The following is a 72,089-nucleotide window of genomic DNA, read 5'->3' as shown; positions in this document are numbered from 1 at the left end:
CTGAGGTAAGTAACATACATTTTGTTTTTGTTTTTTGCTAGCCAAAACTAACATCCCAGTTAATGCTCCAGTTAATGCTAACATGAATTAGCAGTGACTTCTCTCAGTCAGGCTGAGGTGTAGAGAGGCTGTAGTCAGTGGTCAGATCCCTCTCGCTCCTCCACAGTCCAGATATGGTCTGCTCCCCGTATCGGAAACAAGATGGCGACGCAAGATGGCGACGAGTGTAACGCTGAACTCGATGCTTCCAACGGGCCACAAACCAACAGGTGACGTCACGGTGACTACGTCCATTATTTATATACTGTCTATGATTTTGATTACAGGGTTGAGCTGGGGAGGATACAGGCTTACCAGCTGGATGGTTTATGCTAGCTTGGTTAGCCAGAACAAACTGTCTCTCTGAATATACCTGTAATCACCCTGTCTTTCAGGGCTCATCTCTTTAAAACCCCTCCCGAAGAAGCCCAGTCTTCTCTGACCAATCACGTTATTCATGAGAAAATGGAAATAGTTTTGATGCAGAGTATTTGCAGGTGAACATTTTGCATTTTGTGTTGCTTTTTTCAATCACGCCTCATGTTTAAACCCTTTAACACTGGTTGATTAAATTAATAATGTTTCGAGGGAAAATAGATCATGTAATTAATTATCAAAGATCTCTCTGTGAGGAAAAAAAATGCTTTTTCCTCAAATACAGCAAAGTTACATTGTAGCAGAGCTGCATTGCATTTTCCAACTTCACTGTTGTTTCAAGTATCTTCAGTTACATTGAAGGTTTAAGACTTTCCTTCCTGTGTTTTGTTCTATGTGATAAAAATAAAGCAGAGTCAGACGCTGTGATGTTTTCTTTTATATTTGAGATGTGAACCCTTTCCTTCAGACAGAGGAGGCGGAGATCAGACGCCATAAAACCGTCAGCAACTTCATGGTAGTGATTTTTCTTTTGATCCTTTGAACACATGAGCTACAGGAAATGGAAAGACAGCAGAAAAGAGAAAAGCTGTGTGTTTCCTCCCTGTGACCAACAGCAATGAAATATCACAGAAGCTGACTGCTGGATGATTGAGAAGAAATCATCAAAAGAACCAGTGTTACTTCAGATTACAAGTAGAAGTGCTGCATTGAAAATGTTACTTCAGTAAAAGTGTTTTAGTGTGATCAGAAAAATGTAATTAAAGTATTAAAAGTAGAAAATCTATATCTCTATATAATCTGTGTATCATTCGTTCTTTCCATTTTCAAAAAAAAATCCACAGTGAACAGTTCGGTGAATATCATGCAATTAATCTTATTTCCATATTTATCTGGGGTTTTTTTGGCCTGGTTGTGTAACACTTTCTGAAAACTGAAAACCGCACGTCGACACAACAAACACATTTTCGGTGCGACGCCATTTAATTATTTCACGTGGTCAAGTTAATACTTCATCTCCTCTCTGCTGGTAAGAGTTTTATACTGAAAAAAGTGAGAAAGAATGACAGTAAAGTGTTTATCTTTCATGTCAGCTCGCTCTGAGCAGTTTACATGAATTTACCATAAATATCACAATACTGGCGCACAGAGAAGCGAATGACGGCTCACTGGACCGCAGTCAAACTTCCGGTTCACGTAAACCCGACCAATTAAATATTAAAATCAAAATCATTCCTGGTGCCCGTTTTTCCATTTGGTATTTTTGATCTGAGCCTCATATTGAAATATGAAAAAACAAGCATTTTGATCGTTTTTTGTGTTATAATAAAAAACAAATAACAAAATAACCAGTCAATTTTTCATTATTTGATTTTTGATTGCAAATTGAAAATGGAAAGAACGAATGATACACGGATTCTATGTCCCTATCAATATCATTAGTGATTTAAAAAGTCACATAGGCCTGCCGTTGTGAATCATTTGAAACCAGGTTTATGTCAGCAATGGCTGACTTAAAACACAAGAGGGTGTGTTGAGCCATTTTCAACCCATGATTTTTTAAACATTTTGCCAATATAAAGTACAGTACTTGAGTTAATGTAGTAGTTGTTTTGTATAACTCTGCCACTGAACACTGAAATAATTTCTTTTTAAAGCAATAAGTAGGTGATGCTGTGGGTTCAACTCAGTTACTGAATAGATGACAGTTCAACAGCATAGTGACGCCTTCACCAGCTGTTGATCCAACGCGTTGCTTCTTTTCTGAGCGTAAGGAAAACAGAAAGGAACACCTGGATACACCATCGACATTTATAATGCATATCATAACAAATCAGCATACAGACAAAGAGAAATACAGAGATCCACAAAAGTTTATGTGTCGCACAAACACACTCTGGCAACCAAAGGTAAATTTAACTGACAATGAAAGACAATGTATTCAGGCTCTTCCGTTAGTGGAAACTGTAAGCTGTTGCAGTTTCTGCATTTTAACACTGACAAGCCTCTTTTAATTGGATGACAGTAACGGTGGAGCCTATTCAGGCTGCAGGGGACCAAAACTAATTGCCCTGTCTGGCTGCTCTCACACAGAATCCTGATGTCACCCAGCGTGCTCTAGATACTGTTAGAATAATTTGATTATTCTACGTTGTTTAAATGATTTGATTACACTGCTTCTTTTGTCTGACTCTGTTCTCTGTCTCTGTGCGTGGCGCAGGTCACCATCAAAGGTCAACCTTGGTACTATTAATCGGGCAATATGATTATGATACAATGATTATGTTTGTGTGTTAATGTTGATTTAGAAACTGTGATTACTTTCATTACATATATTTCATTTGCTTAAACTGATAAAGATTCTGTAATCCCAAAGAATATTATTGTCTGTTTTATATTTTTTAGACTTTAGAATCCATGTAAGACAGTGAAAACCTTTTGGCTCCTGTTATATCTCTGTAAGACATAACAAGACAGGAGGTTTTTGTTGAATGTTCTGGAGAAGAGGCCAGGTCAGGACTTGACGTCACGGCCTTGTTCCGGGCAGCAAGGTTGTTGCATGACGTGTCCCTGTATTGATTAAGACTGGCGAATCAACGGATCAAGAAGGCAGAACTTCCTGGAAGAAATCTACCATCATGTTTAGTAAACAATTGTTAGTATTTAATGGGTTCGAAGGGAGAGAGACGAGGTTCAGACTTCACGAACTGAAACCCATCTGTGTGTATCAGGGACATGTAGAGTGAACCCGGAGATCTCTGTAATATTGCACATTTCTTCACATATTGTAATAAAATTATGTTAAATTGAGAACTTGGACGTTTCCTGCTCATCATTCCCCATCAACGACTGCGCAAAAAAGATAGGTGAGGATTTTTGGTGTTGGAGTCAGATTATTCATTTTTCAAGGTTTCCTCAAGCTATTTTTCTAACAATACACTATCAGGGTTGTACTGCTGTACATACACAGCTGCTATATTTAAGCCATATTTACGGTACATTCTAGAGAGCTCCTTTCCTCAAATTTTAATCAGTGGTGGAAAGAAACTCATTTACTCAAGTGCTGAAGTACAATTCTGACATACTTATACTTCACTTGAGTATATGCTACTTTATACTTCTACTCCACTTCATCTAAGAGGGAAATAATGTACTTTTTACTACACTACATATATTTAATACTTTACTTTAATAGTTACTAGTTATTTTCCTAGATGCAGTACTATACTATATCAGTATTGCACAAAGTATGTGAAATTTGCTCCACATTGGTGAGTTACAATATTAAAATTATTTTACATGTGGGTCAGTGACAAATAAGGGTTGGCAAGATGTCAAATGGTGTAACCACAATAGAATGATAAATATTAAATACTTTATCCACCTACAGTGGATTTAAGTGGACTTTTACATGTAATTACTTCATAAAAAAAAAACATATTTCGGAGTATTTCTGCATTTACACATTTCTTCAATATTGAGCAGAACATATTCTTAAAACAACCATTTTTTCTAAAGTTTTGACAAATTATGTAAACTTTGTTCTATACCATAATGTTGTAATGTAAACATGGATTGTATTTTTTCTCATTTTAGTTCACATTTATTTTTCCTGCATATAGATAAAGATATCAGATTTTTCTTTTAATTACTGGTTACACCAACTGACAATGGGTTAGATCACACCACTGATCCATGTATGTGTTAGTCGTAAAAACAGATAATATAGTAATATTATGTATTAAGAATACAGTATACACAATACAGCTCTTTGGATAAACTGACGAAGAAACAATCAAAATGCATCAACAGAAAATGAGAGGTAGAAGAGGTCACAGTAGCACTTAATTTATTAATTTAAAATGAGGAAGAGACCATAATTTGTTGTGTCTGTGTACTGGTCTCAATGCTGACAGGTCATATGAGGAAAATGTCACTTGGTCCTGAACCCTGCTCAAGCTGATCAAAGGAGTAAGTGCGCCACCATGTGGTGAAGCTTGAGCTTTGTTTGGTTAGACCGTTTCATCTTTTCATTGTGTGACTTCACTCACTTTGTTCTTATTGTATTAATATGCCCATTGTCTTAATATCACCAAACTACTTCTGAAATTGTCAAAATGTATACACTACTGGTCAAAAGTTTTAGAACACACCAACTTTTCCAGAATTTAATTGAAAATGATGCAGTTTAATGTCTCAGTGTTCTCTGAAATGAATGCACATTTGCAACATTTAAAATTCTTTATTGAGCATGATAGTGTTTTGAAAGTAAAAAAAAGATTCAAAATCACATTTTATGTTGGACTTAAGAACTAAAAAAATACACAAAATGACTAAAAAAAGACACAAAATGACAAAAAAAGACACAAAAAGACACAAAATGACTAAAAAAAGACACAAAATGACCAAAAAAAGACACAAAATGACTTACAAAGACATGAAAATAATTCAAAAATGGACAAAATAGCCCAAGACTCCATAGAGTTAAGTTGTTAACCCATTTCTTGTTCCCTGAAAAAAGGCCTACTTGTATAATTCTGAAATGTACATTATTTTTCAGTTTTGGTTAACCTTACCTTTTTTTATTTACTTCTGGCCGTTCACCACTTACCTTTGTACCCTTTCAAGCTGTTCATTTGACTTGAACTGCTTGAATTTCAATAAAAAACTGGAAAAATTGGAGTGTTCTAAAACATTTGGTAGTGTATATCATCAGACACATAAAACTATTCTGTGGAATCATTGTAATATCACTTATAAAAGCAAAAGTATGTTTTCACAAAGTTGGACAAGATAAACTACTGAATATCAACTTTGTCACTGTTGGTTTTGATTAGAGGTCGACCGATATATCAGTCAGGCGAGGGACATCCTGAGGATGTCCCCTGTCCACCTGAAGTGGAATGAGTCTTTGATTATGGACGGTTTTCTTTAGATTGTAATCTGAAGTTAAAAGACAAATAGCGGATAATCTGAAATTTCAAAAGGCTTTTATTTTGAAATAATATATCAGAATGTCTTGGAGTCAACTGAGTCCACTGTCTACCTGAAGTGGAATGAGTCTCTGATTATGGATAAATTTCCTTTTAATTACAATTTGAAATAAGAAGGAAACACAGTTAAATCAGAAAACTGCTTTTATTTTGAAAGCCGTTCTAACACGTTGGTACCGTAATGTCTAGTAAATACACTACAGGCCAAAAGTTTGGAAGCAAGATCAAATTTGTACAAAAAAGATCATAGTTTCATTGATCTACTTTGCAACAAAATAAACATTATTATTTAAAGAGTAATTAATCAGAACACATTTTAACTATAATTATCAGGTATTTGGGGTTTCTTGCTTGGACTTTGCTTTATTCAGAGTAACCTCCTCTGGCTTTTACAACAGCGTGGCATATATACGAGGCATTCGTTCCATAAGATTTTTAAGATATGTGCCAGGAATTGCAACCAAGCTTTCTTAGGCTCATCAATGAGAGACTGCTGATTCGTGGGGTGCACTTTTATGACTGATCGATCCAATTTGTCCCACACAAGCTCAATTGGAGAGAGGTCTGGAGACGGGGGGCCAACCATCTTTTGAAGAACACCTTCCTCTTCTTTCTAGGTAACCCTGACAGAGCTTGGAAGAATGCCTTGGGTCATTATCTTGCTGCAAAACAAACTTTCGACCCACAAGTCTGAGTCCAGATGGAACTGCATGATGCTAGAGGATGGAGTGGTAGTTCCTTATTCATAATACCCTTTACTGAAAACAGATCTCCTCCTCTATCACCTGCAAAACATCCCTATACCATGGCACTACCACCTCCATGCTTTATTGTCAGTGTTACGCATGGTGCTTTAAGACGTTTACCAGTTTTTCTGCGGACATAGACTCTGTGATTTGAACCAAATAGTTCAAATTTGCTTATGTCAGTCCAGACAACTTGTTTCTAGTCATCATACGTCAAATTTTTGTGTGCTTTTGCCCACTCATGTCTCTTTTTCTTGTTCTTTGGACAAAGTAGTTTTTTTGTTGTTTTTTTACTGTTTTTAAAAAAAGTCATTGTGAACAGAAAATGTAAGTTGTTTGGCCTGTATTGTCCTTGCTTCCAAACTTTTGGCCTGTAGTGTACGTGCATCACGAAAACAAGTGGCAGCTGGTTCCGAACTTCCGGACACAAATTTGCCTTTTTCTTTGCATCTCCACAACATATTTAAAAATTGTGCTGTTAAACAACAAATTATTTTTTTAGATTTGTTTTTAAATAACAAAATAAGAAATCAATAATAAATAAAAACAAATAACCATTTGCCTTTTTGTTTGCATCTCCATAGCATATAACAAAGTTGTGACTTTAATTTGTTCAGTTCCCTATTAAAGGATTATAATTGTAAAATGGGTTTAAACTTAGCCTCGTAACACAAAATAAGCTTTTTGAAATTAGCTACTTTTTCACATTTCTGTTTCCAGTCACACACATATTTTGGAGAAGTCACTTCTTGTCAAAGTCACATGACCACCACACCAATGTGTTGAGTATACGTCGTTTAGGAATTTAATGAGTTAATGTGAAGCATAAAGCTGAATATGGGAGATTCTGGAAGATTTAAAGTGTTTGTTACACCCGTGTCACTGTGGGTTCTTATGGGTTAAGTGATGTTCAAAGACTGAGCGATAAAAAGCCACAGATCATCTTCTTAGTGTCCATGTTGTGGCCGCATTACCACTTAAAGCTCATGAACACACAGAAGCCAGAAGAACAACTTTCCAACTTGGGAACTGGAAATGTCCGAGGAGCAAACTGTTGAAGCGGTGAGTCAAGTTCCACCACATGCTCTGCTTTCAAGAAAAACAAAGAAAACATCTCTCTCAAAACATTTTACTTTATGCACATTTTCCCCCCTCAGTTATACACAATCTTGAAAATAAATCTTAAATCACAAAACACCTAACACACAAACGATGCGTGGGAAACAAAAAAAGGCCATTTGTCTTCTATACACCATGTAATATACAGTATGTATGAGCCCTCTTTGTAAAAATTACATCCAAAAAAATCTTTTTTTTCTTTAGCCAGAAGTTTAAAGGCATTCAATACTAAAATATCAACCGATCGTCTTGTAGAAGGACAAATGGACTAAAAAAAATGATTATTCTAACATTGACATCACTGTCTAATTTGACATCTCTGCTGTAAATATTGTAATCTCTGCTACTGACAGAAAATACAGAGCTCAGAAAGCATCTATCGGCCTCTTCTAGAGTTTATAAAGCCCACAACTCAGAAGTATTTAAAAATCTTTCAGCCTTCAGTAAACCAAAACCCAATGGTACAAAAAAAACTTATACTTATACTAATTCACAGCTGTTACAGATCCATTTGAAATGAAAGGATAGTATTCTTGTTATCACAATCCCTTTCAGCTCTTCATTCTTGTTAACACTGACCAGACTCCTGAAAACTGAAACTTTAGAAAATGACATCAACCTCTACAAAATGCTTATTTTTGTCAAGTTCTTGTAGTTTTTTTTTTTTTTTAAAGCAGAGGATCTAACGTAGTGATGAGCCTCTGATACAGACTTATTATTTTTTTAAAAGCCCTGTAGGGAAACAATTTACTCCTTTGTTATGCAACCTATAGACATTATGGAAATTAAAATATATCTTAATCAAATTGTTCCGTTTGTCTGTTAACTGTAAAAAACAAAACAAAAAGCTATTAAACTGGGCCACCTGGACAGAATTATAATTTGTCCAGAACATTAAAAAGAAAATGTAGTGAAATTATGGAACAAGAAAAAACATCTCAATGAAAACTTCTGGACATATTTTAACTTTAAATATTTTAAAAAAGAATAAAAAACAAAACGGTAAAACAAAGTTCTATATAATTGATCTACTGGAACCAGTTTTTACAAACTGGATCCAGTATCTTCTTCCATCTGTCAGGACAACAGCAACAACTAGCTACAGCGACTCATCTGACCGTGCAAAAGTTTGATATTTCTTCAACACTAGGTTTAGAAATAATCAAACACGCAGAAAGCAGGAAATTATTGAGGGCTGAAAAAAAAAAAAATTATGCATTAAATGAATATGCCACTAAATGTACCAAAAATAGAAAAAAAATTAAATTAGGCAATAAATTATTCATAAAAAAGGGCATACATTAATATTTCTGGGTTGTTTTTTTTTTGCTTCTCCCCATATATTTTACTTTCCAAAATATCCTTTATGATTTATTTATTTTTATTATTTTTTAAATGCTCTTTATTTTTTGATTTTTATGTATGTATATTTGTTATTTCCCCTCTTAAACTTAATTAAATAAATGAATAAAAAATAAATAAAAAATGGGGAAATTAAATTTGAAATTCAATAAATGTGTGCATGACTACAAAAAAAGCAAAAAAAAGTGCAACCTTAAACAAAAATATTCACTTTTTAAACTAATTGAAGCCTACATGTATTTATCATGTCATTTTTTGTACATTTCATGGCATATTAATTTATTTACTGACTGTTTTTATTTTGGCAGCTTTCGTCCTCCACAGAAAAGGAGGTGTTTCAATAAATACATTCACTGCAGATGCAAACAGACTATATTCAGGTGAGGAGGAGACTACACATGTGAGGTGGAAAGCAGCTAAGCTTTGAATTTTCATTGGTTACATGTGGCTCTGGTACTTGAAGTTAGTATTGGTTAAATGTTAGTAGTGGGCGACACAATTACAATACCCTGCTGTATCCCATGATACTGGTTACACCAAACTTTAAACTAAGTTTCTAGTTTCTAGATTTCTCTCCTGATATTGATTTGACTTATATATGAAAGAGCTGATCCTAAGAATGTATATCTATATTTCAATAGATTGGTACTAGCTAAATAATGGACAAGAATCCAATCCTTTCTTAATGCTGTGCCTCTCTGTTCACCTCAGTCTGCACACAACCACCGTGACACGCCTTTATGGGCTGAAATATGTGCCACCAGAAACCGAATTTGAATTATTTATATTTGAATTTGAATTGCTTAACTTTAATAATTGCATTAAAAATCTGAATTTGAATCACATAATTTTAATTTGTATTCTTCAATTTGAATCACTGCATTGAAAAACTGAATCCGAATTGTAATTTGAAATTTAATTAATTCATTTGGAACTGAACATTCAGTTCTCACAATTTAAATTCAGTTCGCAAAATTCTATTTTAATTTTCTGCTACGAACATCCGGGTATTTGAGGCAGAGCAATCGAGCACAGAAAACGGATGTGCTGATTGGCTGAAGAGGCACTATGGCAACCAGGTGGCAACAAATGTTACATCAGAAAACAGAGGTGCTGATTGGCCGAAGAGGTGCTCTGTGTGTCTGTGCTCGATTGCTCTGCCTCAACTACCGAAATTGAATTTTGCGAACTGAATGTTCAGTAACAAACTAATTAATTAAATTTCAAATTACAATTCAGATTAAATTAATGCAATTACTCAAGTTAAGCAATTCAAATTCATGTATAAATAATTCTAATTCTTTTCTGTTTTCTGGTGGCACATATTTCAGCCCATATGCCTTGTTATTAAAGGGATAGTTTAGATTGTTTGAAGTGGGGTTGTGTGAGGTAGTTATCCATAGTCAGTGTATTACCTACAGTAGATTGCGGTTTGCACTCCTCCAGTTTGGAGAGGCAGACAGGAGTACCAAGACGAAAACTGAGCAATGTACTGATGTAGATGGAGTCGGTGGCTTAATGTGTTTAAGGGCGCTTTCACAATCCAAAGTCTTAATTGAACTCTGGTGGTTAAATCTTTGTTACAGTCAATCGTACTCTGGTGTGGACCAAAACAAGCGGTCCCAGACCTCCTGAGAGGGTCTCTGTCCATTTCCAAACAGATCCTAGTGCGGTTCCATTCACTGTGAACATAATCTGACCAGAATTCAACCCAATTAAAGGAAATGAACCAAAACGCTAATTTGTCATTGCAGAATTATCAACATGTTGGTCAAAACAACCTAATATTTCCTTGGTGGTAGCAGCAGATGGTGGTAGGAGCATCAAGGCTCTCCTTCTGATTCTACAGCTGTCTGATGGCAGCACATCGTCTGTGAAATAATGGATCAACACATCAACAGGAGCTCCTTCTGAGCGTTTCTCTCCACATTAGTTTGGTAACACCAGAGCAGATTACCATCGCTAGAATAGAATGTACTCAGTTTGCCATCGGCTCCATGTTGCTTTGTTTATTTCCATGTTTACACCGCCAACTTTTCAACCAATCAGAAATAATAGTGCAAGTAGATTTCCAGCCCTCCACCTTCCTACACACCCCTCTGCAAATCTTTTAGTTTTATTTGGTCCTCTTACATTTCTGCACTGTGAAAGAAACCAGACTAAATACAAAACCAACCAAATGTATCAATTTGGCTCTGATTGGGACGAACCGAACAGACTTGCGTTGTGAAAATGCCCTTAAGAGACCTAAAAAAGGGACAATATTAAAATTAAAAAAATCCGGGACCATCTTGTGATGCAATCACACCAGCCGCGGTGCTTACCCTATCTTGCCCCTGCTCGGACCACACCCATTTTCAAACTTAAACTTCACTTTGATCTCAACTAAACACCTACAACGTTTCTTGTCTGCATCTTGCACATTTGTGATGCTATTGTATTGACAAAATTGGTCAACAGACAAACACACACACACATAAACACCCAACAAATTACTCAAAACTACTTCTGTGGTAGATCCTGATACAGTAGGTATCTCCAGGACCACATGATGACATGATGACAGTGAAAATAATACCAGTCACAAGCTTTTGCGGCTGGTAATCTCTATCATTTTAAAGAATATTTTTATCGTTTTACCAAGGGCTTAAAACAAGAAAATGATTTGTGGGGAACAGGAGGAAATGTGGATAATGTATTGTATTTAACATTGCAGAAATTTAAAACTGCTCTGCACCTGAAAGCCAGATGGTGGCTTTACAGAGCCGTCAGACAGCTTTTTAAGTCCACGAAGGGGGAAGTGAAGGGGTCATCTATGCTCTCTTCAAATCCACCAGACTCCACTGACAAAACAGTAATTTTACCTCCCATAACATGGGAGTTGCTTATGGGCTGAAATATGTGCCACCAGAAACTGAATTTGAATTATTTTTATTTGATTTTGAATTGCTTAACTTGAATAATTGCATTAAAAACTGAATTTGAATCACATAATTTGAATTTGTATTTTTCAATTTGAATCATTGCATTGAAAAACTGAATCTGAATTGTAATTTGAAATTGAATTTGTTTGGAACTGAACATTCAGTTCTCACAATTCAAAATCAATTTTCTGCGACAAACATCTGGGTCGTTGAGGCAGAGCAAATGAGCGCAGATACACAGAGCGCCTCTTCGGCCAATCAGCACATCCGTTTTCTGTGCTTGATTGCTCTGCCTCAACTACCCGGATGTTTGTTGCAGAAAATTGAAATTGAATTTTGCAAACTGAATTTGAATTGTGAGAACTGAATGTTCAGTGACAAACTAATAAATTCTATTTCAACAATTCAGATTCAGTTTTTCAATGCAATGATTCAAATTGAACAATACAAATTCAAATTATGTGATTCAAATTCAGTTTTTTAATGCAATTATTCAAGTTAAGCAATTCAAATATAAATAATTCAAATTCAGTTTCTGGTGGCACATATTTCAGCCCATAGTTGCTGGTCTAAAGCTGCTGTTATTGTTTAGTTTTGTGTTTGTACTGTGTGACTTTTGAGAATCAGGACTAACCCTTCACAACATCAATAGGTAACTCATACAACCCCACTTCAAAAAAAAAAAAAAAATATCCCTTTAAAGGATTCAAGGGCCAAACAAAATGGAATATTCCTGGTATGTACACTAAGGCTGGGTTTCACACTTAAACACTTGGTTTGAGTATTAAAAGCTGGCAGAGAATGCCTGGTCAGATTTCTAGTTTTATTTACCTACGTTTTCATTATTAATTTTTTTTGTTAGATGATTTTTGTACAAAAACGATTTCTATTCCTAAAGTAACGTAGTGTCATGATCGACAGACTTCACACGATACCCAGCCGTAATGTACACTGGCATGGAGAATTGTTTCACATCTGTAACAGACCAAGACGTCATTTTTTATTGTGACTGTGGGTACAAATGACAGCTGCTGAACCCACAATCACATGCTGAAGGGAGTCACTGCTTTCCATCCTTTCACTTATCCACATATCAACAGCTTGTTTCTGTCGGAGGAGAAAACTTGAGCAATAATGATAAAATACCATGTCGGGGTATTCCAGGGTCCAGGTGACTTTTTTTAGTGGGAAACCTACTGAGAAGAGCGTCTTGCAGGAGCTGAAAGTCCATGGAGGTTGATGTTAATGTGTTAAAGGGGGCTGGTTGTTGTGTCATTCCGAGTCCTGACTAAAACCTCTGCAGTCCCTACCAGGCCAGCCTCAAGTAAACTGGTACTCCTCTGAGTACTCTGTGTCCTCGGGAGCGTACTTGTTATCTCCAGCTTCGTACTGCATGTCATCTGCGGGGGCATACTGGTCGTCCACCGGGGCGTTTTCTTCACTAGCGTACTGGTTGTCACCCTCGTACGACTGGTCTGCTGTGTCTTGGTTCTCTGCAGTGCTTAGGCCGGATTTCTTCACTCTGTTAGAGGACACAGTAACATTCTGTTGAGTTTTTTTCTTTGTTGTTTCTACACTTCTCATTGGTCAGGCTATGTAATGAAAGAAAATGGCAATTCAATCTGATTAGGGCTGTTTCCACTATCGGACAATAACCAGAATGAGGCTGGTCTCACTTGCCGAAATGCGCCTAATTTGATTACGAGCAGTCTGGAGCGGACTTTTGTTGGGACTTTTTTCGTCCCTGCAGAAGAGCAGGGTCTTTTTTCTCCCCTGAAAACAGCCTGGTTACTGATTGGATAGATCACCAAGTGGGATGTGACGTAGTACTCTACACACACGCCATTTATAAAAGCTGGCGAAGCAGTGTTGCCAACTTAGCGACTTTGTTGCTAAATTAAGCGACTTTTCAGACCCCCTTATTGACTATTTTTCAAGAAAGCGACTGGAGACAAATCCAGCGACTCCTTCTTACTCTTCTTAACGAGCCGCTAACAAACCGGAGGCTGGCTTGTTAAGAAGAGCCGTTAGCTACAGTTAGCTCTGTAGCAGTACAGTGTGTATGTGCTGCTGCTACAGGAGGTGTTCACTTAGCGACCAGACACTCTGTGTACAGTTAGCCATGCCTGTTAATTTACAATCACTATGTTTAAGATCAGTAGAGACTCTGTGCATAATTAGCCATGCTGCTTTCAGCTGCTGACGTTGTGCACAGTTAGCGACGGTGAAAACCATACGTCACCTCCAGAGTCTCTAAATCCCTCTGGGGGCTAACTTGTAGTGGAGACACGCAGAGTGAGAGGACTTTAGAGAGGGTGTGGCCTGATACTTTCCTGGTGGCCACTTCCCCCCCTATTCGAAACATGGCTAGCATCAGGCTACAAAAGTCACTCACCTCATATACCCACTGAGCACATTTTTTGCTTTTCATTTTTTATCTTTTGGCATATACATGTACATGTGTAATTTTCATCAGATTGAGCCATTTTCTCAAGTTTACCCTATGGGACAAATCCATGCTATTTTCCTGGTTTCCATTAGTTGCATTGCTTGGTTGTAAAAAAACAATAATAACGCTTTGTTTTTTATACAAAAAAAAACACTGGCATTTTAAAGGGTTTTGAATACCAATATATTTGGTAGTTATGATCAGCACTGATATTAGTTTCAGGAAAGTGGAAAAATATATTAAAATATGCTATTTTTATATATTCATTTCAGAAGGCATTTCCCAGGCAGTGAGAAAAATCCACTTAGCATTTCTTAAATGAAAAATAATTTAATCTTGTGTTGTTGTTTTCTGTAACTACAGTGGCATAACATAAACAATCAGGAATTTAAAGGGTTAAAAATGTGAAATTAAATAAATACTGGTGGCCCTGAAGTGAAAAATAACATCAAATGTATGATTTAATGATAGTTTTTCTTGACAGACATGTTTGTCCTCTAAAACAAGTTAAGTGGGATGCGTGTACTTACTGGTTCTTATGTTTGGCACCACTGATATGAGACTGATACTGCTCCACAGAGTTTAGTTCAATGCTGCAGATGGTGCATGGGTAGCCCTTTAGTGTGGAAGCTGTAGACGGCAGACAAGGGGAGAGCTTTGTTTTATTGTCCAGACAGAAATAGAAACACTTATTCATTGTCAGAAGGGAAGGCTCTGTGGTCTGACCTGGCGTAGTGGAGGGGCCGTACGTCTCCATCAGTTTCATCTTGGTCATCTGCTTTCTATGCTTCTTGCCCACGTAGTGCTGCTGTGCCATGAGCGGGTTATTGAAGGAGGCCTGGCAGATGGAGCAGAACCGGTCTGGATTGTCATTGTTGTTGCCGCCGCCCGTCGCCTGCAAGCTTAATTCATCTGCAGGTTTCTTCTTCGGCTGGACTGTTGGTGGTGTTTGAGAGGCAACTGCTGAAAAAGAAAGATACGATAAAAACAATCAGCATCCTTTAGAAAGTTCAAATGTGTATAGTAATTAACCCTTCAGCCTGAAAATACAACTTAAATTTTTTTTACCATGACATGTGGATTCATTTTTTTCAGCACAATCTCACCTATATGACTCGATTATTTATTTATTTTTTTACTTTTTTCTGCATCAACATTTTAACACAAAAAACATGCAAAAGAAAAGAAAATTAGGTTTTTTTACTTAACTAAATAACACAATGTTCATTATATAATTTTAAATGGTATGAATGTGAACACAGATTGCAAATACAACATATAGGAGGTAAAATGAGGATATCATAGAGTTCTGTTTTTTAATATTAAATATTTTTGACCTTATCTCCGGTTTTATTTGACCTATCATCATCAAACAGAAACTGGCGTGGAGTTAGTTAGTTGGTAAGTTAACGGCAGGGTTCCACACTGCTTCATTTTTATGTTGTGACGCCATGAAGAAGTCATGTGATTTGGTGTGATCAGCGACTCCAGAGGGTTAAAAAAAGAAGATTAATCTAAAGAGATGAAAATAAACAGCCATACCTGGAGCCTGGGGACCGACGTTTTTCAGCCTCAGGTTCTTGGCGTGAACTTTGCCCTGGTAGTGAGACTCGGCCATCACAGGAGACGAGAAGGTCATGTTACATAGATGACACACCTTCGACCGGTCCGTGTCTCCGTTGTTACAGTCCTTGTTACAAAGACACACACGGCAACATTCATCATTTATGGCTACAAGAGGCAGAAAAAGTACAAGTTGTCTGTCCATCTGTTTTTTGACAAAAGTAAGGGTTCATCTGGGAGAAAAAAAAAGCTTTCAATCACATCAGCTGTGAGATACACTCAACAGCTACACCTGATCATCAAAGAGTAAAATACATTTAATATACACAACACAGGCCTAGGGCTGCACAATTTTGGCAAAAACGATAATCAATTAAAATTTGTTTAAATTTGTTAAAATTGATTATTTTGATCAATATTGTAATCACGATTATTCATCATGTTAGGGAAAACATGTGTCCGGTGCATGTAAACAAACAGAGATCGCTAAGTGAACACCTCCTGCAGCAGCAGCACATACACACTGTACTGCTACAGAGCTAACTGTTAGCCTATTAGCAACTTGCAGACTGGACGCTAAGGTGTTAACATCCCCTCTGGCTCTGCAGCTGGGAGAGACTGCTGCAGGAGGACTGTGCCTCTTCAACTCGTTCTTACTGGGGATTTCAACCGGCTGCAGAATGGCTGTGTGTATACGGCTGGCTCGCTACGCTGCCGTTACGCGCCCGGTGGAAATCCCCAGTTCCTAACGAGCCGCAGGGTCGGTGGCTCATAAGGAGTCTCCAATACACCAGAAAAAGTCACTGGATTCGTCACCAGTCTCTTTTTTGAAAAAAAAGTCGCTAACGGGGTCTGAAAAGTCGCTAAATATAGCAACAAAGTCGCTAAGTTGGCAACACTGCTTTGCCGGCCTTTAACAATGGCGCGTGTTGTTGTGGCGTCCTGTACTAAGTCACATCCTGCTTAGCTTTCTATCCAATCAGCAACCAGGCTTTTTTCAGGGGAGAAAAACGGCCCCACCCCCTGGTGGTTGGTGGACTACTGGTGTAGAAAGTCCTTTATTAGATATGCAGGAGAGCCGCATTTTAAAATGGAAATATCGCCGACGATCAGGTTAATTTAATCGTGGCGTGATCACGTTTAAAATTCGATTAATAGTGCAGCCATAACACAGGCCCTTTAATAAATCTATTGTCACATAAAAACATGGCAAGTAAAAACATGGCAGCCCAAACTCTGAAAACAAGTTAATCTTGAATAAAGAAAATATATTCAGCATATTATTAAACACAAACAAACGCCCCTTCTTCTCTGCTGAGTGTATCAGTTCAATCTATGTGGGTTATGTTTGAATGAATTGCCTGTTTGTTAAACTTGATTTTTCAAAAACATGACAGCCCTAACCGGCACACAGAGGCCACTGCGGGCTGGTGAGTGGGCTTTGTGTAAATGGAGGAGCATGGCAGGAGGCCCAGTGTTTGCAAGCTAATGTGCTCCAAGAAGCAGCAGGAGTGCTCAGTGTTGGACTCAAAATATCCTGGGAGATCTAATAACTAACTGTTGATTTAAGCTGGTAAACTGAGCACTATTGACTCACACTGTCAGATGATGACGACTTGAACTTCTTCAGTGTTGGCTCCTTCTCATTCTGGATGGAAAGATAACGCCGCACTTTGTTGGCATGTTTCTTGCTCTGAAAAGACATCACACAACAAACATCAACACAGAACTCACTGCATACAGGACTGCCAATTGCAACAGTATTTTTAAGTTCTTGTTTGCGACATAAAACTATGTTAAAACATTGAATAGCTGGAAAAATATGTTTTTGTTTTCTTTAGTGATTTAGTGCGAGTGGAAACACTGGCATCCTGCAGTCCAGCCAAAAACTGACGGGTCTTTTCATCCTCTTTGGCAGTTTTGGCAAAGACAAAAAAAAAAAAAAAAGTTTCCTGATGCACTGTGCTGCCACCTCATCTGCGTAAAACTGCAATTGCAGGTACAAATGACAGAAATCCTCTCAGTCATCACTTGTTAGGAAAGTGTTTTTCATGAAGAAACTGAAACTGAAACTGAAAGATTTTTCAAGAGCGGGAGGTGGGACAACAATTCATTCTCTATGCAGGAACCCTGGACTTTATAAACGACTTTGGCAAGTGGACACAAAATTCATTGTGGCTGCACTCCACATAAAATTATGAATGGATTAGTTTAACATCATGAACTGAATTCTTCTCAAATGTGACGGGACGTGTTTACCCTTTATTTGTACTGTCTAACTCTTCAATAATTTACAGATGAGTGAATTTCCCCCCGGGGATAAGTAATTTAAAAATAAAAATAAAGAACCCCTTTGTAAGGGGGGTACATTCTTTTAGACTGTATTTTTGGTCTGTTAATATTAATTCTTATTCATAATTATTACTACTAATAAGCTTGGTGGCATTTCAGGTTGTGGAACTGTGTTTCTGGGTCATTAATGAGCAGCACAGGGGCTCCACAAGGCACTGTTCTGGCTCCATTCCTGTTCACACTGTACACAGGGGACTTCAAATACAACTCTGAGTCCTGCCACATCCAGAAGTACTCGGACGACACTGCTGTTGTGGCGTGTATCAGGAATGGACAGGAATCTGAATATAGGGATCTGATAAAAGCCTTCAATGACTGGAGTCACAAGAACTACCTCCTACTGAACACCTAAAGTATTAATTTTGATTTGATTTTACTTGCCCTTGGCAATTGGGCAATCCTTATTGTTGAGCCCTCGCTAATAGTATTGCAGCTTTCCCGCACTTCACTGAGCGTAGTAGCAGCGTTAAAAATAAGTAAAATCCCCTGACATTGAAGCAGCAGCAGCAGCAGACTGTGGGCTCACTGACCTGATAATGAGTCAACTTCTGAGACTCTGAAATGAGGACAGCACTGCAGACTTTACACTGGGAGTCAGAAAACAGGTCGCCGTGTTCCTTTATCATCTTATTGACTGCAGGGGGGAGAAGAAACAGTAGATTTCATTCAGGCCACATCTTATCAGAAAATTAACTTGTAATATATCTGGCAAAAGTTCAAACCACAACTCTGTTCAGGATACTTTGTGTCAGCCTACTTGCGCGAAGATTTATATGACTTAATTGGAAACAAAAGGCAGCCCAAACTTATTCAAATCTTATGACAGATGTTATGAGACATTTAGAACCGGAGAAAATCAGATTCTTGATGAAAAAATCAGGAAACAAACTTCTATAGAATTTGGCAACCATTTATTGATTATTTTAACCAGAACACATAGTCTGAGGGCAAGTTATAGAAGTGCTCTTAATAGAAGGAAATAACTTTCATTTTATTTGTTTATTTTTATTCCTGTCTCAGCATTTTTTTTTTAAACTTTTGAAGAGTGTATACACGTTTGGGTATATATATATATATATATATATATATTTTTATTTTTATTTTTTATTATTATTTTAATTTTATCTCCTACATCTGAGATACATAAGTTAATACAATTTAAATGACCTTTTTATGTAAACATGTACTTGTAAATGTGTATGGTGTCTGTAGTGACTGATGTTTTATTTTCAAAATGAGGAAAATCAATAAAAAGAGTTGAGAGGATACTTTTCATTCATCAAGAAATCTCAGTGATGTCCATCTGCTACTCCAAAGGCTCTAACCTATATCATTGCTTTAATTATTTAAAAAAAAATGTTTTGCATAGAATAAAAAAACAGCTGAAACGATTACTCAATTAGCCAACTGACAGAAGATTATTTTGATAATCATTTCTCATGTAAAAACAACTCAAGCTTCGAGTGCTCATTGTGCTCTGGGTATTCATGGCGGCATTTCTCACAATTTTCACTACTTATTACAATCCAAACAATCCATCGATTGATTGATTACGGGAGGATTAATCAACAGATTAATCCATGTTGAAAATAATCACAGTTCAAAATTAACTTCACCTCTACCAACTACAACAGTAAAACCCTGCTTTTACATTAATGCACAACAATATTCTAATGATATTACATATAATAGTATTACAGTAAGGGTCTTGGACATTTTTATACTTTTAATTCTGTAACTGAATTTTCTTAATTATATTTACATACACACTTTCGATAAGGATGCGTAAATACCCATTCAGATATTAGGCAGAATCCGTCTCAAGTAACTGCATCAGGTATCATGACAATGGTGCTGATATATTGAATTCATTTTGTTAATATTATTGTTATAACAAATAACAATATGGTCAATTTATAGCTATATATTTATTCATTACATTTTGTTTTATTTAGTTAGTATAGCATTTTTTAAGTCCAATCTGATGTTACTTTATACATAAAGTATAAAAAACTGGCTTTGTTTAACTTGTTTGGAGGTGATGAAAAATGTAAATTTAGGAAATACAGTATATTTAAAATGCTGCTTATGATTTGCAACATAAACGCATTAATGTACTACATACATGTGTGTTTGTAGCAAGTTGTCGTCTCTTATATTTATCTTAAAGTGAACCAAATTGATGCATTTAGCTTTAAAGAAAACACTTACATATATTTCTTCCCCTCCTGATGGTGAAACTTTATGTGAGGTGGGTTTTTTTTGACAATATGTTTATTGACTTTCACAGCACACAGTGAAAAACAAACACAAACAACAACATTAAAAAAAACCCACACTGGGCTATACTACACTACAACTCGGCTCACTTGGCTCGGCTGTTGTCTTTGTTCAGCTTTTATATTTTGTTTTCAGTGAATAAACATTTTCATATTTATTTTTTTGTCAGTGTATTTAAAAGTGTTTAACAACTGTATCCAAAGATTTGTGTATTTTAGACATATGATAAATGTTATCATTTAGTCTTAATATAATTTCATCTCACTTTTTTACTTAATCACTATCTAGATAATAATTTCCCTTTCAAATAACGTATAATTTCTATTATTTTTATGTTTAAATTAGTATATATATCCAAAGCAGAACGGTAAGTGCAATTACAGCTTGGTTTTGAGTTGGATTTGGTGGTTTTTTTATATTTTATTTTGCTGAAATAAAGCAACATATGAATCTAAAACTTTTGTCACAAGATAAAACAGACATCAAGGAGTTCATTTTTAGTTATAACTCAATTTTGACCAAAAATGTAGTTACTGCAGTTAGACTTTGTAGGGCAGTATAGCTGCAATGAGAGGTGGATCAAATATGAACAGATATTAGACACATTAGCTTTTTTAAGTGGCATTCAGACAATCCATGCATTAAGTTCAGCAACAATCATGTTCATTCAGAAGTTCCACAGTATCTTGTGTCTGTGTAAAGAGGCTGAGTACACAGCAAGGCCGGGATTATAATGTAATGCTACCTGACTATGGCCTCAACATGCATGTCTGCAGCTGACCCACATCTACAGATTCCTCCCTCAGCCTCCTCTGGATCACAGGCAGAGGAACTGATTCACAAACAGTGTGATCAACATCAGATGCAGACTTGCTCTCATCGACCTTGGAGCAGAATCGGCTACAGCTAGCTGCTTAGCATGGTTTAGCCGGCTAACGGTAGCTGCAGGAAGCTAACGGTAGCACTAGCGTGTTGGAGCTTGACTAACAGTGAATGCTGGGTGCGTTGCTGCAGCTGCGTTTTAAAATAAACGGTAGATGAAAAGAGAAAGCGGTCCTACCCTCCGCCGGCCCCGACGGTAAGTAAGGAAAATCCTCCGTCTGCATCGCGTCGGCCATGGTTTCTCTCACAGCAAGCGGCGTCCGAGTACGCATGCGCGACTGACAGGCACACTTTTTCCCCCCTGTTTTTTAAACTTTATTAAACTTAATGTAAATATGACTGAGGAAATTATAGATTAATAAGTGATTCGGTGGTAAAATATTTTTATTGTATTAAAAATATTATTGAGAACAACAGTAGGCTTTCATTAATTGATTTAAAAAAACAAATGGTGTTTAATGTCTTAGTTTATTTTTTATTAATTTATTTACCTTTGTTTTTATATCTTGTTTATTTAATTGTCCTTATTTATATCCAAATGAGCTTTTTTTTCAACGGAGTATTAGGGTTTTAGGGTCAAATTTAGAAAAAACAACAACAATGAAATTAAATTCCTAAATATTGTATTAATAAAAAGAATAAAGTCGAAAATATTAAATCAATTACAAGAATAAAGTAGAAAACATTGAATTAATAACAAGAATAAAGTCAAAATATTGAAGTAATAAAGAGAATAAAGTCGAAAATATTGAATTAATTACAAGAATAAAGTCAAAAATATTGAATTCATTACGAGAATAAAGTCGAAAATATTGAATTCATTACAAGAATACAGTCGAAAATATTGAATTAATTACGAGAATAAAGTCGTAAATAAATTTTTATTTACAGAACAAGAAAAGGTCAAAAACTACAAAAATAGGGCAAATAATACAAATAAAATACAAAGTAGATATTTACAACAACAGTTGTTGTTAACATTGATTTCTGATAGTTACCAAGTAGGAGGAGGGTTGTGTGGCCATACATATAGCTCAGGTGAAGCATCACAGGTAAAGTCAGTGTGTATCCAATATTTATCTTATAAGACTGTACTATTTTAAATAATATACAGTTCATGGACTTACAGACTTACTGCTTTAGCTTGCAAGCTAATGACAAGTAAGCGCTAAGTAAGTGCTAGTATTACTAGCATTAGAAGTTGACTTTTGCTAGTAAATTTGCACTGACCTGCAAAATATGAAATAATTAATAATGGTAATGTCGATCAAGGTACGACTTTTATCGATTTATAAATTGTGTCAATTGGCAAATAAATCTGTCCATAGTAGAAGCCCAGTGAAGACTTAGAAGTCGTAGAAATTAGAGTTGTATTCACAAGACTTTGCACTCACAGATTTTACATTCATACTCACATAGAAACCAACTATTTTATTGACATACAAATGTTTAACATTGAGAATACGAATGGTTGGAATCATTCACACATTTATGACAGCTATCTTACTCCATACAGGAGAAGCGTGTAGTAAAAAGCTGGTCACCAGTGTGGTTCTGGTGAAAGGGTCAGTCACTGGACAAACAACAAACAATCCTTAATGGTACAGATGCAACAGCAGAGAGCTGTTTTGCTCGGTAGGGCAGCTATCGTGCAAGTAAGTCATAATTGTTTTCACAGTTGTCATTGTTTCCAACAGTAAAACTATTTGACTGTTCATACCTCTACAGACAGATACAGATACTTAGACTAAATTGTCCTCCAATGTGCTCGCATAAGTTTCCGTAGTGTAGTGGTTATCACGTTCGCCTAACACGCGAAAGGTCCCCGGTTCGAAACCGGGCGGAAACATTTCTTTTTGCTTCGATTGAGGTTGGGTAATAATATTCCATTAAATGTACCAAAATTATGTTATCAAATGTGATATAAATTGATATATGCTTTTTGATTTTCGTTTTAATATGTTTAGTTTTTCTTACTCTATGTATTAACGTTACCTAAGTTAACAACACACCGATTACAACCTGTACTTGCGTAAACAACAACAACATAACCTCAGCATAACTCTTTCTGAGAGAGATTAATCTATTAAAAGACAGAACAACACTTACGTTTGACAAATTCGACCGGGGAAAATGCAGACGAAAAAACACGTAGGTATGTATGTATGTTTGGATGTATGTATGTATGTATGTTTGTATGTAGCAGATCGCTTCTCAAGTTGTCAGTCTCTCCGATATCTCTCACTCAAAAGTCAAAACGGAGGTGTCCTTACTTTAAGCATCCGAAAGGGGGAAACAACGCCACCAATTTCCCACTTGTGGCGAAAAATATATTACATCCGTAGTGATAAGAACTACCATAGAAAATGAATGAGAAAAGTTAAGGAAGTTAAGGGGTCTGGTCACCGGTTCGAAACCGGGCGGAAACATTACCTTTTGCTTCGATTGAGGTTGGGTAATAATATTCCGTTAAATGTACCAAAATGATGTTATCAAATGTGATATAAATTGATAGATTTTGATTTTGATTTTCGTTTTAATATGTTTAGTTTTTCTTACTCTATGTATTTACAGTTTATTCATTTTATATCAAGCTACTAATTTTAAATGTATTTTTCTATCATTTTCCCTTTACACTCTCACCTCTATTTTACTTTCTGAAACATATTTATTTCTGTACCTTTCCTTTTGTAGGAGAATTACCATCCGAATGTCTCATCGGATAAAACTTTAAATAAATAAATACACTGCAAAAAAGTGTTGTCTAAAAACAAGACAAAAACACTAAATCTGAAGGAAATGATCTTGCTACCCGATGATTTCACTCGACAAGATTTCTTAAATTAAGATTGTTAAATCTAGAAATAAGCATGTTGGAAGCTTAAAATAAGAAATTAACTCTTAAAACAAGATAACTGCTCAGGCTCTTTAGGTTGACTCTTTTTCTCTGTAATATGCTTCTTACAATGGGCAGTTTCTGATGTAATTCCAGATAATTCAATCATACGTTTTATCAGATGTTAATCAGATGTTATCCCTCATAGTTGTTTTTTTTTTATCTGTAACCAGGGGAAAAACCTTCGAACCCCTCTCTGACCCTAAAGATGTCATGTGTGCTTCCCCTCTCCATAAAGTTTGACCCTTATCTGAACCAGCCAGCTTGAACAGAGAAAGTCTCAGTGGAGACACTGAAGCTTTATCTCAGACATATGGCTGGCTGGAACATATCCAAAATGTTCCCTGAACACATTAGACATGTCCGAGGAACATATCTAACATGCTCCTCGAACATATATCCAGCAGGGAAACATCTGAGTCCCATGACTAAAACTATCCAAAAACCCCAGGTTAATATAATTTTTATAACAGTGACAGCCCACAGTTAAATGTACGGTGCACGTTTTTCATGCACGCGCAAGCTGCTAGGTCTACTTTTAACCTTAAAAGGATACAACTCATACTAGTGATATTATGCTCCCAAACGCCTCTAATGTCTGACAAATCCTAAAGTCCTATAGCAAGTTATTACCTTCCAAGGAGACTCTGGCTGGATGCTGGCTGTTATGCACCCAGATAGTCACAGATGGGCCTTTAACTAAAGCAGAAGACTTACATTAAAAGTAACAGTAAAACATACCACTTGTAACATAAAATACATATCCATAGCTAATAAGAATACTTTTTTATTGGACTACACACACAAGACTGCCTTAATAATAATGGCTTTACCTTGTCTCTTTTTTTCTTTCAGGGATTGCTGTGCAGCGTTTAAAGTTTCAGAATCTGCTCCAGGAGAGCATCTGTGTGTGTCAGAGCACCATTGCCTGTATAGTTCCTTTGCCCAGTTCCTGCAGCCTTTTCCGTGGTGGATCAGGAAGACCTACAGAGGCTTAAAGGCACCTATGCCCTCTGTGAAATTCGGCCTGCAAACCCAACAAAAGTGCACATTCGTGAGCATTGCAGGACCAGAATTCCATGCCTGAGAAGTTGAGGGAGTTTTCCAGCACTTACATCTTGCGACTGACCCCAATGGTGCTCCTCTTTTTAAGCGCTCTGTGCTGAAGGCATGGTGGATACAGCGAGTGAACATCCTGCGAGGCTTCATTTAGTGCAGCTATTCTCAACCTTTGGGTCCCTCCCGACCCCAATTGGGGTCGCGAGATGATTTCTGGGGGTCGCCAAATAATTTTGGAAGTCAGCTCTGTCTCCACTGTGTTAAAGTGTTCATGTGTTTTAGTCTTTTTGGTCATTTAATGTCTTTTTTTGTTATTTTGTGTCTTTTTGTGGTCATTTTTTTGCTTAATTTTATGTAATTTTTTGGTCATTTTGTGTCCTTTTTTGGTCATTTTGTGTTTTTTGGTCATTTTGTGTCTCTTCTGGTGAATTTGTCTTTTTTGGTCATTTTGCCTTTTTTGTTCATTTTGTTTCTTTTTCTGGGCTATTTTGTGTCTTTTTTTTGGTAATTTTGTGTCTTTTTTGGTCAATTTGTGTCTTTTTGTGGTCATTTTTTGTCATTTTGTGGTCAATTTTGAGGCCTTTTTTTGCTTAATTTTATGTAATTTTTTGTCATTTTGTGTCATTTTTTAAAAATCATTTTGTGGTCAATTTGATTCTTTTTGGGGTAATTTTGTGTCTTTTCTGACAAATCCCAAAGTAGCAAGTTATTACTTTACAAGGAGTCTCTGGCTTGAGCGGCGGTCGCGGACAACATCCATGTTAAATTGGGGGTCGCGACTCAAAAAGGTTGAGAACTACTGCTTTAGTGATCCAGAGGTGGAAGACAGGATCTTGTACAGGCACGGAGGAACACTCCAGCTCAACCATGTGCAGGGTGAAGGAGCTAAAGTTCCTGTGTGGACCCCTGTTAGAGGCCCATCCCAGCAGGAGATGGCTACCATTTCCACCAAGCCCTCACAGGAAGCCGTGTTTCTACAGAGCTGTTCCAAGCTCAGGGGACGACTTGTGTGTCAGGTGGACTTGAAGCAGCCAGGTGTTCAACTGCTGGCTGTCTTTGATCCAGTGTTGATGGCAGAACTGAATGCGGTTTCTGAACAAAATGTCAGCATTAGTAGCAGTGCCTTGGTTTTAAAAATAACCTGATAAATGTTTTCTACCTTTATCATTTTTTTAGAGGAAACTAGCTGACTTAATTTCTTTGAGCATGTTTGAATCCAAACAGAGTTATTGAGGCCAATTCCACAATATGCGCTTGTTTCTCATAACGTGTTTAAGGTCTGTGTCTTGTGTAAATATGTAACTGTATTTTGTGTTTGCTGCCTCTTGGCCAGGGCTCCCTTGAAAAAGAGGTTCTTCATCTCAATGGGATATTTCCTGGTTAAATAAAGGTTAAATAAATAAAAAACAAAAGTCAACCTCATGGTGGCTCTTGAGGAATGGTCATAAAAGCACCAAACTGTAGCATTTATCTTATAGGAACCATGAATGTCTGAATCTTTCCAATAGTTGTTGAAATATTTGAGTCTGAACCCAAGCAATGGACAAACTGACATTTTCATCCATCCAGCTGTGACACTAGCACCACTAAACAAAACTACACTGTAAAGAACTTACTGTGATTTTTACAGTAAATTATTGGCAGCAATTACAAGTAACTTACTGTAATTATTATTTACAGTAGAACTACTGTATTTTTATTTGCAGTACTGTTTTTTTATATTGTAAAATAAAAAAAAACACTGTGATTATAGTTTTATTTACAGTACTGGTTTCTAAACATTGTGATTTTTAATGGTACTGAATATGGCAATATGGCACAGTAAACAATGCTGTTAATTTGATAATAATTTCATAATTACTTTTTATGGAAATAACTAGTAATTGCAAGTAATTACTCTATACACAAAAAAATAATATTAATACATTGACTGTTTTACAATTGATTTCCATACTGTGTTTTGTATGAAAAACTTTACTTTAAGTTAATTATTTATTACACAGTACTACACTGTCTAATGTGTTTTTTCTACAGTAATGCTTTGATGACTGTAATTTTGTCACAAGGACACATTTTTATTGTAAATTATACAGCACTATACTGTAAAAATCAAACACAGTGATGAACTGTGAATAACACAATAAATAACTGTAGATTTCACAGCGATTATTTAAAGTGTAGTTCTTATTTTAGACCAATCTTTCACTTGGGAATAAGCACAAAGGAAATTGTTATTTACACTTTAATTGCTTGATGTTTGAATATATTTAAAGGAAAACTCAAACAACAATTGATGACAGCTCTGTTAAATTATACCCTAAAAAAGGTTAAAATAAATTCACATTAACATGAAATGCTTATAAAAGTCAGTTGTACCTATCTGGGGCAGCATTTTCATTTTTATTCGCACATCAAGAATCCAGTTCTCCAGGAGAAAAATAGTAAGGACATGGTAAGTACAACTACAAGATATCATAGTTCAATGATGAAGGCAAAGAAGATCTGTAATCTTAAATAATGTCATAAAAATGTCAAGTTTTTACACATAAATGAAATGATCAGGAGTTGGGATCAGAGTGCATAGGGATAAAATGTTCTCCTTGTTTTCTTCTGAAATGCAATGACATCAATTATTCAAGTGTTTCCTCCTGAATAAAAAATGAAGTTCTGGTAAAAACATTAAACTGAAATGATAAGCAAAACAACAACAAAGTCACTTTGTTTCTTGCTTCATTCAGCATCAGACTGAGGTGAAATTAATAACATTGGCCATACTGACCCAAATATAAGACAGCATTTTTTTTCTGTGGTCTTCTTATATTTGGCCCAATATGGTAAACCAACCAGACAGTACTCATGCTGGATTAACACTACATGGTCCCAGGGTTATGATAATTTGATTAAATTCATCTTTATCTAGGAGTATTCACCATGTGAGCTCAATACAAAGTTAAATAGTGAAGGTGTAAAAGTATGATTTATGTACATGAGTATCCATAAATAAACAGTATCTAAATCTGGGTCAAACACATCATCCCCAATATATTTTAGAATGATTTCCCTGACTAGTCAAATCGTCTTGAAGCAAGAAAGTACTCAGAAAACATTCTGAGCACAATATAATTTATAAGAAATGTCTTGTCCCCCCAAAATATTGTGTATATCACTAGAGCCATTTGAAATGACATTTCTAAATCACCAAATAGTATTTTAAATGTTGCTGTAATCAGTATCGCCCCAGTGTACGCTATCTGCGGTTCAAAATGTTCCAGTTTGATTGTTGGTCGTTTCTTCAGCAGGATTACCAAAAATCTATTGGCCTGATTTTCATGAAACGTGATTAGAGCCAAGGAAGAACCCAATAAAGTTAGAATTGGATCTGAAACACGGGATGGATACATTAATTATTCTGATCTTTTGTTTACATTGAGATGGGGCTCTATGAGTGCTCTTAAAGTTCTTGCTTTTTGTTCAAAGTAGAGTCACTCAAAGAAATGGTGCCTTTCTGTTTTTTTGTCAACTCCTTTATGTGTTTACGTTCAGTCAGTGTGTTTACATGCACAGTTTAATCGAGCTATGCTTAAAAATCGATTTTGGTGTCTAATCAGACTTCTGTCCTTGTCCCAGTTTACATGCAACTGAGAAAACTGAATAACTGACAAGAACGTGTCCTCCTCCTCAACACTGGGTGGTGATATGCGTCGTTTCAGCAGGTTAATACGGCCCCCTTTCCGCTTGACCTCAGTTTGACACTTTGTGCCGTCGCTACTGACTGGCTAATGCGACAGGCTAAAGCTACCAGCTAATGTGTGACCGGCTAATGTTGTCGGCTAATGCTACTGGCTAATGTTGTCGGCTAATGTGACCGGCTAATGCTACCGGCTAATCTGCGACCAGCTAATGTGACTGGCTAATGCTACCGGTTAATGTGACCGGCTAATGCTACCGGCTAATGCGACCGGCTAATGCTACCGGCTAATGCGACCGGCTAATGTGACCGGCTAATGCTACCGGCTAATGTGACCGGCTAATGCTCCTGGCTTTCTTGGATGTTTTTGTTCCGGGGTCATACTCCAGTGCAGGGGGTGGAGCATGCACACATGTGTTGTCTTGTCATACATGCCGGCGAAAATCCTATTCCAATCACATTATCTAAGGTGTCCTAATCGGAGTTGGAGAACTCCGACATTAACACGGACTAACACGTTTACATGCACTTCAGTTGACCAGTTATAGTGATTAAGGCAATAATTTGTTTTTTTCAAGTGTCATGTAAACGTACTGACTGAAAGTATGCAGAATATAGCATTGCAGAAAGGTTAAACACAGACTGTACATTGTACAGTGTCTGTACAGCTTTAACAACCAATGCAGGACACTTGAGTGGTGCATAGTCCTTAGAAATTAATCAAATTACCAAAATATTTCGATGTTATTATGTTGTAAAACTGGGATTGATGGGCAGTTGATAATCCAGCTTTTAATATTGGACCAGTTTTTCCTGATTTAAAGTGGAGTATTTGATTAATTCGTTTCCACCGTAAAATTAGATAGTTATGAAAAATCAGATACCTTAGTCACAAAACACATCTATCCTCCAAGGAGCGTCACACTCACATTGTCTTATCCAAGCTCATTGTTTTTGTTTGCATGCTAATGAGCTGGCTCACATGAAACGATGCTAATAACAATATGCATGTGTTACATTACGTTTAGTGAAGAAAAATTAAGGAAAAAAAAGCAGAATTCGTGCCATCTGGATAATTTCTCTGTGCATCAGAAATATAGAGTGTTTCCTCCTGTTGCTACACTATGAGAAAACTTTTACATGCATTGCTAATTATAGAAATAAAGTAAAAATACCCTCAAGTCCGTTCTTTACTGTGATAATACTGAAAACACGTGTGAGCAGACTGGATTTTTAGTTCTGTATTAACATTCTCAGACACAGTTGGAAAATAAGAACAGCTAAGAATAAATTCTAGTCAGTGCAGTGATACGCATTAGTTATTTTTATCATTTATTTATAATCAAAGCACTCACAGCCTTCTGTTGACCTTGTTGCTGCACGTTTATATCCTAAGATCCTAAATTGATAGCTAAGGTCCGTTGGGATTTAGTTTTAGCTTTCTCCTCTCTCAACTCTGTCTTTTTTTTTTTTTTCAAAAGCTAGAAACTTAAGCAAAGAGAAACCTGAAGTTTAGATCAGCCAGTGAAATGATTTGTGGCTCCAAAGAGGTGAGATTAAATGAAAACTAATGGCAATACAAACTACTTTTGTTAAATAATTCCTTTAAGACCCTAATTGCATCCAGTTGACAATGCATGCATATGAAAAGTAGAGTATGTGCATTGTCTAATAACTACTTTTAAGCAAAATTTAAAAAAACGAAACGAAAGAACTAACTTTTTTCCCACAAGACACAAATTTCTTCGTGCAAGACGTTGGAAGTTCACCTACTTTAGCTAGAAGCTATGTTAGTAAATTTTATGAATATTTGTAGAAATAAAACTCCAGTTCTGCTTCACATGCTGAGCCACAGGATCACATTTAAGATTGTCCTCCTGGGTATTTCGCTATATTATATACACTATATAAGATTTATAAAAGACTATTTGGGAACATCTTGTTACAGGTTTGATGGCATGGGTACAAAACCGGAATTGGTCTGTTTAACTAGATTTTTTTTTTTACTGGATTGTTGGATCACTGTTAAGATAAGAGTTGTCTGCAGGCAATATGCTTGTCAATAAATAGATTACATGAGGTGTGTGTGCAGGCATGTGTGTGTCATTGTAAAGACATTTATCAGCTCACTGGCCACTCGACTCAGTGGAATCCTTGTTCTATTGTGTTCTCCAGAGTCAAATGGAGTTCAGTATCAGTCTGTTTCTTAGCTCAGCAAAAACAAAGTATAACATGACCCGTCAGACAACTACAAGGCTGTCATTGTATCTCATTTAACCCATAAGAACCCACAGTGACACGGGTGTAACAAACACTTTAAATCTTCTAGAATCTCCCATATTCAGCTTTAGCTTCACATTAACTCATTAAATTCCTAAGTGACACATACTCAACACCCTGGTGTGGTGGTCATGTGACTGTGACAAGAAGTGACTTCTCCAAAATATGTGTGTGACTTGAAACAGAAATTTGGAAAAAGTAGCTAATTTCAAAAAACTTATTTTTTGTTACGAGGCTAAATTTAAACCCATTTAACAATCCTAATCCGTTAATAGGGAACTGAACAAATTAAAGTCACAATTTTGATATATGCTATGGAGATGCAAACAAAAAGGCACATGGTTATTTGTTTTTATTTATTATGGATTTATTTATATTAATTTTGTGCCTTTTTAAAATAGTTTTGTGTCTTTTTTTAGTAATTTTGTGTCTTTTTTTTAAGTAATTTTGTTTCTTTTTTAAGTAATTTTTTTTTCTGTCATTTTAGATGTTTTTTTTTAGTTATTTTGTGTCCTTTTTTTTGGTCATTTTGATGCTGCCTCCAGCGGCCCCCAGGTAGACCCCTGATTAAGGATTACTGGGTCTGGGTTCTTATGGGTTAAAAGCTAATTTGAGCTAATCACCAGTCCAACTGGGTTTTGAGTCAGCATCCACATTAGTGTTTCCAGGTCATTTTTGTAAAGATCTTGTCCACAAAGAAACAACTTAACAAAAGGAAAATGGCTACACTGCAAAAAAAAAAAGGTGTGTCTAAAAACAAGATAAAAACACTAAATCTGAGGGAACACTTCTAAATCTAAAGTTTATTTTAATCTCAGTAAGAAACAAATCATTTGCAGTGCACTCTGCTCGGGCCAGTTCATCGCTGCTTGCAGCTTTAATTGATCCTGTTTTAAGAGTTAATGTTATTTTAAGCGTTCAACATGCTTATTTCTAGATTTAACAATCTTAATTTAAGAAATCTTGTCAAGTGAAATTATCTGTCCATGCAGCAAGATCATTTCACTCAGATTTAGTGTTTTTATCTTATTTTTAACACTTTTTTGCAGTGCAAAGAAAACCACCGAACAAAAGGAAAATGGCTACATCTCTTCTGCATTCAAACTTAAACTACGTTTCCTTTTTATCTCCCGACCATTACGGCATAAAATCAAGCTTTCTTTTTATTCAGCTTTCAGCCTAGACCCTGGCTTCAAAATTGTACTTTTATGCTCTTTTATTTTTTTGGGCTTCTGCGTGTGGCACGATCACTATTCTTCTCCTTTCACAGCATGTCTGAGAACAAAAACAATCACATTTGTAGGAAACTGCTGATGTTAGTCAAGATATCATGCTGCTTGAAGAAGTGTTCTTCAGGCCCTGAAAATAGGGCTGTAAAATATTCCTAAAACTAAAATCCAAGCCACAGGAAACATTTCTGAAACCAAAGTGAAGCAGCTGTGTTCTCTGTATTATTCAACACACACATGTGCCCTATGATTGTACATCTTTATGAATGAATGATGACTGAGCTGAGTAACAGCACTGAATCTGATTGGTCCTCAGTATGATTGTGTGTTTGGGGAAGCGGTATCGGCAGTGAAAAACTGATCCAGAAACTGATCAAGACTCCAAACCTCCGAACAAAGGAAAAACTAAATAAGTCACAGCTCCTTTCAGGACAGTCAAGCTCTAAGTGAACTAACAATCAAAAGGAAATTAGCTTTTGTGATTTGGCTTCAAAGTAAAAGTCACAGATGAAAGTGAAAGAGTGAGAATATGTTACAGTATGTACACAAAAGGTAAAGGTCCTGTCTGCGCCGGTCAGTGTGCTGTTATTGTGTAACTTTTGATTAATGAGGTCCATTTGGCCGGTTCTCAATTCTTCAAGGGGTCAGTTTAAGACTTTGGTTTGTTCAAGGATAAGAATTAGATTAAAGGACCATACCGCTGATTTTAACATTTTTCAGTCCAAAAAAACACTAATTGTGTACATGTTGTATTCCTAATGTTTTATCTTCTTTGTTGCAGCCTGACGTCACACGCCACTGACCAATTGTCTCACCAGCAAGTCGGTGACAGAGGACAGTAAACATCCCTGGCCCTCGTGGCCGTGAGAAGGGGGCCAGAAACAACTTTGATTGAAATTTACTTGTGCTGCACTGGGGATTAGATTTAAGGAACACTCCTCCACTGTCTCAAAACCAAGGTTATTATAGTTAATGAAAACTAACGAAATAACGAAAACTGGAATTGAAAAAACATTTTTGTTAACTGAAATAGAAATAAACAAGAGAGTTTCTTAAAAAAACGATAACTAACTGAAACTGTTTTGTGGTTACAAAACTAATTAAAACTAACTAAAATTATAGTAAAAATGTTCTTCGTTTTCGTCTTTGTCAACTTTTTTCATACGTAAACATTTTTCTGGTTTTATGACTCAATAAACTTATTGGGGCTGAGATGGATCAGACAAAGGAAATAAAGGCAACATTTATTGTGACTTTTATGAATCTCGCACCCAACAAATACCCCATTACTAAAAACTAAAACTAACACTAAAACTAATAAAACTAATCTAAAACTAAGCATTTCTAACTAATTAAACTAGCAAACTCACTCTAAAAACTAATTAAAACTAACTGAATTTGAAATAAAAAAATCACAACGAAATTTAAACTAAAACTAATAAAAAGCCAAAACTATTATAACCATGGGCCGAATCGCAGCACTGCCTGATCTAATATGACCACGACCTAACCCTAGAGCCACGTTGGCCAATCAGAAGCCTGTTATAAAGCTGTTACCTGCCAGCAATGGCACATCGAGGAAGGGGTCTGGAAAATACTATTCTAATGTATTTTCTGTCAAAAGTATGGACGCTTTTTAAGATTACTGGATAAACCTACAACAACAACGGTATGGTCCTTTCAGGGCCAGTTTGAGGTTTGATGAGCAGAGATTATCAGTGGAACATCCTCATAAGTATATGTGTGTGTGAACAGCAGGCACATCTATCAGTTGATTAGACTACAATATATGTGTGTGTGTGTGTCAGGTGTTTACAGCTTATAGTAACAACATGTAATATTTATATTAAGTGGCACAGCGTTCCTTTTGTTTCGGCAGTGAGTGTGTGTTCATGCGTCTGTCCTCATGTTTGTGTGTTCATGCACGGCTCTGGTTTGCATTATGTTTGTGTGTGTGTGTGTGTTTATGTGCTTCACTCCTTCTGTATTTCCCAGTCAGTGGTTTGAACTTCTAGCAGCCTGGGTGCAGTTCATCTTGTTGAAGCCAGGCAGTGTAACACGTCCGTGGTTGTAGATATCACTGTTGGAGCCCTGATTCATTCTCTTGACCAGGTTCTTCTCGTACAGCAGAGGGTGGTAGGCGCCCAGCGTGCAAGCGGCGTCATAGAAACGCTGGTAGTAATGGCAGAGCTCCGTCTTCCTGCGGGACGGCAGGAACTCGTACACGTGCACCACCTCGCACAGCGACATCATCAGGACGGTGCCTGAGGGGGACACAAAGAAGAAGAGAACATTTTATAACCGTTCTTTGACAAGTATTCTCTGTAGAATTGTTGTTGGGTGGGGATTCAAAGTGATCCCGATCTGTCCCCCCCCCCACTTTCAGCAACAAACATCGTCGGAAAAACAGAAGATTAATGTTCCGTTGGTTAGATTATTAACATTGCAGAGCACATAGAGTCCAGCGGCTAATGGTGTGTTCACAGTCTACACCAATGTCAGAATTGTCAACGTTGTTCCGAGCTCCAAGTTCCGACTTTCAAGTTCTGACTTTGAGTGAAAATTAAACACACCATGCAGCGTTACGGTAAGAACGTGTTAGACCCGCCTTCAAAATAAAAGCAAATACATGTAGCTTTCAAAATAAGAGCACATGGATGTGTTAGCAGAGTCCACCACAGAATTTACAAGAAGACTGTCAAAATAAGATGCCTTAAATAAAACATAGAAGAACCCTTATTCTCCTTTACAATAATTCTCTAAAATATGCGATGATTAAGATGGAATAGTAGCATTAGAATGTGCAAGAGGCACCAAATTTAGGCTTTAATGGCAAAAATAAACGGCTTGAATCTCCTCTATTTATTCATGTTTTACAAAGGGTTTAACCTGAGCCAGGCCATACCACAATGATAATCATATCACACTCATGCAGGTGTAGTATCGGGAGGGAAAAAATGGTATCGGATTATCTCTAATTCTTTAGTAAGGATTGATATTCTTTATCAACCCGGACTGTGTTTCATTAATAATCTACTGTGTTTCTATACTGAATATACTACAGAGTTTCTTAATAACAGTATTGACGTTTGACATACCAAGCAGGCCGGAGGAGGGCGGGTTCTTCTGGATGGGCTCAGCCATGTTGTCTTGTATCCTTTGCCAGACCTGCCACTGGAAGCGAGGATGCAGGATGTAGAAGGGCTGCATAGGATGAAGCCTCCTGTATCTCTGGTACTGGGTGAAGATGGGGTAGTCTGTCCTGTTGTACCACTGGAGGAGGGCAACACATACTTTTAGATTCAAGGTGACTGACTCTTTCAGGTTACATTATTATCATTCATATCCATCATGAATAAACATTCATAAATCTGCAGAGAAGCTGCCCGAGAATCATAATGTTTTAAGTTTTCCTCAGTATCATTGTTATCCAGTGATAGTTGCCTGTACATCTATGAATACAATACAAACAGGCACTGCTGATGGATCATTCAACATACTTTCAATGGAGACAATTTGCAGAAATGTGAACACTGTAAAAAAAGTGTTGTCCAAAAACCAGATAAAACACTGAATCTGAGGGAAATGATCTTGCTGCATGGACAGATAATTTCACCTGACAAAATGTCTTAGATTAGGATTATTAAATCCAGAAATAAGCATATTGAGCGCTTAAAATAATAAATTAACTCTTAAAACAAGATAAATTAAAGCTGCAAGCAGTGATGAACTGGCCCGAGCAGAGTGCACTGACAATTATTAATAATTAATAATAATAAAATAACGAAAAATAACGAAAACTGGAATTGAAAAAACATTTTCATTAACTGAAATAAAAATAAAAACGAGAATTAAAAAAACAAAACGATAACTAACTGAAACTGTGTTTGTGGTAACAAAACTAACTAAAATTATAGTGAAAATGTCCTTCGTTTTCGTCTTTGTCAACTTTTTTCATACATTAACCTTTTTGGTTGATATGAAATCTATTTCATCTATCTGCTTTTATGACTTAATAAACTTATTGGGGCTGAGATGGATCAGACAAAGAAAATAATGACAAAAGTTATTGTGACATTATTGAATCTCGCACCAAAAAAAAAATAAAATAAAAACTAATAAAAACTAAACTAAAACTAAGCATTTTCCCAAAAAATAAAAATGAATTAAAACTAGCAAACTCACTCTAAAAACTCATTAAAACTAACTGAATTTGAAAACAAAAACTTACGAAAAAAAAACGAAATTAAAACTAAAACTAATGAAAAATCCAAAACTATTATAACCTTGATCTGATTTAGACTTTTCTCCTGTTCACTCATGTTGCATTTTGTTAATTGTTAAACATAAACTATTAACATTTCTATTTTTGAAAGCATTCTTATTTTAAAGCGTTGCTTCACACCTGCCTAAAACTTATGCTCAGTCCTGTATATGTATTGACTTGTATGTAAATTTCACCTGAGAGAGGTCAGCTGAGAAGGGGGCGGGGTCCCAGGCCACCAGAGCACCTGAGCTGTACAGAGAGCTGGACAGGAAGCGATGGTCATCAGATGCCATCACCTTTAACACAGGTACACATTCATTTAAAACCAAATGCATTATATCTATATCTATAGCACATGCTGACTCATGTGTAATTCACAAAATAATACTTTACAGTTTATAAATAACTGCGAAGTTTGACTGAGAATCAATATGTTTTTAGCTTTCTTCAGTACTAAAGTAATCCAGCGATAGAAACTGCTAATAGCTAAAACAGCATACTTACATATTACAGTGACATCATGGTAAAAGATCATGTTATGATCGTAATCTTTAACTAATAGCTAAATAAATATCAATACCATATGTTCAGTCTAGTATACAGCTATAATAGTTTCTAATTTAAGCCTCTTATTTTGAGGCTTTTTACTTCCTTTTGATCTGTTTGGTGCAGAAGCATGTATTACACTCAAAGATCTCTTCATAATGAGTGTATTAGAGATAGAAATCAACATTTAGTTTTAATTTTGTATTCCTTGTTTTATTATTAAACTTTGCTTGAGTGAAGTTTTGGTATTAAAGTCAGAGCACTTTGCTGTAAAAAAAAACAATCCCTTGTCTTTGTGTCAGTTGTTGTGCAGGTCAGTGTCTTTACCTGTGAGTTGATGAGGCGGATTGTGGTTTTAGAACCGACATCCTTCTCGTAGCCGGTGGTCGGCGCAGCATTAAAGCGCAGCACTGCATCATGAGAGTCTGTAATTCAATAAAAGTCATAATAACATCTTTATGTAGCCAGGTCAATTTTTTTTATTTAATTTTGTTTATTTGTTTTCCCTAAACAAAACACTTTTTTTGTGTTGTGAACTTCCCCAAAAATATAATTATTTTCTGCCTGTAAAAAAGTTCCTATGGTGGTTATCAATGCATGCCTTTTGTTCCTATGGGGAGTTGTTTTGGCGTTACACCACCTAGTGTCAAAGAGCTGTGTGTGCTCAAAGTGGGTGAGTCATAAGATAAAGCGCTCTCTCTTTCTCTCTATTTATTTTCACTATTTCACTATTGGTCAAGGTTACAATTACTTACAATTTATAAATTAATTATGCATTCAGAGTTAGCTAACTAAACCTTATGCTAGTAGAAAGGTTTTTTTTATTTCTCTCTCTTTTATGCTGATTTGAAATTGTGTTATCTCATGTGTCATGTATAGTTTTATTGTGGTTTATGTGAATTTTAATTTTATTTTTCTTGTAGAGAGTGGGCAGTGGCTGTGTGGCTCCTGTGTAACGCCTGTGTTTTTTTCCCATTTTTCCTGTGAAGGTATGCCAGTTGTTTAATTTAGTTCATGTTCTTAATATTTTTCCTAACGGTGGTCCCATTAGGCTTTCTGGTGGTAGACCTTGGGACCCCTGCTGCTGCTGACCCAGTCTGGAGCTTTTCTCTGCAGCCATCGCTCCATATTTCCAGCGCCATTTTTTTTTCTTTTTGTTTGTTTATTTTTTCCACTGTGCTCACTGAACAGAATCTCACATGCAGAGTTCAGATCATACAAACTCAGTTGATACGACAAATTTTGGACAAATAATGAAGCAGACAACAACTAAAACATCTCCCTGTCTGAAATGATGTAACTTAATATTAATTTTGTGCATTTATATTTTTTCCAAAATGATTTGGCAACTCCCAGAAATCTTCTCGCGACCCCAAATGGGGTCGGGACCCCAAGGTTGAGAATGGCTGCTCTACACGACAACAACACACGCCATTTGTAAAAGCCGGCAAAGCAGTGTTCCCAACTTATCCACTTTGTTGCTAAGTTTAGTGACTTTTCAGACCCCCTTAGCGACTATTTTTCAAGAAAGCGACTGGAGACAAATCCAGCGACTCCTTCTTACTCTTCTTAACGAGCCGCTAATGAGCCGGAGGCTGGCTTGTTAAGAAGAGCCACCGTTAGCGGCAGTTAGCCACAGTTAGCTCGGTAGCAGTACAGTGTGTATGTGCTGCTGCTACAGGAGGTGTTCACTTAGTGATGTCGTTAATTCACAATCACTATGTTTATGATCAGCAGAGACTCTGTGCATAATTAGCCATGCTGCTTTCAGCTGCTGACGTTGTGCACAGTTAGCGACGACGATAACCTTACGTCACCTCCAGAGTCTCTAAATCCCTCTGGGGGCTAACTTGTAGTGGAGACACACAGAGTGAGAGGACTTTTGAGAGGGTGTGGCCTGAGACTTTTCTGGTGGCCAGTTTCCCCCTAGTGGAAACACGGCTAATGATGATAAAAAATATCTCACCTATTTCTTTGCCAAGTCCAGAATAACGGAGAGACCCTGCCGATGATACCACAGCGCAGGTCCTGTACGGTCCAAGTTCAGAGTTCAATGGCTTCGAGGGCAGCTGAGCGGCCCAGGGCAGAGATGAAAAGGGTTGGAGGTCAGGGGTCAAAGTGCTGACCTCAACATTGTCCTTCAGCTGGCAGAGAAGCTTGGGACCGCTCAGCTTGGGCCTGCTGGACACGCCGCCAGGACCAGAGAACTCCACTCCGTACTTATTCATCGCCTAACAGGAACATAGAGCAAAAAAAAAGAAAATTGTTGTTAAAATAATTTTGGAATTCAAATCAAATTTAAGAATTATAACATTATGTTGTTTTTCTTAATCATGAACAAAAGTTATGGTAACACTTTATGTTAGGGAACGCATATTCAACATTAATTAGTTGCTTATTAGCATGCAAATAAGTAACATATTCAATCAATCAAATCAAATCAAAATTACTTTATTCATCCTCGAGGGGAAATTCAGTTAGTCTGGTAGAATCTCTGTTAGAATGAGACAGCCTGATGGCTGTAGGAGAGAAGGATCTTTTGAATCTCTCCATCCTGCAACAGAGAGAGAGGAGCCGCCCACTGCTGTTTTTTTGGTCCATGAAGGAGTGCATCTCTCCACCACCTCCTCCAGTGTGTCCAACCTGGCTCCAACCACAGAACCAGCTCTTTAGACCAGTCTGTCTAACCGCCTTCATCTCTGTGTCTGATGCTGCCTCCTCAGCAGACTGCAGCATAAAACAACACACTACCACCACAGACTGATAAAACATCTGCAGCATCTTACTACACATGTCAAGAGATCTGAGCTTCAAGAAGAAAAAGAGGCGGCTCTGCTCCTTTTTGTAGAGAGTGTCTGTGTTTAGGGACCAGTCCAACTTATTATCCAGGTATACACCTAGATACTTAGACCTTGGCACCACCTCGATTAATGTCCCAGAAACACAGTTCCCCAACCTGACATACTGTGGTCTTCCTGTCAGGTAATATGTGATCCAGGAGATGAAGGAAAGATCCACTCCCATCTCTGTGAGCTTGTTTTTGAGTATGTTGGGTTGGATGGTGTTGAATGCGCTTGAATAATCAAAGAATGATGATTCTCATGATTCTCACATAAGCACCAGTTTCCTCCAGATGAGCAAGGGCACGGTGAAGCATGTAGAGGACAGCATTGTTCACTCCCATGTGTTGTTTGTATGCAAACTGCAGGGGGTCCAGTTTGTCTTTGACTTCAGCTCTCAGTAGGCGTAGAATCAGCTGCTCCAAGGTCTTCATGATGTGAGAAGTGAGGGCTACTGGTCTGTAGTCATTAAGTTCAGCTGGACATTTTATTTTTGGTACCGGCACAACACAGGAAATCTTCCACAATCTTCCGCACTCGCCTCAACTGTAGACTGAGGTTGAAGATCTTGTGGAGAGGTTGACACAGTTGGGCAGCACAGTCCTTGAGCAGCCTTGGACACACACCATCTGGACCAGCAGCCTTCCCAGAGCAAAGTCTTCCCAGTTCCAACCTCACCCTCATCTCTGTGACAGACAAGGGTGGAGGCTCAGGTGTAAGGGGGGTGGATGCTGCTTTGGAGATGTACACATGTTGAAGAGGAGGAGCAGGGGGAAGGGGAGGGGGAGGATGAGGATGAGGATGAGGGGGAGGCCGCTGTATTGAATCTATTGAAGAATTGGTTGAGTTTATCAGTTCTCTCTACATCACCCGCCACTGGCTGTCTTTTCTTGTTGTTGTAGCCAGAGGTGGTGTTGATTCCTCTCCACATTTCATGGATGTTGCTGTTCTGTAGATTTCTCTCCAGTTTCTTCTTGTATTCCACCTTTGCCATCTTTAATCTCTTCTTCAACTTATGTTTTACTAGTTTGAGCTGTGCTTTGTCACCATCTCTAAAAGCTGCTTTCTTCTCATTAAGGATTGCCTTTAAATCACTACTAATCCAAGGTTTGTTATTGTGGAAACAGCGTACAGTCCTAGTGGGTATGACCGTGTCTCTACAGAAGTTGATGTAATCAGTAAAGCAGTCAACCTGTCTGTCAATGTCCATACTGTTCTCCTCTGTTTCCAGCAACACATTCCAGTCTGTACATTCAAAGCAGTCCTTTAGAGCCTCAGTTGCCTCTCGTGTCCATTTCCTGACTGTGAGTTTAGTTGGAGGCTGCCTCCACACACAGGGTATGTAACAAGTCTCCAGAAAAACTACGTTCTGGTCAGATTTTCCTATTGGGGGTGTGGCATTAGCTCTGTAAGCCTGTTTGACATTAGCATACAGCAGATCAAGGGTTTTATTTTTTCTGGTGGGACAAAGGTGAGAGGAGAGGGAAACATGACTGAAATCCCCTGATATGATCAAGAATGCCTCTGGGTGTTTAGTCTGTATCCTAGCAACAAGGTTATGTAGAACTTCACATGGAACTTCAGCAGTTGCCTTGGATGGAATGTACACAAGTATTGTTATGAAATGACTGAACTCCCTTGGTACATTAAGGTCTCATACAAACTGCCAATAATTCAATATCTAGACAGCACATCTTCTCCTTGACAGTAACATGTGCAGGACTGCACCATCTCTGGTTCACAAATAAAGCCAAGCCCCCACCTTTCTTCTTGCCACTAGCTTTAGCATCTCTGTCTGATCTTATGAGAGTGAAGCCAGGTAGATCCACATTGGAGTCTGAGATGTTTTGATTCAACCATGTTTCAGTAAAACACAAGAGACTACACTCACGGTATACTTTCTGTGTTTTCACCAGTATCTCCAGTTCATCAGTCTTGTTGGGCAGAGAGTTGACGCTTCCCATGATGACTGACGGCAGAAAAGGCTTATCTACAAGCTCACAACACATGGCCATTTCCGAGCCTTAACTTTTGCACCAGCACGGCAACCACGAAAACACCTCTTCAACTTCGCTGGAATAGGGATATGGTGTCCTCCAGACTAGCTCCGTTTCAATGAAAGAAACACCTCCCTTGAATAAAATTGGCTCTTAATTAGTCCAAAAACCTTTGTAAACTTTGGTGACTCCCCCCTTTGGGGGCTAGCTCGCCGAGTTTTCGACACACAGTGATGTGACACATATCATTGTAATCAACGTAGTTTCTGCTTTCGCGGGACACCAAGTTTGTGTGGACTTTCGGTTTTAAGAGGTTAAATTTACACTAATATGCTAAATTACTTACTTTTGAAAATAGCAGACATTCAAACATGTATTAAGCCTTGCCATGTGTTGTGAGCTTGTAGATTGGCTTTTTTCAAATTTATAGGTATAGATGTATATATTTAACCCATTAGATTTATTACACCCCTTAATTCAAGAGGGCTTCACGTCCCCCCGTGGATCTTTGGCGCCCCCCTGGGGAGGTCTGGCCCCCCCGGTTGGGAATCACTGCCCAAATATAATGTGTTACCAAAGTTATTTATTAAATCAGCTAACAAAGACTGACCTGGTAATTCTGCACCACCTTCCTCAGTCTGGTTCCCAGCATGTTACTGGACATCTCATCATCCCACACCTCTCCCAGAAGCCCATGAGGCCCGAAGAACTCGGCGTCCCCTCCTCTGCCACTCAGCTCACCCCTCCGCCGGCCTCCAAACAGGGTCTCTAGTGCACGCGTGAAGGGGCGCGGCAGCAGATGGGCGAAAAACCCAGAAGGCTCCCGCTCTCTTGGCTTCCGCTTTGTCGTCGAATCCCCGGCTTCATGGGTGTGGTTTGGAGAAGAGAGGACAGGGATTGGACGGTGAGGGTCACCTGGGACGACACCTGGGAGCTTCTGGGGGTCGACATACATGGGCTTGGCCCCACCACGCAGCACCTGTAGGAGTCACAGGGAAGATGATAACCCATAAGAACCCAGACCCATTTATCCTTAAAAGAAAATTATGGGGGATATACCACAGACCAAGTGGACCACATAGAATATCAAAGATCTGTGGTGACATATATGTCACATTGGACGTTTATGGTTTATTTATTTTTATGATATTTCTTATTTTAATATAAATAAACTCGACACCTTTTCTGCATACAGAAACACAAATTTGCCTTTTTCTCTTCATCTCCACAACATATATTAAAATTGTGACATTAATAGCGCTGTTTAACAACAAATAATTTTTCAGATTTGTTTTGAAGTAACAAAATAATAATAAATGACTTTTGGTCCATATCGCCCAGCCCTAGTACAGATTAATGTATCGTTATACCCCTAGTAATAATAGTGGTTGAAATTATGTAAGATCACACAGATTCTTGGAAGGAGAACCCTCAAACCCCAATAGCTACACAGCACTTAAGTCCTTTAAAAACCAAAGGAAAAACCTGGCGAAGTTTATCTCAGCTGTAGCAAATGTTCCCCTTTTGGAGAAAAAAGGACTTACAAGTTAAGATTTTGACCAACTCCTGTCAATTTCCTGTAACTTTGGGTTGTATGATTCAGCTATCGTCAGCTGGTTTCAAACCTGTCCCAGGGAAACATGGCGGCATACCTTGATGACAGAGTGGGTGCGAGGCTGGGCCCGGGTTCGCGCCCGGACCCCGAAGATGGCATCAGTAACTGGCACGCTGTTTTCAGCACAGATGGCATAGAGCAGAGCCATGGAGATGCAGAAGAAGGCCATGCAGAAAACTCCACGGCGAGCCCGACGCCTCAGACGCCACAGCAGACTGACTCTGTCCATCGCCGCCCCGGGGATCTGCAGAGGACATCCACAGTTTACTGTAAAGTAAGTCTGTCCAAACTTCTGAAATGTATATAAAATCATGACACCAAAAGTTTCCAACTGACAACCTGTTTGGTTTCAGACAAACGTCTGATTTGTTCTAATAAGTTGAAATTTAACTCTAAAGCAGTTTATATATTTTCTTTATCTACAAATCAAAAATGTTTCCACATAACTTCTGTTTTGGTTTTGTTTACTCCATTTTTGCCACATCCAGTTAGAGACTAGCTGGTGAACACAGTGGAGCATTCAGCAACTAAAGAGACAGATATTTCTGTCAGGAGTTGGTGTGGACAAAAAAGTCTAGAGAGGGAGAATATTGGATTTAATGCCCGTCAGTCCCTACACCTTTTCCAAAGTCAAATTATGGTAGTTTTCAAGAATTTTAAAGGTGCATTTTCAAGGTTTTATAGAGCTGTGCTCAATTAGATATTTGTATATACTGCCCTACAAAGTCTAACTGCAGTAACTACACAAAGGGTAAAACTGAGAAAAACTGCTTTAAAGTTTTTAAAAGTGTTTTAACTGGCCAGCCAAATTGGTTTTATGTAGATAAGTGATATGACACTTATTTCTACATGTATTGATGATGTAATTTTTATGCTCAAAAATCCTGATGATTTATTTGACCTTTGACCCCAAAAATGTAGTTACTGCACTCTGGTTTTGCTTTAAAAAGGTTCTAATAGTAATGATAAACAGAGTGCAGTAACTATAATGTTGTTGTCTTCTTTCAGCTTTTAAATTTTGTTTTCAGTGAATAAACATTTTTCATTTGATGTTGTTATCAGTGTATTTAAAAGTGTTCAACAATTCTTTTCAAAGATTTGTGTATTTTAGACTTAATATGATAAAGAAATGTTATATTTTAGTCTTAATATAAATTTATCTCACTTTTTCTTTTCATCACTATCTAGATAATAATTTCCCTTTCAAATAAACTTATAATTTCTATTATTTTAATGTTTAAATTAGTATATATATCCAAAGCAGACTGTAGTAATTGCAATTAATGCTTAGTTTCGAGTTGGATTTTGTGTTTTTTTTATATCATTATTTCTCTGAAATGAAGCAATATTAAAACTTGAAAATTGAAACTTTGTCACAAGATAAACGGACATCAAGGAGTTCATTTTTAGTTATAACTGAATTTTGACCAAAAATGTAGTTACTGCAGTTAGACTTTGAAGGGCAGTATAGTACATACAATATATTCAGTACGTTGATTATTTCACTTCTTCATCACATTTAATGAGAATTAGTTATTGTGCTTTAAACCACCATAACTATGTTTTATGACAGCAAGTTTCATGTTTCAGAATGTGTCAAAATGTGTAAACATACATTTTTCCCTTTTTAAAAGGTACAAACTCATAAAGATGGGTGGTTTCTGATTAAGAGCTTTAAAACAAATGCACTCCCTAAGGCTCAGCCAGAGACTCCTAATGAATCCTCATGTTGCTCTGTAGCTGCTCCATGTGGAAATAAGGAACTGTTAGCTCACATGTTCACTATATGAACTTAACATAACAGCCCTATGCCACCAAGTATACATTTATTAAGTTTACTTCTATTTACTGTGAGTGTAACATAGATATGTACTGATGTAGTGTTCAAAATGACTTGTTGGCAGCTTTCATCTGAGCAAGTGGGTCAGTAGAATCTCCTTTCCTCAGCATTTTGGGAGTTTGTGGCTGACATTTACACAACTCTGTTTAACCCATTAAGGCCTAAAGCGCCTGGGAAAAAATGCCTGGAAAACCTATGGGCGATTTTCAAATGACCCCCTGAAACCTGAAGTTTTTCTGGAAATTCAACACCTACTAAATAATAGATTTTTCAGCCTCTGTAGCAGATAAAAATGAAATTCAAAAAGTATTTGAGAGCTTATACCCGTGGCTTTCATACGAAGTTGAGTTTATTTGTCCAAACCTTCAATAAACTTTTTTTTAAAATCAACAAACTCAGCAAATGTTACATTTGACTGAATAAAAAATCCTATGCATAATACTAATACATGCCCATTAGCAAGATGCAAACATGATATGACCACTGGAAGAACAAGACATAGTTCTCATTAGCCTACTGTAATAAAAAAAGAATTATCATGATAATAATAATAATAATAATAATAATACATTTTATATATTGCACTTTTCAGGGTACTCAACGACGCATAAAGTAATATAAGACATAAACAGTCATGATTTCTTATATCATCATCACAATCAATTAGCCTATTATTATTATTATTATTATTATTATTAATATTAATATATTATTAATAATATTATTATTTCCAGATGGCCACAAATCTGTCTGTTCTTCTGTGAAAATATGTCGTCTAAAAACATATTCCTCATCCATAAATGCCGGTCGATTGGTTCCGAGGGTTCAAAGTCGGACCAGCAATTAAATCAATGGCGCTGTTTTAATCAGATCTCTTCCGTCACTTACTGCTGAGCTCCTCCGCTATAGTCGTCTTCCTCCATGATTTATAAGTTCTGGAAAAGTCCAATGTTGCATTGTGACACTCACACTTGTATTCTGATGCATTTCATTGGCCAAGAGACCGAAAATAGATGGAAAAAAATACAAATACTACAAAATGACATATCCGCTGTCCCGGCCTTAATGTTAGAGTGACGCAACAGCGCTCCCGGCTTTAATGGTAGAAATGCGGTAATGCTTTCCCGGCGTCAATGGGTTAAAACAGAGGAGCTGGAAACAAAATTTTAAATCAAGAACCGACTAACCCTAACCCCAAAATATATTAACCCTTTGATGCACAACATGGGTCTAAAGTGACCCGATATGTATGAGTTTTTATGCTCTATTTCTTTGCAATAAATTACTTTCATCATTCAGTATTCCAGGTTTTCTCATTTTGTTTGTTTTTGATCATCATGCATCCGAATTTTATGTTTTCCTTTATTATTATTTTTAAACAAAATCCCTTTTTGCGTCATTATTCTTCTAATGCACAACATGGGTGAAAAATGACCTATATCTATCTTTTAGCTAAATAGCTTGCTTAGCTAACTACTTAGCTAACTTCTTGGCGAAGTATTTAGCTAAGTAGCTTGCTAAGCTAACTACTTAGCTAACTTCTTGGCTCGGTAGTTAGGTTAGCAAGCTACTTAGCCAAGAAGTTAGCTATGTAATAATACAAAACTTTTTTCTTCATAAAGTATGAGAGGCAAAATGCAAATGATGATCTGTTGTTATCAAAACTAAGGGAAGATGGGAAACAGGAAGCTGTATCTATTACATATCCTGTTATTAATAGCTAGGAAGATGATAACTGTCTTGTGGTTAAAAACCCCTCCCTCCTATTATCTCCCAGTGGCAGGAGAGAGTGAAAAAGGTATATGTGATGGAGACGGCTCACCTCCATCTTAAGATGGACATTATCAACAAAATGGGGCCCTGTTAGCAGATACTTTAATCTACCAATGTGAAACATTGTCAAACTCTGCTACCTCAGAACTGTCCAAGTGTATTTGTGATTTAGAAGAATGCCAGAAACAGGCCAGTGAGCCTGAGTTGTTTGACAAACTGTTATTTGTTTGACTGTTCAGTCTATACATTTCATGAATAACTTTGTTTAATTGTTTTTTGTATGAATGTAACAGAAAGAAAAATCTGATGTAAACTAAAAGATGTGTAAATACATTTGAACACCAATAAATACTTGGTTCAAAGATAATAATAATTCCAAACAAGCCTTTTAACCCTCTGGAGTCCATGAAACCACCTGCACATTACTTCTTCATGACGTGAAGAAGCCTTGCCATCAGCTTCCCTCTAAAGTTCTTAGCTTGAAACTCCATACCAGATTTTTTTTGATGATATTCGGCCAAGTAAAACTATAGATAATGTCAAATATATTAAGTACAAAAATATATAAATATAGATTATCCTCATTTTACCCGTTATGTGTCATATTTGCAACCTGTGTTTATATTTGTAACATGTACATTTCAGTGTGTAAAACATGATTTTCAAGATCAGATTTTATGTTTTCATTTGTTTCTTTTGGGTTCAAAATTTTGATCAAGTACGTCAAAGTTAAAAATGAATTACCGGACATATAGGTGAGGTAACGCTGAAAAAACTGATGGCAACATGGCATGGTGAAGATTTTTTAACAGATTTTTTAACGGATATAATAGCCGAAGATTTCAGAGGGTTAATCCCTGCTACTTCCTTCAAACACAAGATGAAACAAACCACAAAAATAACAGGTTTTCTAACTGAGTCTTTGCTTCTGATACTGTAAGTCAGTGAGTGAAACAACAAAGAATAAGGACAGAGGAGCATGCCATCAGTGCCTGAGGAGATGGGTGAAGTCAGGGGGAAAGAGCAGAGAGGAGGAGGAGGAGGAGGAGGAAGATGGCTTGATTCAATAGAGGACAGAGAGAGAGAGAGAGAGAGAGAGAGAGAGAGAGAGAGAGAGAGAGAGAGAGAGAGAGGAATGGGGGAAGTCCATTACAGTCAGTGTTTGCCCTTTTATCCCACAATGCTTCTACAAGGCCATGTTTAATGTAAATGAGGAATGTGGCTTTTACCACTTATTGGCCACTTACTCATAATTTTTAATGGTACTGCATATGGCAATATGGTACAGTAAACAATGCTGTTAATTTGATAATAATTCCATCATTACTTTTTATAGAAATAACTAGGAATTGCAAGTAATTACTCTATACACTAAAGAAAATAATATTAATACATTTACTTTTTTACAATTGATTTTTATATGAATGGCACTTTACCGTGTTGTGTGTGGAAGGTCCCTTTTATTACTTTTTTTTTAGTAATTTTGTGTCTTTTTTTTTTTTTTTAAACAATTTTGTGTCTTTTTTGGTAATTCTGTGTCTTTTTTTGGTCATTTTGTTTCTTTTTTGGGATAATTTTGTGTCTTTTTAAAAAAAGACTACTTTTACTTTTTAAGTAATTTCGTTTTTTTCTGGCATTTTGTGTCATTTCTGGTCATTTTGTGTCATTTTTGTGTCATTTTGTGTCTTTTTTTATAATGTGTCTTTTTTGGTCATTTTGTGTCTTTTTTTTGGTCATTTTGAAACTGCCTATATATCCTTATACACCTTATACTAAAAAAATATATACTAAAAACCTGGATTCATCTGATTAGTCACATTGGACTGCTATTTTTTGGAACACGACTGAAACAGAATGTGATAAGATCAAAAGAAAATCCAACCCTGAATTCAGTCACATATATACAACCTGTACTCGTTGTTTCCTGGTGCTACAGAGGAAGACGGGAGTAGACTGAATCCATCACGTATATCAGACCCTATAGAAAACGAATGCACACATGACTGCCCATTGGGCTGCATATGAGTGCAGAGAACCTTTAAAATCAATATGTCCCCCTGCTGTGTTATTTCTGTACATACAGCAGCTGGTTTGCATACAGCCAGAGGCAGAATGAGCTGTGTTGGCTGACACTGCAGCCACATGAGGAACAACACAACAGCAATATGGATTTGGTTTGGTTTGTTGAATAACTTATTTTTCTAAAAAAAAATGTTAGCAAGAATTGAACCATTCAGTCCTCTGTCCTTTCAATGCCTCCATTTAACTGCATATGAGCAAATGCACTGTAACCTATATCAGTGGTTCTCAAATGGGGGTATGTGAAGGCACTCCAGGGGTACGTGAGATTTTAAAATATACATTTAAAAAGTAGCATCCATGCAAAAATCCTTTAAAAATAATTATTTAATAAATATTTTAGGAAAATATAAGTATAAGTTCATAACATTAATTTTATATTCAGTAGGCTATTCAATTTCGATGACCCTAAAAACCCAGAGTCTCCCCATACCAGGATGGTTGGACCCAACCTGTCATATGCCACCTGGCATCACCTGTCAATCACTTGAAAACTCAAAGATCGAGTCGTGGTTGAAGCGCAGCAGTTATAGTTTTAAATGGTTATATGCTCACTGTTTTCACTACATTTTAGTGATGAGAAATATTTGCAATATTGCGGCTGTGGCTCAGCTGGTAGAGTGGTCGTCTTCTAATAGGTGGGTTGGTGGTTTGATCCCTGAACATGGCAGCCTACATGTCGAAGTATCCTGAGCAAGATACTGAACCCCAAATTGCTCCCAATGCTGCGTTCATCGGTGTGTGAATGAATTCCCAATGGTGGCAGGTGGCACCGTTTAGGGTAGCCTCTGTCACCAGTATGAATGTGTGTGTGAACGGGTGAATGAGCGTAGTGTGTAGTGTAAAGCACTATATAAGTGCACTCCATTTACCATTTTACCATTTAGTCATGGATTATTAACATTTAAAATGTTTGAAATAGTTTTTTTTTCAAATGTTTGAATTTTGTGTTTATCAGTTCCAAAGTTTAATAAATCAGGCACTGATTTTAAGTCTTTTTTTTTCTTTGCCCTGGTTAGGGGGTACTTGGCTGAAAAATATTTCATAGGGGGTACAGCACTGAATAAAGGTCGAGAACCACTGACCTATATTACTGAGGAGAAGGAGGAGGAGGAGGAGTGCTGCTGTGCATGCATGTGTGTGATGGGAATGCACCAATCAAGTCGGACATTATCTGAATCTGAAAGCACTTATGAACATCCACCTGTCAGCCACCTGCATAAATAACTTATTTAGAGAGCACACAGAGGCCGTTTGACTCCACCTCTACCAGCCCCTGGAGGCTGGTGCTTTTATGTATTGTATTGATGTATATAAGTGGTTTAATGATCAGAGAGGCTGCTTTCAGTAAATGTCAATGTTTCCATGCGCACGGTAATGTCACTGCAAAAAACACTGTGGGACATTTAAGCAGCAAAATTAAAAACTGTAGTTCTGAAGCTGACAGAGGACAAGAGCGAAGCTTCTGAAATAACTGCTGAGGTTGTGCTGCAGTTTCACTTTGTGTGTCATTGCCTACATCTGCAGTTCTGCTCTGCATTGTTCACATTTTAATTAATGTTTTCCTCATTAATGGTGCATTATTTCACCCATCTTACAATCGGAATATTTTTTATGACCTGACCAGCATGGATATAACTGCAATCTCTGAGTGCACGCACCTTTTGAACCCGGTGCGCCCTTTGAATAGCAGGAAAATACTGCATTGACTTTAGAGCAGCCTTTTGTTGCTCAATAGCACAATCACTTTCTGCTGCCTCAAGATACCAATGCACCAACAATGCACCTGACCACACTTCATTTTAACACCAACACCACCATGAGCACACAGATGGGCAGGAGTACATAACACAACGTGGGCGCTGTGCGTGAAAATGACAACAAAAATAGTATTTGTGAGTTCTTTGCGTTTGTGTCACTTGCAGAAAGTACACTGGAAAAGGGTGTAAAAACAAGATGAAATCACTAAATCTGAGGGAAATGATCTTGCTGCATGGACAGATAATTTCACTTGACAAGATTTCTTAAATTAAGATTATTAAATCTAGAAATAAGCACGTTAAACGCTAGTGATGTCCCGATCCGATCACGTCATCAGAAATCGGGGCACGTGGTTTCAGACTCGATCGGAATCGCACATTATGTCCTGATCAGGGATCGGATATACAGTATGTATATTCAGCATGATATCATTTTACTGCAGGCTGCATGTCAATAAGCGAAGCAGAAGTTCACACACTCCAACCTAGGTGGCGCTAATGCACCTTAAAGTTGGTGCCGCTGCCATTACAAGAAGAAGAAGAGAAGAAGAAAAAACAACAACAAGGCAGCAGTTTATGGTTTAAACCGACGCGCAAGTATGTCTCCAGTCTGGAAGTATTTTAAAGTGAACAAAAATAACACTGCGATTGTAAACTGGGAATTTCAAGAGGTTAGGGTTGACATTTTTATTTAAAATATTCTGTTGCTCTAAAGTACAAGGTGAATTTTTTTATTTGTAATTATTACTTGATTGTTCAAGCTACCTCAAAGAAGTGCTCAAAGAATGTGTGTTAAATGATGAAATAAAAAAGGCACATCCTAGATCTTCGCTCTTCTTCATTTTTTGAATGTATTATAGAAGTATCGGATCGGGACTTGGTATCGGCAGATACTCTAAATCAATTGATTCGGAGGCAAAAAAAAACCTGATCGGGACGTCCCTATTGAACACTTAAAATAAGAAATTAAATCTTAAAACAGGATAAATGATCGAACACTTTTAAATCTAAAGTTTTTTTATCTTGGTAAAAACTCTGCTCTGGCCAGTTAAGATGAATTAATTACACAAAAATGAACACATTACATTTTTTTTACGCATTTTAATCGCATTTATTTTTTTGCCGCGGAACGTTTCTCACTGGATGAGTTTCAGGCGGACCGATTATACTGGAGCACCAACTAGCGTTCATGAGTTCAGACAACAACAAACCACAGTGAACATGAAGGAAGAAGCTGATGAGACGCTTTGGTTGGCCCCGTGGATGATGGGACATTTTGTTACAAAAAACCAACGGATGGAAGCGTCGATAAGAGCATGGTTGTGTTGCTATGCAACAAGGAATTCACATATCACCGCAGCACATCCAGCCTCAAGTATCACCTCAATGCAAAACATATAGCAGCTAGCGGCTAGTGTGGTAGCTAGCGTGGATTGTGTTTTACTTAAAAAACCAAAGTATTATAGTTTAGAGAAGGTCTACCTACCTATAGGCTACCTGAATTTATGAAATGTACTATATTTCTAAATATGCTATTGCTACACTTAATGGCAAAAATTGCACTGGTCTGTTGGACTTGAACAAAAATAAACAATATATTTGTTGCTTAAGCTTATGTATTCAGTCATTATTCAATGGTATACTAAAAATCCATGTGAAAAAAATTACTTCCCACTGTTATCAGGTCAAATATTTATATGCGATTAAAATGTGATTCATTTCGATTAATTCATTACAAAGCCTCTAATGAATTAGATTTTTTTTGCGAGATTAAACTTGGCGATATTTCTCATTGTGTTAAAAATCTGTCTCGCGAGATTTGTGAGCTATCCAAACTTCTATTTGTGACCTGTGGGGGCAGTAAAAGGAAAAGAAGAAGAGGAGAAGGAAGACAAGCAGCAAGCAGCCAGAATGACGTCGCAGGAGCTCGTTAAGAAGAGTAAGAACGAATCGAAGCGGCACAGTCCTGCTAATAGGCTAACAGTTAGCTCTGTAGCAGTACAGTGTGTATGTGCTGCTGCTGCAGGAGGTGTTCACTTAGCGATCTCTGTTTGTTTACAACAAGCACCGGACACTCTGTGTACAGCCGATTATTCACAATCACTAATAGGGGTGCACCGATTGCAATTTTCTGGTCGATCACCGATCACCAATTTTTAATAAGCCTGACCTGCCGATTCCGATTTTGGCTGATACCGATTTTTTTATAACTCACAGCATACACCTTCAATGTTTGAATCTTATTTTATTGAAAAACAATAACACTTTATTTTATATATACTAATTTTTCTTTAACAAATAAAGGAAATCACAATGTCTGAGGTAGTTAATAAAATATTGAACTTGATATATTGATATATATATATTGAAAATAAATAGCAACAATTTACAGGACAAACTAACAAAAGAACTGCAACCATAAATAAAGTGGTTTTTGTTCTGTACAACATACAGACAACTGGGGATGGGCATCGATTTCCGAATATTCGAATAGACATTAGTAGACGTAGCATTTGATGATACAGTGTGGCGGGCTAGATGCCAAGCTGTAGAAGAAGAAACCAACAGAGGAGAGGGTGTTTTCCACTGCGGAACAAGTTAGTTAGCCCCCAGAGGGATTTAGAGACTCTGGAGGTGACGTATGGTTTTCACCGTCGCTAACTGTGCACAACGTCAGCAGCTGAAAGCAGCATGGCTAATTATGCACAGAGTCTCTGCTGATCTTAAACATAGTGATTGTGAATTAGCGACATTGCTAACTGTGCACAAAGTGTCCGGTGCTTGTTGTAAACAAACAGAGATCACTAAGTGAACACCTCCTGCAGCAGCAGCACATACACACTGTACTGCTACAGAGCTAACTGCTGCTAACAGCAGCTCTTCTTAACAAGCCGGCCTCCGGCATGTTAGCGGTTCGTTAAGAAGAGTAAGAAGGAGTCGCTGGATTTGTCTCCAGTTGCTTTCTTGAAAAATAGTCGCTAAGGGGGTCTGAAAAGTCGCTAAATTTAGCAACAGAGTTGGGAGCACTGCTTCGTCGGTGGGGGGTTATTATCGAGGTAGATAAGATCGGTTTGACGTAAAAAGAATTGGCCGATATCGCAAAATTAAGTAAATTGGTGCCCCTAATCACTATGTTTATGATCAGCGGAGACTCTGTGCATAATTAGCCATGCTGCTTTCAGCTGCTGACGTTGTGCACAGTTAGCAACGGTGAAAACCATACGTCACCTCCAGAGTCTCTAAATCCCTCTGGGGGCTAACTTGTAGTGGAGACATATAGAGTGAGTGGACTTTAGAGAGGGTGTGGCCTGAGACTTTCCTGGTGGACACTTGCTAAACTGAGCTAAACTGAGCCAAAAACATGACTTCCGTGACAGAGCTAATAGATATAAGACTAGTGTTTTTATTCTGTCAGCAGATGAGTCCAGTTTAATCTGCAGATATCATAGTACTGTAGGTGTATCAGTGCAGTGAGTGAATCATGACACAAACAGTAACTGTTACTACTGTTGAAGCTGTGAGTCATCTGCAGATCTTCACTCTTAAAATACATTTCGGAGGTGAGAGCCACCTGAGTTTCCAAATACTGGCACTGGAAAATGATTTGTGTTTTACACACTGGAGCGGACTGATGTTTGCTGTCTGCTGGTGTTCAGCGTGGTGGAGTGGAACATCTGTTGGAGTCCTGTACTTAAGTATAAATTTGAGATACTTGACTAAAGTATCTTAATTTTATACTACTTTATACACCTACTTCCCTACATCTCAGAGGTAAATATTGTACTTTTTACTGCACTACATCTACCTTTGTGATCAACTGAAGGATTAAGTGTCCCTTTACAAGGTTCCCACACACTTTCACTAACAAAATTTCACAATTTTTTCATAAAATGTTCATTATTGGTTGGATGCAAATATATTCATAATGCATTGTCAAAAAGGTGGTAGACTGAATACGACAGAATGCAGGGAAAAAGTTACATCAGCAGCTACAGAAAATAAATGTGTTACATAACGTGGATTGTTAAACACAGGAGATAACTGCAATTTTACTTTTCCAGCTTTTCGATGTTTTGATGAACATCAAACAGTGACAGCTAACATTTCACTGAACTATGAGCACTTTTATTTTAAGTACATTTTGCTGAATAGTTGTACTTTCGTAAAATTTGCAAGATGTTTACTTATAGTTATTGGTGGGTGATATGGGGCTCAAAGAATATCACAATATTTCAGGGTGTTTTTGCACAATCTGTGTAATTCTGTAATGGTAACATCCAATCACAACACTAATCAGTTTAAATGAAACATATGGCTTCTGAATCATCTATATTCTTGACAATATTATAAAATATTTAAAAATATATACAAAATATTAATTCATTCATCCATTATCCTTGACCGATTATCCGCGCTCGGGTCGTGGGGGACTGGCATTGGGCGAGAATATAGAAAATATGATATTTTTAAATTATTTTTGAGTCTGTATGAATAAAAATCTTTCAACAAAATAAAAATCAACCATAAATATAAAATGTAGTGTAAACAGTTACCAAATACATAAAATGTACTCTTGACCCTTAAGTGTAAAATAGAAGATTAGAAATTCTAATTAGAAAATTAGAAAGTAATAAAAATAATTCTAAGTGGGGTCATTCTGCATAATGAGTACTTTTACTTTTGTTACTTTAAGTAAATTTTTTTGCTGGTACTTTTGTACTTTAACTTCAGTAAGATTAGAATGCAATGATTTGACGTCACCACATAAAGAAGTAGGATTGTTGCCAGTATCACATGATTTTTTTTAATCATATAAAAAATATACCAGTATTATCGTGAATGATACAATATGACATACCGCTAGTGCTAAATGTAAAATAATGCTGGATGTTAACAAAGAGTTAGCATGATAACAAACAAACATGCTCAATGCATATTAAGATGGATGCATATGTTAACTCTATGGAGTCTTGGGCTATTTAATCCATTTGAATCCTTTTCATCCTGCCTGTAGACACCACTTAAAAAATGTTTAAATGCCATGTTGTTTAATTTTTTTTCAGCACAACCTCACCTATATGACCTAATAATGATTGATTTTTTATTCTGATGTACTGGATCAACATTTTGAATAGAAAAACCAACATAAACGTGATATTGTGATTGTGTGTCATCCTGTCATCCAACCTTGGTTTTTATTCTAGTGTCACTCTATTTTATTTGTGTCTTGTGTGTTTAGCGTAACCATTTTGCTCATTTTGTGTATTTGTAAGTCATTTTGTGTCTTTTTTGGTTATTTCGTGTCTTTATTTGGTCATTTTGTGTTCGTTTTTTTAATCATTTTGTCTTTTTTTAGTCATTTTGTGTCTTTTTTTGTCATTTTTTGTCTTTTTTAGTCATTTTGTGTCTTTTTTTTGTCATTTCTTGTCTTTTTTTAGTCATTGTGTCTTTTTTTGGTCATTTTGTGTCTTTTTTAGTCCTTTAGTCCAACATAAAATGTGATTTTGAATCTTTTTTTTACTTTCAAAACACTATCATGTTCAATTAAAAATGCTAAATGTTGCAAATGTGAACAAAGGTTGCAAATATAACATATAAGACAGTTACATCCAGTTCTACCATTTTATACTAAATATATTTGAGCTTGTCTCCAGTTTTACTTGGTATATCATCATCAAACTGAAACTGGCCTCATGGAGTTTACAGCCAGAACTTTAGAGGTCAATTTACAGTAGGGCTCCACGCTGCTTTGTTTTCTAGTCTGGATGTGATAAAGAAGTCATGATTTGGAGCTTTTGGAGACTCCAGAGGGTTAACTGTTGCCTCCTGAAGCCCAAGCAGATGGAAACTCTTACAAGCCAAAGGTAAGGGTCCAACAGCTGGACCTTAGAGGGTACTGCCCCACTGACAAAGTCCACATTCAGCACATTGTTTGTGAGGGTGTCACTTGTACTCATTTTTTGTTCTTGTCCTGTTTTGTCTGTTTTCAAATTCAATTTTAGCCGCTGTCTGCAGCGGCTTAAAAGCCCCAACTTTTGAAATCATGAGTTCTATCAAATAGAAAGAGAGAAGTGGCTTTACACTCATGTTTCATAATCACAGGTGTTTCCTGAAATATTTTATTTTACTTTTATCAAAATAGATATTTAAAATGCCTCATGTTGCTGCGTCGTTCAAAAGTTTATTAGAAGATCAGTAATAAATGGTGTCAATGTAGTTTCACTTCCTTATTTTTCACAGTTTTTACTGTCTCTTGTTTCTACATTTTTTCGGACTCACTTTTTTAGATCAGCTCTTTCTGGTCGAAAATCATAAACTCTTGTTTTTATGTAGTGGTTTGTTTTTATGTAGCTTTTATCTAGTGTTTTTTGCTCTGTTTGTAAGGTACCTTGAGTGACGTGAAAGGCGCCCATAAATAAAATGTATTATTATTATTACTATTATTATGCTTAGTTTGTCAAACAACTGTGATGGCAGGAAAACAAGTGTTTCCTTGGTGACAAAATCCAAAATCTGCACTCTTTTACATACAAACAGCTTAAATAGGGAACATTATCATTTATTCTTTTTTTTTTTTACCTGGTAACGACAGGATGAGTCTGTCCTTCTTTTCGATTCGACCAGACTAGATAGGAAACATCTCCTTCATGACTAAATCAATAAGTAGGAATGTTGCCAATATCGAGAATAATATGTTAAGACACACCCCTAATTGTAGTATTTTATTGCATTGTGGTATTAGCACTTTAACTCTGAATACTTCTTCTGCCTCTAGTGTTCAGTGTGCTGATGTTACCTTGTAGCCCATGTTGTGTGTAGTTCCGCACGCTGTGTTGCTGTTGTTGCTGCTTAGAAATGGGCTGCTGCCTTCAGGTTTCCCCTCATCGCGTCTACAAACAGAGATGCACGTATACATTTAAAAATGCAGAGAGCAAATTTAAGGATAAAAGCTTCTTTTCACATTTCATAAGACTAATAAATATCATTTATGCATGTGTTATTCGTGATTATTTAAGTTTTAATTCAGTTGTATTTAAAGTTCAAGAAAATCCACTGTTAAAAAGCTTTTTAGCTAAAGTAAAAGTGTACCTGCCACGTAGAGATCTGGAGACTGTAATCCATGCTTTTATTAATACCAGACTGGATTACTGTAATTCACTAGCCTGGCTAACACCAGACTATTCTCAAATGAGGGCTAGTCTGGCAACGAGCAATGTATTTTTCCGTAGAGGAGGTGTGGTTTACGATCCTCCAGAGCCGTTTATTGGACGCTTAGAATGTCTATCAAAAGCGTCTGTAGGTAGCTCTTAGCCAATCAGATCAGTTATAACAGATGACGTAGTAGAGCAACAGGAATAGATGTTTGTTGTGTGTGTGTCTGTGAGAGAGTGTTGTTTGCTGCTTTGCTCCTCCAGTTCTCACTTTCTGCAAGATTATTTATTTTCACGCTTTATTCCCCCTCATGTCATTCAGCCACACACATCCACTGATTTTATTCGAAATTAAATTTGAGTGCGCAAGGCAGTCTGGGTATACCCAGGCTAGTAATTCACTGGATGTTGGCCTGGACCACTCACTTTTGCACCGCCTGCAGCTGGTACAAAATGCAGCAAACGTGACCACATATCACCGTCCTAGCTTCGCTGCACTGTTCCCGGTTGCTTTTAGAATAGATTTTAAAATGTTATTGTTTGTTTTTAACCACTTAAAATGGTTGGTTGCAAAGCGGTTGGGATGAGAGTCAGCACCTCCAAGTCTGAGGCCATGGTTCTCTACCGTAAAACGGTGGACTGCCCCCTCTGCGTGAGAAGGACAGGCGGTTTGGTGAAGAAGGAGCTGAGCCTGAAGGCAAAGCTCTCGATTTACCGGTCCATCTATGTTCCAACCCTCACCTATGGTCATGAGCTTTGGGTAGTGACTAAAAGAACAAGATCGTGGTGTCGTGGCAATTATGACAACTGCACTAAGTTAATGGGTGAGCTGGCCAAACACAAAGCACTCAATACTCTGTTCAGCAAGTTTTATTAGCACATTCGTATTCCATACACCGCACAATTCCGAATGGCTCTTTCACAGTACAACAAAGTCCCATACACCGCTGGACTTATATCTGTTGTATTTCCCAACATTGATTCTTCAGCAAGACTCAATGCAGCCCTATCTTCCTGCCCTATACATCACATCAGGACAGACCCCCCTGATCTACATGTTCCCCTCAATCATGGTGTTATCAGAGTTCAGGCCCTAGTGAGTTCCCACAAGGCCTTGTGTCTTGAATATCAAGTAGATCGCCGCCTACTTCTTGTACCAACATGACAGGAAGTACCAAATTTCCTTCACAGCAGATACAAGCGGCTGAAATGAGCTTCCTCCGTAGGGTGGTTGGGCTCAGCCTTAGAGATAGTGCGAGGAGCTCAGACATCCGGGGGGAGCCCGGAGTAGAGCCGCTGCTCCTTCACGTCAAAAGGAGACAGTTGAGGTGGTTTGGGCATCTGGTAAGGATCCTCCCGGGCACCTCCCGTTAGAGGTGTTCCAGGCACGTCCAACTGGTAGGAGGCCCCGGGGAAGACCCAAAACACGGTGGAGGGATTACATCTCTCTCCTGGCCTGGGAACGCCTCGGGGTCCCCCAGGAGGAGCTGGACGTTGTGGCTGGAGAGAGGGGCGCCTGGAATGCCCAGCTCAGCCTGCTGCTCCCGCGACCCAGCCCCGGATAAGCGAACGAGAAGGATTGGATGGATTGATGTTCGTTTTTAAAGCTCTTAATGGCCTAGCCCCCATGAATTTGACCGAGCTCCTTCAAATCCTGCCAGAACACTGAGAGCTGCTACTGGCCACCCCTAAAACTAGACTCAAAACCAAACGGGACCGAGCCTTTGTGGCTCGGGAATAACCTGCCCTGGAATATCCCATCTGCAGGATCTTTTGAGGTTTTTAAACCCTTGGTAAAAACAAACCTCTTGTTCCTGGCTTTTAATCAAGTTTAAGTGGGCATCTGGAAAAATTTTTATTTAAATTTGAATTTAATTTATTCTGTTTTATTTTCATTCTATTTTATTGCATTGTGTTTATGTATTTTAGTATTTTAGTTTTTACCTTATTTCCTGCAACTGTGATATCCGTGCAGCACTTTGGTCAACCCCGGTTGTTTTAAATATGCTTTATAAATAAAGTTTGAGTTGAGTTGAGTCGTCATTTCAATATTGACAATATTGAGAAATTGTGATTAGCAATTTTGCCATTATCAAACATCCCAAATGTCAACTCTTCTTTAACTGAATAGCCTACAGTAAATTTTGTTTCATCACAATTGACCTTCAGCTTCCCTTTCTCACAGAAATCAAACATATAGAGCTCAATTTACTGTAGAAATAATTGTGGGTTTTAAAGAAAATTATATATATATATATATATAAAGTTTTGTCCATGTACCATCATTTCACTCTTTTTAAGGAATTTGTGCAACAGGTCATTTATCCTACATTGAGTAAACACCTCTCATCTGAAATGCACCATAATTATTATTTTTATTATTATTATTATTATTATTATTATTATTATCATTATTATTATTATTATTAATGCACCATATACCGCCTCTTGATTCACCTTATCTCTACTCTTATTGTTGCCTTTATCTATTATCACATGGATAATTTATTGTATTCTATAATTAATGAATACCTTCAGCACTTTGATGTCTTACTGTGTTTTATTAAATAAAAAATATAAATTAAATCAGTTTGAGGAGAAGAGGGAACAGAAATTTGACTAAAAGATGAAATAAAAAATTGAAAAGAAATTACTTTTTATAGGATAATATAGAATTGCATTTTACAGCATACGCAGTACATAATAATTAATAATGTCTACATTAAAATGAGAAATAAGAGAAGCGGCAGGCCATGAGCAGAGATCACCACAGGATCATTACAACAACAAACTGTGATCGATCGATTGACAGATTGGTAAATATCTAGATCAATGTAAGTGTCTTTATGTGATGTGTGTGTGTAGCGTGTGTGAGGTGTTAACGGTGATGTTCGTTGACCTGTGTTGAAGTGATGCTCCTCGTCTCCAGCCCGCCAACTGCGTCGTTCCTCTGATTTATCGTCGCCACGGTACCGAGCAGCTTGTTGTTCCCGCCGCCATGTTCCCGGTGAGTCCCGCCGCGCCTCGCGGCCCCGTCCCCTGCTGTCCGTCCGTCCGGTTCGAGGCCGCTGTTAGCGTCAGGTGGCATTTGGAGAAGTCAAAACCGGAGCGCAGCGAGTCCTCCCCCCTCTGACAGCCGACCGACAGGCTGCAGCACCGAGAGGCAAGCTGGCGACAACAAGATAAAAGCGTTTCCGGCAAGGCTTTCAAAATAAAGTGCTCCATGACTTTTCTTTTCCTTGGGTTTTTTTTTTTAAAACTATTTTTCTTTTTTTTTTCTTTATTAACCCTGACTCTTTAGATTGAGTTTTTATTACTATTTTATTGTTTTACTGTTTTTAGTATTTTATTGTTTTCATTGTTTATATTTGTGTATGATTTTTATTGTATTTTAATAACTGTACAGCACTTTGGGCAACTCAGGTTGTTTTTAAATGTGCTCTATAAATAAACTTTGACTTGACTTTTCTCCATGGTGTCTTTTTTGATTGAGTTTTTATTACTATTTTATTGTTTTTAGTATTTTATTGGGTTTTTTTTAAACTGTATTAGTGTATGATTTTTATAGTATTTTAATAACTGTACAGCACTTCAATGTGCTCTATAAATAAACTTTGACTTGACTTGACATTTCTCCATGGTGTCTTTTTTTTTTTTTTTTTTTTAAGTAAAAACTTTATTTTTTCAGTGGGTAGGGTGTCCTACATGTCCTCAAATCAAATCATGCATGTAAAAAGTTGACAAAGACGAAAACAAAGGATATTTTCACTATTTTTTTATTTTATTTTTAGTTAGTTTTGTAACCACACAATACAGTTTCAGTTAGTTATCTTTTTTTTTTTTAAATCGTTTTTATTTTTATATCAGTTTACAAAAATGTTTCTTCAATATTAATTTTCATTATTTCTTAAGTTTTCGTTAACTATGATAACCTTAACTCCTACATGTCCTCATATCCTATAAATGTCCCTCCCTCTACAGCTGAATTATTCTTTTACGTTTTATTCATTTTTATCACATGATTAATTATTTATCTGCACAATTAATTCATATTCACTGAAATTGCAATATGGAATAGTACAATACCCAACTCACAGGAGGTGAAATATTTGTCAGAATTCAATACTGAGTGAAGTATTGTGGGGTTGCAGACATTTCCAGCCTACGAATCATAATGTACATGCTTAAATACTTACATACATACAAAGATAGAATCTGTTTGGTACAGATTTACACAGATACACATTTTTGGTTTCAGGAGTTGCTTTTCATATTTTAATACGAAGGAGCGGGATAATCATGTGATATCCGGTTTTGTTCTGCTTAAGTATGTACAACTTGACAGATTTCTATGCAGCAGGCAGGACACGCAATCTCTGCAGAGGAGGGAAGATGAAGATGCACAGCAGAAACAGAGCTATCTCTAATATAACACACCAATCTGTCCTCTGTCCTGTGTTGATGATGGATTGTTTAATGCCATTATCACTATTACCACAACTGTCGTCATACTATAGAAGTGTTGTGTGACTATTAAAAAAACAAATTAGTCACTGAGAGGAGAAAGCAGGGGCTCTGTCTGACACGTTGAGTCCAAGGATGCAACATGAAGTCATTACTGCAGTTTGAGGGATTTATTTTACTCTTTCAGTACACAAACATACAGATATGCTGATGGATTTGCAGGACTACATGGACTAGAGTGTGATGGAATAAATTAGCCTTTTTACGGTCAACAGAAGTATCGGCACCCCACCTCACCCTCTCTCTGTACCAAACAAAAGGATCCACAGGCAGGTGTAGGTGATATTCATCCAGCAATCATTCAGCCACACACAGACAGACACTCCGCCCACACACACACAAAACCACACCCACTACCCCAGGTGACAAGTGAGAAAACAAATCACTGCCTCTACGTACATTCTGGCCCCTAATTATTATAACATTTTGTTTTATTTTTTTAATTTCTGAAAAATAGTAGCAGCATGGAAAAATTCAATGCAATATACATCACATCAAACAAGAACATTAGATTTTTTTTCCTTTTTCTTTTTGCAGATATAAGAATGGTTCATTTTCAAAGTCCTTGAACGAGCAGGTTCTTCCCGTGTCTTTAAGTGTCACTAGGCCAGAGGTTCTAGAACTTTCAGAGCCTAGACAGAGTGTGGTCTGTGCCACAAGTCATATTCAAAGTCAAGTCAAGTCAAACAAGTCATGTCAACAAGTAATCCCATCAGATGTACTCGGCTTCCTGAAGCAGACACAACTTGGTGACAGGCCTGTCCAGACAGCTTGTCCTGGTCTTGATCTTTGCTTGTCGAACAAGTCCTCTTTTATCTTGAACAACCTTGACAACTCTCCCCATAATCCAAGAGTTGTGGGGTGCCGAACAAAATTGCGCTTGATCCGGTTCCATTTTTGGCGCTCCTGAAGCTGTTCAGAAGGTACTCCTTTGTCCATCTTTTCCAGAACAGGTTGAACATATACTGGATTTGTTTCCATCTACGCACAACATACAAGTCGTCCTTCTGGAAAACACCAGGTGGAAAAGATGGCTGACCTTTAAGGAGGAGAAGATGGTTAGGAGTCGGAGCCTCCAGGTCATTAGGATCTGTAGATGCCCTTGTTATTGGTGTGCTATTGAGAATAGCTTCGATTTCACACAGCACAGTGTGGAGGCCGTCTTCATCCAAAGTTTGTACTCTCAAAGTGGAATTGAGGACTTTCCTGATTCTGGCTATGACTCCAATCAATGAACTTGTAAGATCAGGTCCCTGTAGCAGCTGTGTGTTCAGTGATGTACCCTGGAATGATGCAGCACAATCAAACACCACTCTGATCGTCTTATTTTTCGGATGGTATACACCATGATGTGGAATATACCAGGTTTTGCCATGGTTACATGCCAGATCTTCCACAGGCACTTTTTCAGCATAACCACAGGTAATGATGTTTTGCATAAAGGTGGTGTAGTCTGTATGGAATAAGGCATCCTCCTGGAACCTTCTCTTCAAATTCAAGGCACGTTGCTTTGCTAACTTGCGGTTATCAGGCATGTACACATTTCCCCTTTTTAAAGGCAAACCAATGGTGTAGTGACTATCCACCAGCTTAACAGAGCCTTTCACCATTTCCATAAACTGGCCATCTTCTCTTGATGGACCCAGTTGCTCTTCATGGCTGCATTCAGGGAAGTCGAGTTGAAACTGCTGCTTCCACAGTTCATCCAATTTCACCACAGAGATGCGGTTAGCAGTGATGCTGGGTTGTTCCAAGTCTGCTTCACCAAACATTGGCCCATTAACAGTCCATCCCAACATGGTCTGAATCGTATACGGCCCTCCGTCTTCACTCGGAATCACCTTTATAGGTTCCAGAGCTCTAGGTGCATTTAAGCCTATCAACAGTTCAATGTCTGCATCAATTTCCGGTAGGTGTACCCCACGCAAATATGGCCATCTGACCAGGTACTGCTCCCGTGGTAGGTTGTTCCTGCACACAGGCATTTTCTTCTGTGTAAAGACATCTGGCAAGTCACAGTAGAGATCACTTTCCAGACCAGCTACCTCCAGATCTGACACAATGCAACATCCTACAACCTTGTCTTGGCCCATAATGCGTAAGAGAATTTTAGTTCCTCTTCCTGAAACATTCAGCTTGTTCATCAGACTTGATGTACAAAAAGAGCCAGAACTGCCTCGGTCCAGAAAGGCATAATTTTCCACAACCTTGTGACCCTTCTTGGACTTGACCTTGACTGGCACGATGGAGAGCTTACAGCCATGGTCACCGGCCCCAGTAAGACCACTACTTTGCACTGTTACCACTGAGCTGCCCACCGCTGTGTTTGTATCTGCTGCAACTGCTAGATCTTTCTCTTGCTCCTTGTTCTTTGGATGAATATGAAGCATGCTAGGGTGTTTAGCTCCACATGTTTTACATGACAGTCGCCTCCTGCAGTCCTTACTTATGTGCCCTATGCACAGACAGCCAAAGCAGACTCCATGTTCCTTCAAAAAGGTGATCTTGTCATTATGTGCCCTCTTTCCCAATAGAGAGCACACCTCCAATGCATGTTCACCCTTGCAGTATAAACAGATCCTTTTTCACATGGGCCTTTCCATTAACTGATGTCACTGTAGTAGCAAAACTTCCTTGGTTTCGTGTGTGACGCTGATAGCCATCTTTGCTGCCATTTTTGCTTTGTTTTGTCTTTGGAGTGTCCTGTATATTTCCAAATACAGGGTCTGCTGAAATTCTTACCTGACGTTCAATGAAACTAATAACGTCAGGGAAAGCAGCTCTTCGACAACAAGTCTCTTGAATATCACAAGCTACTGTCTTCCACTTGTCTCTCAGCTTATACAGTAATTTTTTGATCACTATTAGCATGTTTGCAGGCATGTTAAGCTCAGACATGTAATGTATGTCATCCATCACATTACAATATCCTCTTAAGAAGAGACCATATGCTTGGAGAGGTTTGGCATCCTCTGCTTTAACCAAAGGCCATGAGAGTGCTTTGTCCAAATAAGCAGAAGCAATCTTTTGCTCATTCCCAAAGTGCTCTTCCAGCAAAGCCTTAGCCCCTTGATATGCTCTGTCTGGAGGCTTTTCGCTGACAGCTTCGAACAAGCTCAAGTGGTTGTCCTCTTGTGAATTGTGCCAGGAAGTGCAAGCAGTCTCCAGCATCACCTGTCCTTTCTTCAACATTGTGCTCAAAGGATCTCATAAAGGCATGGTATTGAAGAGGATCTCCATCAAACACCTGGATCTCTCTCCTTGGCAAATGAGAGATTATGGATAGCAAATTGTTATTGTCACTAATGACTGGCATCTGAACATGGGAATTTGCTGTAACTTGAGAAGCTGAAACATTATTATTGACATTAGGAGCCATTGGGAGTCCAGGCGGCCTCTGCTGGACTATCTGAGATCCAACATCAACAGTAACTTTCCCTTCATTCAGCTTTGTTAAATGACACTTAGATGCACTTTGACTGTCATACACTCCATGGCCACCAGGCACAAAAGAGTCAGCCTCAGCATTAAGATTAGCATGTGCCCCTTTGGCCAGATAAGATCCCATACCCTCTGATTTTTTATATCTGGTGCCTTTCACACTGCTTCCTGAGACTCTTAGGACCTCCATCCGAGCCTGAGCGGCTGCTATCTCCACTTCAAGCTCAAATCTCTCTTTCCTTTTCCTTATTTCCTCCTCTTGCTGATCCAGCTCTTGCTTTTGTTTGAGCAATTTTTGACGAGTGAAAAGAGTGGCCATTTCAGCCTCTGCTTTGACACGAGAAGAGGAAGTAGAGGAGTTTGAAGTTCTTGAAGTCCCAGTTTTTGATCCATGATTTTTGCTTCCAACATTTGAGATGCTATTCTCTGGTTGAATGTCGTCACGCAGTACTTCACATGTGGCATTCTCCTCCACATTGTCATTTGGTGCATATCCTGAGACTGGTCTCTTCGATTCAGAGAGCCACTGTGTCACATCCTCATTAAATCCTTTGTTGTATTTATTGATGCTTGCAAGCCACACTTTTTGTTTATCCTTTTCTGCCTAAGGTACGATTTCCACCAATGACTCATGCAAGGAAGTTGCCTCCTTATGCAATTGCATCAAAATGTCCAGTTGAGTTTGCACCTGTTAAACATTATCATTCTCCATGAGCTCCTTTAAAACAATGATGATACCTTTCATTTTATGCACCCTTGCTTGGCGTTCTTTTTGAAGCCTCTCCATTTTACACGCCAAGGCTAAAAAGAGTAGTTCCCTGACCGGGAATCGAACCCGGGCCGCGGCGGTGAGAGCGCCGAATCCTAACCACTAGACCACCAGGGACAACTGAGAAGTGCCTTTCCTCTTTCAACTTAATACCATCATTCATCGGCAGTTTAGCGCTTGTTTTGTTTTTGTTTTTAAAGTCGATTGCTTTCAAACCCAATTGGCTCGCTTAACGTCATCAATTACCTACACGTCTGACATGTCGCGGTGAACGACACAAAAACCCAAGTTAATCACACCCCATAGTGATCTATATTTATTGACACATGGATTATGTCTGTAATGCAGGACCTCGTGGCGCAACGGTAGCGCGTCTGACTCCAGATCAGAAGGTTGCGTGTTCAAATCACGTCGGGGTCATAGCTTTTCTTGGTTTCTTACACTTTATTTTCGTCATTTAATTTCGGGTTACAATCACGATTCAGCTCATATGTTAGATTACACCATCATAAAAAATATGTAGATTTTCGTAACCACCACCACAATGTGGGGAGAGAGACAAACAGAAGACAGACAGAAACAAGATTTAAGGCTTAGTTAGTAAATTGATTGATACTGTTAGAATAATCTGTGATTCTGTCTCTGTGGATGGGGGTCACTATCTGCTTGACACTCTGCTTGTCACTATCTATGCGTGCGGAATTCACTAACTGTGTATGTAACCCCTCTCTGTGCATTTATAGATTAATCATGTAAGATGCTTTGATACAATGCTCATGTGCTAATATTGTTTTAAAACTGTGATTACTCTAAATACATCCAAAATTAATATATCTATTCCATCTGCTTAAACTTTCTCTGTCCTACTTAGAGTAAGATTCTATAATCACAAAAAGATATGTTTTATGTTTTATGTAGACATTGCAAAATCTGTGTCTCCTATGATATTTCTGCAAATCATACCAAGGCAGGAGTTTGTGTTTTGAAAGTTTTGTTAACGGGTCAGGTCACGGACATGTGCTGAGCAGAAAGATAACTGTCTTCTCTGCTTGGTGACATGACGAGTCCACGTATTGAATAAACTGACAAATCAGCGGATCAAGAGGGAGACACCTTCCGGAGGAGATCTACCTACATTCTTAGAAAAACTTTGTCAGGATATAAAAAAGGGTTCAAGGGAAAGTAGACTGATTCAGACTTCATGAACTGATCAGCCTTTGTGTAATCAGGGACGTGTAGATTGAACCCAGAGACTCTGTAACTGCACATTTCTTGACGTATTGTAATAAAATGAAGTTAAACTGAGAACTCAGACGTCTCCTGCTCATCATTCCCCATCAAACAATCAGCACAGAGAAATAGGTGAGGATTTACTGTTGGAGTCAGATAATTTAATTTTAAAGGTTTCCTCAATGTATTTCTCAACAATACTTTGTACTTGAGTTTAAATTTTTGACATTAATTGGGGATTTTTCTTTGCTACATCTGAGGGACGCGGCCAAACAGGGTGAGAACTGGAGCAACTTTTTGATATTTGAACTTCGTGCCATATTTGAACTTCTTGACATCCTCAGCTTCATTCCTAAATGTGCTGCAGACTGTTCACTGTTGACTTTTCCCAGTGTGTCTGTAACTTTCGTCCACAAAACCTGGAAAGCTCTGTAAGCTTTCACAGAACTGATATGAAGTGCTGTGGTGGGACCAACTGCAGCCCAAGATAGTCAGGAAATTAATGGAAATATCAATTTCAGATGGCTAAACACTAAGAGTTCCTATAAATATTTATAAGGCAGAGATCTCGTATTAAAACCCAAAGTGAGTTCTTTTGTGCAGAGGAGGCAAAAAAGAAAGTAATTTGAGGAAAGGATGCGGAAATAAACCTTTTGTTTTATTATTATATACCAGCAAATAAATAAAAACAAAGCTCTACAGATGTTTGGAAAGAGATCTAAAAGCTTTCAGACATTTAGTCAGCAACAGAAATTAATTCTTTTGGCAGTCTAAAGACTTAGTATAATCAGCTTTTACACAAAAATATAGCTTTATTGTAGCTTATTTTCTTGCATTGTGGTAATGAACACTAGCAGTGAGGTAGAGCTGCACAAGCAAGTGCAGTGCTGCCATTTTCGTCTCTGATACTGCTGACTCCTCACTCCTCCAGCTGTAGGGGTCTCAGCTCATTAACCCTTTGGAGTTTGGGGCTATTTTGTTGCTTTTGGACTTCTTTACCATGACGTGTTGGCGTCATTGTTTTCAGCACAACCTCACCTACATGACTTGATTATTATTTTTTTCATTTTGACTTACTGGATCAACATTTTGAACACAAAAAAAACACACCAAAAAATTACAAAAAACACAAAAATACCCCACTAAATTACAATAAACACACTCAAAACAAACAAAAAAAACACACATAAAAAAAAAAAAAAATACAAAAAACACAAAAATACCCCACAAAATGACAATAAACACACTCAAAACACACAAAAAAACACATCAAAAACATAAAAAATACAAAAAACACACATAAAAACACACAAAAACGCACAAAGAAATAACAAAAACACACAAAGAAATAACAAAAAACAGTAAACACTAAAAAATGCTGAATGCACAGTGCAAAAAAAGTAAAATCATGTTACTACACTTGGTCGAGGTGTTTCTTTTACTTTTGCTGAAAAAGGGTTGATGCATTAAATTGGACATGAAAACTTCTGGAAAAGCCAAAACTTTAGAGTTCAGCTGACAGCAGGGCTCCATGCTGCTTCGTTTTTACATCGTGATGTCATGAAGAAGTCGTGCTAACAGCTGCTTTAGTAACATAGCATAGCAAAGGAATTTCTGTCAGTCCTCTAAGCTAAAAAGAAATTGCTGGTTTTAGTCTTTTCAAATTATATATATTTTTTTACGAAAACAAAAATAAAGAATAAATTATCAGGTAATCTTTAATGTCACAATTTCCCCCCTTAAACCATTTGATATTTTATGTCTTGTATGTATCTGTAATGCAACATGACTTTTATCCCCTTAATTCCATTGGTTTATGGCTACGTTTGAACTGGCTGCAGCAAATGAAGAAACAAAAAAAGCTCTTGAAAGTCATATATTTCATGGTGACTTTTACAACATAATGCTGAATCCTGGTGCTAGCTGCTGGAGCCGGCATGCGACCTGTGGATGCTGACTTTCTTGCGAGTGTTGTCGCTGCAGCGCTCCAGGATGAGCTCCGGACTGGGCCGGGGAGGGATGACCGGAGCCTCCTTCTTCAGCTCGCCCTCCGAACCGGAGCCCGACACCTCGGGAATGTTGTCTGTTGGTTACAAATGAAACAATACTTTAACTTCAGGAAAAAGTGTGAATCTTTCTCCCACCACTGGTGCCAGTACAGATATTTATTGTTAGCCGCTTAGCACTCCGATATTTCTTGAGTCTCAATCTCACGGTATAAATAAAGCTGCTGTGACCTCAAAGATAATCACCTCATTGAACTTTACAACCACAAACTAGAGACCAAGGTTATTATAGTTAATGAAAACTAATGAAATAAAGAAAAGTAGAATTGAAAAAACATTTTCGTTAACTGAAATAAAATAAAAATGAGAGTTTTTTAAAAAACGATAACTTACTGAAACTGTATTTTGTGGTTACAAAACTAACTGAAATTATAGTGAAAATGTCCTTCGTTTTCGTCTTTGTCAATTTTTTTTCGTACGTAAACCATTTCGGTTGATATGAAATCTATTTAATCTAAATGTATCTGGTTTTATGACATAATAAACTTATTGGGGCTGAGATGGATCAGACAAAGGAAATAAAGGAAACATTTATTGTGACTTTTTTGAATCTGGACCCAACAAATACCCCATTACAAAAAAAAATAAAACTAACACTAAAACTAATAAAAACTAAACTAAAACTAAGCATTTTCCAGAAATTAAAAACAAATTCAAACTAGCAAACTCACTCTAAAAACGAATTAAAACTAACTGAATTTGAAAACAAAAAATCACAACGAAATTAAAACTAAAACTAATGAAAAATCCAGAACTATTTATAACCTTGCTAGAGACCAAGAGCATTCAGAGGATGGATGGCTTCCCACACTTTATTGACAATAACAGGGTTTCTCAGCAGTTTTAAGAACAAAAGTATTGTTCTGAAGGATTTTTTGACCATTTTCATATGAATAAAATTGCATAATTGAGCACCAAATGCGTGTTACAAATGGTATCAACCCAAAAAACTTATGGGACAAAGTTTAACATGAAAATGGACTTTAAAGGGGCATATATTTATGTTATGGACCCGTATACAGCTCAATAGGTTTAATCAAATAATTAATTGATGAATTAAGTCATGTTTATTTGATATTTTTGGACCAGAACAACCTGTGGGTGACGTCATGGAGGCTATGTCCATATTTAATACAGTCTATGCCTGACACACAGTGCTGAGCTGTAAAAAATGAATCTTCATTCATTGTTGACCTTAGCCGGGCTAACGCCAGACTAATCATAAATGAGATTTCCTATTCATTTCTCCGTAGAGGAGGTGTGGTTTACGATCCTCCGGAGCCGTTTTTTTGGGCGCTTAGAATGTCTATCAAAAGCGTCTGTAGGTAGCTCTTAGCCAATCAGATCAGTTATACCAGATGACGTAGTAGAGCGACAGAAATTGATGTTTACATAGCCAGACTAGCCCATCTCTACTTTGAGACTAAAATGCTCAATTCTGCTTCTGCAACGTTTTTCTGCAGCATGTTCTGACTCTGGCTGCTCACCGTCTACCGGCAGTGTTGGTGTGTGCGTGTGTGTGTGTGTGTGTGTGTGTCTCCGGTTCTCGCTTTCTGCAAGATTCTTTATTTTTACGCTTTATTCCCCCTCATGTCATTCAGCCACACACATCCACTGATTTTATGGGCAATAAACAAGCTGCTGGGGGTCTCTGGGGACTCCGCTGTCCCCCGGCTCGTAGCCAGATCACCGTGGTTACAGCAGTGAGCGGTAGCGGGACTAGTAGTGGGGCTAGTAGCGGCGCTAGTAGCGGGGCTAGTAGCGGCGCTAGTAGCGGGGCTAGTAGCGGCGCTAGTAGCGGGGCTAGTATCGGCGCTAGTAGCGGCGCTAGTAGCGGGGCTAGTAGTGGGGCTAGTTGGTAGATTAAGCTTTTGCCAAATCCTGTCGGAAGCAAGGCTAAAACATCCTTTTTGGTGGTGAAACAGGAGTTTAAAGTCAAACGTTGTTCTTCTTT

The 72,089-nt window shown here is 37.6% G+C and overlaps 3 protein-coding genes and 3 non-coding genes across 8 annotated transcripts in view; 2 read left to right on the top strand and 4 right to left on the bottom strand.

Moving 5' to 3' along the window:
• Positions 1-12,030: 12,030 nt before the first annotated feature.
• znf346 (zinc finger protein 346) lies at positions 12,031-21,345 on the bottom strand. 3 transcript variants are annotated; one of them, XM_059351374.1, is made up of 7 exons: positions 21,264-21,345; positions 18,454-18,557; positions 17,169-17,264; positions 15,551-15,698; positions 14,735-14,968; positions 14,539-14,638; positions 12,031-13,081 (listed from the first exon to the last, which is right to left on the bottom strand). In XM_059351374.1, the coding sequence occupies exons 1-7, from the start codon at positions 21,319-21,321 to the stop codon at positions 12,880-12,882; spliced, it is 942 nt and encodes a 313-aa protein (XP_059207357.1). In that variant the 5' UTR covers positions 21,322-21,345; the 3' UTR covers positions 12,031-12,879. The 3 variants fall into 3 exon arrangements, with proteins under 3 accessions (XP_059207357.1, XP_059207356.1, XP_059207359.1); XM_059351373.1 differs by having other exon boundaries at positions 12,032-13,081; positions 14,735-14,971; XM_059351376.1 differs by lacking the exon at positions 21,264-21,345 and adding an exon at positions 20,949-21,227 and having other exon boundaries at positions 12,036-13,081; positions 14,735-14,971.
• Positions 21,346-22,861: 1,516 nt separating this feature from the next.
• trnav-aac (transfer RNA valine (anticodon AAC)) lies at positions 22,862-22,934 on the top strand. Its single transcript has one exon. It is a non-coding gene; the product is annotated as a tRNA-Val (tRNA).
• Positions 22,935-27,421: 4,487 nt separating this feature from the next.
• st6gal1 (ST6 beta-galactosamide alpha-2,6-sialyltranferase 1) lies at positions 27,422-61,192 on the bottom strand. Its single transcript, XM_059351238.1, has 9 exons — positions 61,005-61,192; positions 57,751-57,844; positions 43,540-43,746; positions 42,498-42,866; positions 39,017-39,281; positions 37,378-37,475; positions 36,699-36,800; positions 35,336-35,510; positions 27,422-34,501 (listed from the first exon to the last, which is right to left on the bottom strand). The coding sequence occupies exons 2-9, from the start codon at positions 57,760-57,762 to the stop codon at positions 34,233-34,235; spliced, it is 1,497 nt and encodes a 498-aa protein (XP_059207221.1). The 5' UTR covers positions 57,763-57,844; positions 61,005-61,192; the 3' UTR covers positions 27,422-34,232.
• Positions 61,193-66,884: 5,692 nt separating this feature from the next.
• Positions 66,885-66,956, bottom strand: trnae-cuc (transfer RNA glutamic acid (anticodon CUC)). The gene has a single exon. It is a non-coding gene; the product is annotated as a tRNA-Glu (tRNA).
• A 231-nt stretch (positions 66,957-67,187) lies between these two features.
• trnaw-cca (transfer RNA tryptophan (anticodon CCA)) lies at positions 67,188-67,259 on the top strand. The gene has a single exon. It is a non-coding gene; the product is annotated as a tRNA-Trp (tRNA).
• Positions 67,260-68,693: 1,434 nt separating this feature from the next.
• ncf1 (neutrophil cytosolic factor 1) overlaps positions 68,694-72,089 on the bottom strand; it is a 16,874-nt gene continuing 13,478 nt past the window's right edge. Inside the window, exon 11 of the mRNA XM_059350958.1 lies at positions 68,694-70,152. Coding sequence (XP_059206941.1) covers positions 69,989-70,152 — 164 coding nt within the window. The 3' untranslated portion in view covers positions 68,694-69,988. The remainder of the gene's footprint in view (positions 70,153-72,089) is intronic.

Source organism: Centropristis striata, chromosome 15 (assembly GCF_030273125.1).
Source record: "Centropristis striata isolate RG_2023a ecotype Rhode Island chromosome 15, C.striata_1.0, whole genome shotgun sequence".
Taxonomy (NCBI): Eukaryota; Metazoa; Chordata; class Actinopteri; order Perciformes; family Serranidae; genus Centropristis; species Centropristis striata.
The sequence above is the reverse complement of the archived record's forward strand: the minus strand, read 5'-3'. Positions and strand labels throughout refer to the sequence as shown.

Bases quoted from the DNA above. Each gene is read 5' to 3' on its own strand.
- znf346 (XM_059351373.1), bottom strand. From the start codon at position 21,321: ATGGCCGACGCGATGCAGACGGAGGATTTTCCTTACTTACCGTCGGGG. The intron at 18,558-21,263 runs GTAGGACCGCTT...TCCCCCCTGCAG, and splicing joins ACCGTCGGGGCCGGCGGAGG to TCAATAAGATGATAAAGGAA. The intron at 14,639-14,734 runs GTCAGACCACAG...TGCCGTCTACAG, and splicing joins CGGCCCCTCCACTACGCCAG to CTTCCACACTAAAGGGCTAC.
- st6gal1 (XM_059351238.1), bottom strand. The intron at 37,476-39,016 runs GTGAGATATTTT...ATTGAATTACAG, and splicing joins TGGACTTGGCAAAGAAATAG to ACTCTCATGATGCAGTGCTG. The intron at 35,511-36,698 runs GTGAAATTTACA...GCCCTCCTCCAG, and splicing joins TCTCAGCTGACCTCTCTCAG to TGGTACAACAGGACAGACTA.